The sequence below is a fragment of the Cyrtonyx montezumae genome, unplaced genomic scaffold, assembly GCF_038088225.1.
Source record: "Cyrtonyx montezumae isolate F1298 unplaced genomic scaffold, pur_monq_1.0 scaffold_2, whole genome shotgun sequence".
Lineage (NCBI taxonomy): Eukaryota > Metazoa > Chordata > Aves > Galliformes > Odontophoridae > Cyrtonyx > Cyrtonyx montezumae.
In genome coordinates, this window is record NW_027071936.1 from 55200804 (window position 1) to 55271708 (window position 70905).

Below are 70905 nucleotides of genomic sequence, written 5' to 3' on the forward strand. Positions count from 1 at the left end.
ACACCTTCAACCCCAAATATTCCTGGGACAGTACCACGACAGGTGAAGTGTTATAAAGGGCAAATTATTGCCATACATACCACTGTCAAACTACTTCAGGTTACAAATAAACATCAGAAATGCTCTGATCCCAAAAGATGGCACCTGTAATGGTTCTAGTCATTTTCCACACAAAAACACTCAGGAAAAGCAAACCAAATAAGATAATGTGAAACCTAGGATGGCTCTCTGGGATTTTCATAATCCCTTCTCTTTTCCCTCCCCTGTTAGATGTGCTGTTTTGTGCTTGAAAGCATCTGGTAAGGAGGCTGATCCACAGAGCCTCATCAGCCTATGTCCCTCCAGAGGTCAGGGACAATGGTTCAGCCCCACCTCTGGCTATGTTTGAAAGCAGAAATATCAGTATTTGGTATGATTGCCACTTGAATGATTATAATCAGGCTGACAGAGTTTCGGTTTATAGCAATAGAAACACTAAGCTTCTAGCACAGTAATTCTGTGTGTTTTACAGAGATATATCCATCCTCAATAACCTGGGTATCAAGCTACCAAATTTTAGAACAGAGTTCTGAAATTCTATAGGGCAATCCAAAACTCACAACCCATTCACACTTACTTTCAATGTCTTTGATGGAATTTCGCTCATGGAAGATAGCTCTTCTTAGAAGACTAGAAGATGACAAATCTATTCCCTGCCCTAATTCCCAAGCAGCTGAACACAAACATGTTCATGAGTCAGACTGGAATTTTCCAGCACTTTTCCAGTCCTACTCTAATCAAAGAACAGGCTGGATATCTCACTTCTTGAATTTGTAATAACCACTGTGCTAAAACAGTGTCACTAAAAGCATACTATGTGTCAAATTTGATGTGTTTTAATGATTTCTGTTCACTGGGACTCAAAAGGAAAAAGAAGAAATTTGCTGACAGTACTGTTGCAGATAGCTGGTCATATGAATTAATAGACGTTCCTTTGGATTTGTAATTTTTGGACAAAACCAACAATTGGGCTGTATTGCTAGTCATAAACCATTAGCAAGCCCAGTGAAAAAGGTGAGATCTATGGAGCTTTTCCTAGGACTGATACAGTCAGACACACTGTAGCACTACACATGCTGTTCTTTCACTCCCGAATTCCAGGCTACTCCATTTGTCATCTCCCCCTGGCCTCCAGGTGCTCTCCCTAAAATAAGACATACATGTCCACAGCTACCCCCATGCTTATGCAGTCTTGCCTTTTCTCTTTGCACTGACAAGGCACTTTTAGAGAGGGAAGAAGGGGTTAAAAGGAAACCAACATAATCTCCATATACACATTTGTAACCTTCCACAAAATAGCTGTAGAGTTTGAGTAGAATCTGCCATTTGCCTCCCTGGCAGTTCAATCCATTCATTATTCACCCATTTAATGAAAGTACTGTCACCATGCTAAGAACAAAACAGAACTCCCAACAACACTGGTTCTCTTTAAATCATATTCATAATCTTGGACAATTTTTCTCCAAATTCAGGTTTATTTTTGAACTCCAAGTTAGAAGCAGAAAACCTATTTCTTTTGATTTCATATTGTTGCCTCTAGCCGCATCTACAGAATGTTTTCTGGGTTTTGCAAAATTATTAGCATTTCATTACCTGCTTCTGCAACAGCCATGTATCTACTGTGAAAAGGTCACCCAAAAGTTAATGTACCTGATGCTTAGCCAAACTGCTCCTCTCCTGTGATACAAGAATATTCACAAACCTCTGCAAGGCTCATCTTGCAACATTTCCTGAACACGCTCCAAAAAGAGAGTGGGTAGTAAGCCTCTGAGCAAATCTGCTCTTTTCCCAGGTAATTGACTCTACTAAGCCTTCTGCAAAAACACTGATCTCCAGTTCCCAATGGTAGCGTTTCTGAAGGAAACCTACCGCAGTGTTTTGAACCAGCCACAGAAGCATTGCAACCGTGTAGCACAGTACAGAAAAATTATACTCCCCTCTTGTCTCCAGTTCTTCTAAAGAATTCCGTCTTCACTGGAAACGCCTCTTCTGGTGTGCAACATATTATTTTAATCACAGATTCATCATCTTAAGATCAGATTCACAATCCATTTGGGTAGTATGCCTAGATCTTTCTCTTCTTCAACATTTTCCAACAGTAAAAGCATTGGGTACAGAAGAATTACACAGTACTGCAGTTTAAACTGTTGAATTTCATCCCATTCCTTTTATTCTGGTCCTCATTTCCATATTATATTCTAGACTTTTCCTCTATGAATGGAGCCACCTAGCTCTGGTCAGACAGCATATTCCTCTCTGTTTCACTGGAAGTATTACTGGAGATGTGAAATAGGAAAAGCCCTGTGAATAATGTTTAATTCTCTCTCCTTATACTTCCTTTACCGGCACTGATTACTGTTGCCATGTTCTGTCTTGCAGATCCTTCAAGTATGCTCTACTCCAGAACTTTGACTTTGGTGCTGTGCTGAATGTTTGATCTTATCAAGGAAGGACATCAGAGGAGTCCAGAAAAATCTACTCCTAGTGAGCCTGTTTTATTATACCCCACTTTGCCATTCTTAGGTCTGAATATCAAATAAAAATATGTGGCCATTTATTGCACATTTAGTCAGATCTCACAATTTCCTGAAATGCCTTTGTGGAACCTGACACTGACTGTAAAACACTGCAGATAGATTTTAAATCTGATCTACTACTTAGAATAACTGCATGAATTGCTAGAAAAGAGTGGTTAGATAATTATTTTATTTTATTTTATTTTATTTTATTTTATTTTATTTTTATTTTATTTTATTTTATTAAGGGAATGCTTTTCCACCAAGGAGTACTTTTAAAAGGAAAAAAAAAAAGCACAAAGTGAAAGACAACAGCAGCTGTTTTGGGAGTTGTTCTGCTTTGTACTATAGGAAAATTGTTCCAACTAGAAAAGGGATGATTTGTCTTTTTACTCTTAAAAATGACTACAGCAATACTGTAAGTGACTACAGCATTAGATGGCTGTAGGCAAACTAGAAACAGAGCAAGATACTTGAATTTAAGGGATGTTAATTCAACTGAGTGCAAAATCTGCTAGACTCCATGGTGTCTGGATTTCATTTACTGATAACTGGAGTTGCTAGTTCAAGTGAACTGTGATTTCCACCTACATCAGGCACTCAGTTCAAAGAATGTCAAAAAGATTTGGGATGGAAAAAAGTCCCTTCTCCAAACTGCCTTACACCAAATCCTAATCTCAGCCTGTGTGGAGGCCTGCCTGGGCCTTCAGCCAGGGTCACCTTTTTCATGGTTTCCCCAATGACAGCATGAGATAGCCCACAGGACTGATGAAGGTTATTGTTGTTTGAAATACAGGGCCAGGATCCGTAGAGGTTTGACCAGGTTTGAGCCTTGAGGCATTTCATGGTCTGTTGGCAAGATCACAGCTCTCTAGGCTCTGGTGAGGGACTTATGAGATCAGGCTAGGCTACTCAGAGTCTTATCCACTTGGTTTTCAAAACCCTTCAAGGACAGAGGCTGCACAACGTCTCTGGCCCAAATTAGTATTTTAATATATCTATTGTCCAAGTGAGTGCTGCCACAGAAGAGCAGGTTTTCTAGGCCTGGGTATCACACTGTTTTAAGTCAGCAAGCATTTCTACTTAACTTGTCTCCTTAGAAGTCATCACCATGACATCCAAAGAACCTGGAACAAGCACCTAAGAAACCAGATTGGAAATTGCAAAGCAACAATTGCAAAGCCTTAAGGACAATGCAATCCCCAGTGCATCTGCAGGTGTCTAGAGTGTCCCTTGCTAACAGCACACTGCTAATGCACAGTGAACCCAGGCAATATCCCTCAGGTATTAAGCTTCCATAACACAGGTGGCACATCCTGAGCAGTACCTGTCTCTGCATCACAATAACCACAGCATCTTCACAGAGCTGCTACTGGACTTCTCTACCTGACCAAAAGTAATGTTCCATATTCTGCTCTCAAACAACAGACATAATGAATCTGTGAAGGTTCATTTCTTCTGGGGGACTGCATGCCCTTAGCATAATTGTTTAACTTAGCTGTAACTTAACTTAATTTCCTGATAATCCTCATCAAATTTCCTCAAGTTGTCAGAATACAGACTGTATTTAAACAGCAGATTCAGGGTATTAATGTTCCCACGCAAATGGTGGTTAAATAATGAAAAACTTTTTTTTTTTTCTTGCCACTGCCAACACACAAGCAAATACAAGGTATTTTAGCTTCTTTGTGTCTCACAGACTGCATGGCTGAAATCAAAATACCTTTTGGGAAAAGATTTGCCTATGTCTCTTGTGATTTCAAAGAGAAATTCAAATTTCCCACAGAGCTTAGGCACACACATCAGTATTCATTCATTTTCATATGAAACCATTCACTACTGTACATTTTTGTATGCAAAAGAGGTCTCAGAATGGGGTAGGAAAAGGGAATGTTGATACTGAGATAACCTTATGCAGAGCTGCTGTGCAAGACTGGCACTTAAACAGAAGACAACTCAAGGACTTGCTGGCCTTGGGCATGATATTGGCCAATCACTCCATCAGGAAGGGACACTGCACATTGGATTGCTTGGGCCTAAATAAGTGAGGTAAAGACTTAACAACAGGCATGCAAATAAGTTTATTTTTTCTTACTCATATAACCTGTTTAAAAGACTCATTTGAAATATTAATAAGTCACATAAAGTCTGGATGCTAGAGCACACAAGTATACGAGCTCTGAGCACTGGCATATTTAGTAATGTCTGTGGTTCACAGTAAAAAAAAACTGTAATATACATAAATCATGTGTTTTGATTTTGCGTTGTGGGAGACCTGCATGAAATTGAGAGCTGGGGTTTGGAAAGGAGCGATGTCTTGTACAGCGATAGGCTTCCAGAGCTCTGTTTTTAAAAATACTTTGATGACTAAGGAAGCACTTAAATGTTAAAAGAGATTTGGAAGGAGATCTTATCTAGCTCCCAGTCAGAATACCCGCAGCAAAGCAGGAATATCTATCGGAACAGAGTTTGTTTGCTCACAGAACTTTTCCAAAGTGCAGAAGAAAAGGAGATATTGCCACCTGCTGACAAAACGGAGAGTAGCAACACAGGCTTGGAAACTCCGTGAAAGCCTGGCTCTGTCGAAATCAACGGGAATTTTGCCATTCACTGCAGCAGAGTCTGGATCTTAATTAGCCTGGACAGTCAAACTAATTAGTGTGGAAAAAAATAGCTGACATAAAAAGCAACATATTCTGCCAGCAGGCCTCAAGTTCTGTCAGTTTCAGCTCATATTGATCAAGTGATGGGAAATGTCTGCTAAATCGGGCTCTGTAGTGTGAGGGTCTCATTTGAGGTCACAAAGCACTGCCAGGCCACAGCTGGGGGCACACAGCTCAGAGAGGCTGCAAATGCACCCAGCATGGATGTGGCTGCTGTCAAATTCAAGGCCTGAGCTACACTGCAACTATTTCCCAACAAAGCACAGAGGGTAAAAATGGAGAGAGGAGGACCCAGATCAGTTCTCAGAAGGTTGCAGTATGTTCCTCCTCGCTAGCTACCACTGGATCCACATTTCAACATGGGGGGACCTTGAAAATGCCTCTTTCACTGAAGCAGTTTCAAAACAGAGCTCTCATTTTCCTAAACATTAAAGCTCATCTCTTCTGTGTCAGTCAACAGTAAATCACATAATCACAGAATTGCAGGGGTTGGAAGGAACCTCCAAAGATAACCCAGTCCAACCCCCTGCCAATGCAGCTCCCTAGCCCAGGTTGCACAGGTAGGTGTCCAGGCGGGTTCTGAACGTTTCCAGAGAAGGAGACTCCACCACCTCTCTGTGCAGCTGTGCCACTGCTCCGTCACTGCACTGTGAAGAAGTTCCCACACACAATTGTGTGGAATTTCCTATGCTTCAGTTTGTGACTATTTCCCCTCGTCCTATCTCCACACACTGCTGAGAAGAGTCCAGCATCGTCCCTTTGCCTCCCACTCCTTAGGTATTTATAGATGTGGATCAGATCCCCTCTAAGTCTTCTTTTTCAAGGCTGAACAGACTCAGGTCTCTCAGCCCTTCCTCATAAGTGAGGCATTCCATGCCATTTATCGAGTCCTCCTCCACTGGACTCTTTCAAGGAGATATCTGCCTCTTTTTTTTTTTTTTTTTGGTAAACCAGATAAGCTTTCCAAGAAGACAACTTCCTAAACAGAGACATCAGGCAATCACTACTAGATGATCTTAATGCTCTTTCCAGCCTTAATGATTCCATGATTCCATGACTCTAACTTTTTTACAGCCCCATAAGCTCTTGAGTAGACTTATCCTGTGATTTGGCTCATACCAATGACCATCAAAATATGTGATTTCAGATAAAGTAGTGGTGCAGATGGAGAAACAAGCAAACTGAATTGGCAAGAACTCATGAAACTCCTTAGGTAAGCTTCAGTGCCAAAGCCAGTGTATCATGAAACTATGGGATCAAGTATTTGCGGCTGCTGTCTAATAGTCTGAAGCAACACTGTAAGATTTAATCTGCACTTCCTCTGGGTGTGCAGAGAAGAAGAGGCTATTAATAAAGTACTTTAGTAAAAAATGCTTTAAAGTAACACTTAAGGTAAATTGGATCATAAGGTAAATCAAGCTCATGTCACTTAAATTACAATATAAATCTCAAATCCGAAGGGAAGTGAATGAGGTATTGCAATACCAAGAGTGTCCCACTTCTTAAGCAAAACTAGGAGTACCCAAACTGTCAGAAAACAATTCATTCTCACAGAAAGAAAATGTTACTGCAATAATGCTACAAATGAAAAGAACTTATCTGTGCTCTAGGCACAAGCATATGTACTGAACCTGTAGGCTTCCCACTGACAACTTCTGTTCCTGACTTTTAAGCAAGTTATTTATTTTGGAGAAGTATGTACTAGTCATTCACTTATCTGCTCTCTTGCTTCCTCCTGTCCTCTCAGTCAGGGGACTTACTACCTGCTAAACAAGCTGTTGATGCCTGTCTCTGAGTTGCCATTTTGCTGCAAGTGGCACACAAATCCCAAATTGGCCATTATACTGTTTTTGATGAGAGCCTAAAAACTCTGCCCACTTTAGAGAATCTAGCTAAAATGTGTAAGTCACACATCACTGCACAAACAGAACACTGTCGTGTCAGTGAATTTGGGGCTGAGGGAGGTTGGATGAGCTCTGCGGATTACTGCCTGCTCCCTGTTGCAGGGAATATGGTAACACTTTCTTCAAGAACAAATTTAAGTTTTCAGGCTGCAGCCATGAATGTATTCCTTTATATAGATACAAGAAAGCTGCTTCTTCTGAAGACCAAAAAATAAGGTTAAAATACACTTAGCTATTGAGTTATACAATTATCCCTAAGGGAAAACTTCAAAACAGCCTCTTAAAGAAAACAAGCACAACAACTGTCATCCTGGAAAAAAAATACGGTGACAATTGCTACAGACCTGGAAGAGTGGAATTAAATCATCCTTGTTTGAAAAATTAAGAAATAAGACTGAAAAATATTAAACGCCAGATTTGAGCACATATGATGTCATAATAAATAGGGTTATAATAAATAGACACGTAAATGCTATCAGTAAAGACAGTAGCATATCCAAACTGTTTGAAGTTTGTTCCCTTATGTCAAAATGAAGGACCTGTTGAAAGGACAGATGAGAAAGCACAAGGAAGTAAACAATTGAAAAGTTTTAATGAGTTTTGCAGTCCTTTAAAAAACATGAAAGACCACTGGAGATTTAAAAATGAACAAAGGCAAGATAGAAAAGGAAATCAGGTGCATGCTAGAGGAGATAAGAGCAGCATGCAGCCAAATAGCTCATAAACAAAAAATTTCATTTCATTATATTTAAACCTTGAAGACAAATTTTGCTCTTTTGCACTATCACCATATGAAGCCTAAAAGTAAAATTGTGCTTTGAGACTTTAAATAGATTGTGTCTCCCTAGCAATTTTAATTAGCATGCTTCTGTTTATACAAATGTGTCCATGGGGAGCCGGTTTGAAGAATGGAAGAATAAGCTTAAACAAATATGTGGAATAATTTTAGTATCCATAATTTTTGTCTACTTGGTCTACCTATGAGAAAGAATGATACAAAAAAAAAAAAGCATAAAATTCAAAATTTAAGATTATCCAAAATCCCTAATCATTTTATGTAGTAGTTACTTACTCTTAGTTTGCTCATACACTAGTACAAATAGCCATCTCAAATAGCACGGCAGTTACACGGAGCAGTACTTCAATAAGATGTGAGAAGCATGTTCCAAGCGCAGTTAAACTAAAGTTAAAAAGAGAAAGGGGATAAAAGAGGAAGGCAGACAGGAAGGAAGCAGGGCAGGAAGGAAGCAGAGCAGGAAGGCAGGAATAAGGCAGAGAAGGAAGCTTGGGGAGAAAGAAGGAAGGAACAAAGGTTCTTAGAAATACTTGAAGACTCTCTTTCTGCTATTTTGTGGCAGGAAAAGAATTTGAGAATACCTCTGTAGAGGAAACAGCTGTGGGAGCTCACTCCCTCCCCCCATTTACTCTGTTTTAATATCAGAGGAGTAATCTATAATATACATCCCAGGAGAATCTAGAAATACTTTAACCTACCCCTGAGGTTTGGATTGCTTGTGTAATAAGTTATTTTAATCTATCCCCCAGGCAAAGTGAGAAATCTGGCATATGGCAATTCTGTCCTTTTCTCGTCTGCTATACATAAGGTAAAGTCCCACTCTGATTTACATGCTGTACTGTACCACTGCAATTAATGGATCTGCAGCAGGAAAAGTCAAAGCACAACCTAGTGCTTCGTAAGTTTTTCAGATTTCACAAAGCTTCAATATTATCAGCTTTGATAGACTTCTGAAAGATTTTGTATCTTTCTTCTCACATCCTTCTTCTCCTGAGATGTTTATAGCAGGCATCCTTATGAAGAGATTTCTATTATGTTGTAGACAGTTTTAGTTTACGGGGAGTGTGTACATCTTATTTGTGATCATCTTATCTCTTCAGAGCCTTTTCAACAAGCAGAGAAGCATGAAACCATGTCTCAAGACTATTTAGAATTTTGATGGAGACGAGCAAGAACAGAAGGATATTTTTATTAAATGATAAAATATATTTATATACATAATGTGTATACATGCATGTACAGATCTTTCCAAGTTGTGATAGTTCTTAAATAAAATTGATTTTAACAATCACTCAGTATTCAAAGCTGAAAATAGCCCAAGTTCATATCATATGCTGTGCACATCTGTTTGGAGGCAGAAGCCTTGTGGTACCAGTCCTGAGAAGTTTTATGATGTCCTTTCTTTTTACTTTAGAAAGCAAGAAAAAGGAGACAAGAGTATTCTCATCCAAGAAGGGCAATTATTCATTCTGTCTCAGCAGAGTGGGAAGCTAGTGCTTTTTTACATTAATGGACAGAAGTAGATACAGTCAAAACTCCGGAAATTTTGAAACTACTTTTTGTCATGTGAGAAAACAAACAGTCCTGGGAAACAACTTACAGAGTCAAAGAAAAAGATTTCTATCCATACTTCATCTTGTGACTGAGAAAACCATAACCATTTTGGATGATTTTCCTCAATGTTAACATCAAAGATGGAAGAAGATTGAGAGTGGATTCTTGTTCAAGAGTCCTTGTAACAGGGGAATAAGGAGAGCTAAAGCTGTGGAGGAGAGCAGGCAATTACCAGCAAATGATTTCTGTTTAAATTTTCTAAACTTTAATTGTTTTTCTAAAGCTGCCCTTCTTGCAGTTAAAATTCTAAGGTATTTTGGGTGGTGTCTGAGCAAGCAAGTACTTCTTCTCTGTGACATTACCTCTGTCACATAACACTACAGGAGAGAGGGGCACTGCCCAAAATTTTCCCAGCACCCTCCTGATAAAATCTTGAAGAATACACTTTTAAGTCAGTGTCTAATGGAGAAGGAATTAAAACTATCTTTAAGTAAAGTATACAATACAAACAGTTAAAAGATCCTACAGTAAATGACATTTCCAACTAGAAAAATAAATCAGCTGCAGTGCAACACTGCTCTGAAGAACTGCTCTTACAAAACAAGCCTATGTTTGGTGTTAACAAAGGCAGATAGGTGATGGTCAATTAACATGCAGCAACAAAGACCATGGGGTAAAATAAAACAAAAGAAGATGAGGTTAGTGCTACCTGAGGCAATTCCTGCAGAGAAGGTTGCAGATGAAGCCATCTTGCCATGTGCTTGGCAGGGGCTGTGGATAAGCCAGCTGGGTGCAGCAGCCTGAGGACAGTGGGGTGCTGTGCTTCAGCAGCCTGTCCTTCTTCTGGCCAAGCATACCTAAAACAGGAGAAAAAGGCTTTTGCAAAATTGTTCTCCTCATTTACAGCCTCAGTACCTCCTTTTTCCTAAGCACAAAAAAATGTTGTTTCAGTTTCTAAAAAGCTCACTTCTGGAGCAACACTGCACCTCTCCACTCCAAAAAGGTTTCAGTCCTCCTTAGAGCAAATGAACGCAAAAAACACCTTCAAGTGTCTTACTCATGTACATATTCACAAGATTTAACTTCAAAAAATACTCACTTCCTGCTCTATGATCAAACATGGAACACTTGAATGTTTGGAACTGGTCTTCACAATGCTGTCTGTAATCTTCCCTGAGTTTCTGTTTTCCTCCAGTTAAATGAATGGAATAGAAAACCTTGCCTTTTCCTGTGCCCCAGCACTGAGGAGAGGTGCACTAACTGGGATTGTTGTCTGCCTTCTACATCAGTTCCTATTCAGAAAGCCGCTGGTCTCTGAACACATTCAGAGCCAGTTATCTCCATATACTATATGTAGATATATCCATATATCCTAGCAGACCCAGGCTTCTCTTCATTTATTTTCTTTCTTTTTTTCCCCTGGATAACAATTCTTTGACTATTTATCTGTCCTTCTCAAGCCACTGCACCATAACTTTTGAAACTTGCCCAATTTTAATGAAATCTGGCAGAAAAGTGTCAGTCTTAAAGACATTAAATTCCTACCATCTTTATGAAAATCAATAGGTGAAGAGGAAAGATTTAGTACAGGTGCCTCCACTGAAGGAAAGGTATCAACATCAGCAACAGCAGTCACCCAGTCAGGGTGCATGCCAACACACATTCCCTTGCTCAAATTAAAAATAAGCTGTGTGATGGAGATAAAGGAGTGCTTTAGAGCAGTGAAGCTGGGAGTACAAGAAAGACAAGAGGAGGGAGCAGTTAGGACTTAATCTGATGTGAAATGAGCATTATTATTTCTGCTGTTTCGTTGAAGATATTTTTCCCCACATCCCACCTTATTCAGAATGAGTTCTGAGGGCTGCAGTTCATCTTGAAGTCTAATGCTTATGGGTCCCAGTCTGCTTTTCAAGGCCATCACAGCAGCCAGCCTGATGAACAACACTCCCCTCCCCTCTCCCTGCTCAACAGAGAGCAAGGCTAGGAACTCAGGCTAAGGTACTCAGCAGGTTCACACCCCCACTGACAAGCAGGCTGGGAATACGGATATACCACTGACCACATCCAACCCACACTGCCAACTCATAGCCAGAGCCAGCAGGACATTGTGTTCCACCAGGTCCCATTTTCTACCAGCCTCTTCTTTGCAGGCTCCCAGTAATCTCAGTTGGAGATCTCAAAGTTGCCCAGCTGTATAGTGATCCAAGTAGGTCAGCAGTGACAAAATAACTCGTCTTCTTCCCTCCATCCAGCCCCACCTCTCCTAAAAGAATGCTGTTGGAAGATGTCTCACAAGCAATTTTCTTCTGAACTTACGTCACCTCAACAGAAAAGAGCAAGCTAGAAGACCAAACTTCTGTTTTCAATTTTTTTCTTTTTTTTTTTTTAATTCTGTTTCTAAACATTTTCAATTTTCCACAGAAAATACTTTTTTGTACTAAATATGATAACTCTAATTTTCCCTTGAGGATTATGACCAAGGTTGCAAAAAGATGGCATGAGCAATTTTGAGCACCCTATTATTTAGCAGCAAAGTCCTGCTTTGATCCATCTCCCTGCTGACTTCAATGGAACTGCACTAGGTATAAATTAAAGCAGAATTCAGTCCATCAACTCTACTTTAGGCTTCATGCATCGCATTTAAGCAATGCCTCCACCTTCATTTCACCTTGCTGCAGTCAGCAAAGAATGTTGATATAAAAGGTGTTGTGCTTTTGTGTATCCACTCGCTATGCTTTCATGTTTAAGCTGTACTATTTTACCTTACCGTTAAAATTACATTTAGGCAAGAGTGAAAGAGTGTATAATCTCTTGTGCTCTCTCTGTAGAAAAAGACTCTATTAACTTTTTCTTTGTCTCCTTATACACAAATAGAAGCACGTATTTTCCAGTCAAAAACAAACAGCAAAGTAAAACATCTATTACAGGGAGCACAGTTACTCAGTCTAATGTTTTTCATGTGAATGGTGAAATAAAGCACTAATTCTTCAGCAGGCAGGAAAAAAGAGGAACAAAAAAGATATACTGAGACCATCAATCAAGTTAGCAGCAGCTAGATGTCCAGTTCCTCAGATGCCAATATCAATCCCAGCCATATTGCATCAATTAGTCGTTGATTACTTGTGAAGAAGTAAGAAAGCTTTAGTACTTGTCTCCTCATTACCATGGAAGAGTGCAACACAAAGAAACATATCTTAAGTCACCACCATGGCCATGTAGATGCACCCTCCCCTCATGGTCAGGTCACAACTCTATCTGCCATTGAAGACTTCTTTCATGTAACAGAAAAAAAATCAATTAACTGTGTGGAGAGAAGCTATTTATGGCAGTAATCTTTCTTGCTCTCACATGTCATCCACCAAACATGCTCTACTCATCTTTCTCACAAAACTTTGGGATGAAGAAATCCGTTTTTTTTTTTTGCCTTAACAGAGACATAAAATGAGAACAAATGGAAAAGGGGTTTAGCTGTACCTGAAAAATAATTTAATTTATAAGCACGATGTGCAAACTGGATGTCACATTGAAGGTCTGAAATTGAAGAAAAAAAACTAACCTTTCTGATAAAGTTACAGTCAGAAGCTTAAAGCACTTTTACATCTTAAAGCTACGAAAATGAGTTCATTTCTCTTCGCATCAAAGAAAAACTATTTGAAAATGTCGTTTGTCGAAATGTGACAGAATTTGTTTCAAAATTTATCCAGTCAACTTTAAGCCAGCAAATACAACCAAAAACTGTTAGCTACTGAACATGAAAGCCTTAGTATTATTGCAGCACACTGCAGTTTATCTATTTGACTAGCCACTTTGAGGAGCTACAATGTGTGCCCTCCCTTGAACTAAACTGTCACCGACTTCAATCACTCTGTTCAGTTTGTGCATGAGGACTAGGATCTCTTGCAGTTTCAGTTTTTTTCTCAAGGAATATTTCAGAAGTGACTAAAAAGTAAGAGAGGTTTAAGCACCAAGGTCATGTCAGGCTAGTTTAAATAAAAGCATTTCTTTCAACATTTCAGAAATTGTTGTCTAGCCAGTGTTTTCATTTCTTCCAGCACTTAGCCTGCCAAAAGCTTGCCTTTGGACAGGCAGCCACCTACTGCATCAAAATACATTTGCCCTTCCATTCAGTAATACACTTAAGCTAGCAAGCTTCATCTTTTGCATAGGCCCTGCTAGTCAGTGCCACCTGAAAAAAAATTAAATGTGCTCATGCATGCTAGAACAAATAAAAACACTAACAACACTTGTGACAAACACAGTTGTGAAGGCAGAAAGAGCATTTCAAGCACGCTTTAGTAAACAACAAAGAGTTTACAAAAGTGTTTTTAGTTATGCAGGAAGGATGACAAAATCATATCTGCCAGACGAAGAACTTCATACACCAAGACTATTGCTGCACTAGGATATCTATCTGATAACATCACAGCTAAAGATACAGCACATGTCCTGGACACGTTTTTGTCTTTCAACCTGAGCACTTCATGCTGCAGCTCAGCTGAAGCCAGATTTGCTGTACAGATGAAGCATAAAATTTCATCAATTCTGGCACCATTTTTCTGCTGTTTCAAAACAGGTTGGACTAGACAGTGATTGCTCACAGACGTGAGCAATTTTGACTTTTTGACGTAATTTTCTTGATGTAATTTTGACTTTTTGTATTAAGCTTGCTTGTATCAGCAAGCATAAGAAAATCAGACACTTTTTTACCCAGAGATAATCATGAAATATGCTGTTTATGCGTCAGGGATGCAGGTTTTTACAACAAAGCAATTCATCACCGAAGGCTCAGTGGTTTACTGTGCCACAATAACACATAAGCCACACAGTGAAAGAAAATAAGCCTCACAAAATGGAGCAACAATAACACAGATGGTGCAAAGAACAGACATTAGAAGATGAACTGAGCCATTCAGCTGGGGTGAATTTCTAGCTGGTGTTAGGCAGTTTTAGAGATTTTACTACCCAAGAATCTGCTCAGGTATTTCAGCCATTCCTGATGAAATCTGAGTTCTTCCCAGCTCACTCTTCTGTGTATCCTTATTTGTAAAAACACTACAGAGATTACAGAGGGCTTAATTCAGTTTAATTTAAATTGTTGTTTTATTAACAAAAAGCTTTTAGTTTCTCTTACAGCATCTTCCCATGGGACAGTATACAGTCAGACCCAGACAACAACAAAAAAAGCCATCTTCAGCTACCATTTAGGATTAATGTTCTGTACTGCTGGATTACTTAGCTTGGTAAATAAAATAACTAGAAAGCCTGCAACAGTGAGTAAGTTGTGTGTAACCTGGGACAGAAGGATACTCATAGCACAGAACAAGCTGTTGAATCAATCAGATGATGGACTGCTTGTTACAATAGTTTCAGACCACTGCGCATAACTGAACCCCGATAACCCTTAAATTTCTAAATCTCATTCATGGCTTCCTGTTCTCTACTGTCTTTCATGGCATATTCATTAACACAGTTTGAGACAAAGACCACAGGTATTGCAGACTGTGACATCTTGTGTGTCAGTGGTCTGCTGTTTTGTGAAGCAAATATATTGCTTGTGCTGTTAAAAGGGTGTTTTGGGTTTTTTTTTCATTTTCTGCATTATTATTTATTTTTCTTGAAAATAGAAATATATGTATGTATGTATATGAATGTAAGTCTTGCTGCCTTCTCTTAACCAAAAAAAAACTTTTATGATGTTGATAACTTACTAGCAATGTCTGGATTTTTCATCCACTATTATGGTCACACACAATTTCTAACATCAGAAAAGCATTTACAAAAATGTAGACATTTAGTCAGCGACCGAGAAAGGATGTCACAGATCCCACAGACCTCATGCTGGCACATACCAGTAGAGGCTGTCACAGTCCTGAGATCTCTAGCCTTTATGGTCAAACAGCTTTTTAATGACGACGAACATTAGTAGTTGAACAAGATCTCCACTCATCACATCACTTAGAAGGAAATACGCGGCAGCGGAAGCAGCGGACACAAGCCCCGCCCCCAACCGCCGCCGTGGCCCCGCCCCGCGCCCAAGGGAGGAAGCGCGCGGCGCTGCCCCCACCATGATGGCGGCCAGCGCAGGAAGGGGCGGGGCAAGAGGCGGGGCAAGGAGAGCACGCAGCAGCGCGGCGGCGGATGGCAGCGACGGCAGGATCCCCGCGGCCCCCGCGTTGCCCGCGGCGTCCGGGCGCGGCCCGGCCGCGGCCGGGCGCCGCGGGCAACGCGGGGGCCGCTGCCCTAACCCCTCTCCGCCCCGCTTCCCGCCGCCGCAGCCGGCTCGGGGCCTCGCAGCGGCGGGCCGCCGGCGGCCCCGCCCCCTCCGTCCCCTTAAAGGGCCCGCGGCTGCCAGTGCTCGCCTCGCGCCGATGGCGCCGCTCTCGGCTGCGGCGCTGCTTCCCTTCTGGTCGCCTCTCGCTTCCTCCCTCCGTTCCCTTTCGCTTCCGGGGTCACAGCCGCCGCGGCCGCCGCTCGGGATCCAGCCCCGTCCCGGGGCCCGGCCGGGAGAGCCGGCAGCCGCGCTCCCCGCAGGCCGCGCAGCCCCGCCGCCCCCATGGCCAGCAACCCGCAGCCCCCGCCGCCGCCGCCTCCGCCGCCGCCCCCGCAACAACAGCCGCCGCTGCCGGGGGCTGGTGCCGGCGCGGCGGAGCCGGAGCTGGTCTCCATGATCGTCAGTCACCTCAAGAGCCAGGGGCTCTTCGACCAGTTCCGCCGCGACTGCCTGGCCGACGTGGACACCAAGGTGCGGGCAGGCGGGCGGCGGTGCCCGGGAGCCTCCTGCTCCGCTCTCCGGGCCGGGTGAGGGGCGGCCGCGCGGGGCTCTCCTGGGCTGTCCCTTGGTGCGAAGCTGAGGCCGCGCTCTCTGAGGTCGGCGGCGCGAGCGCGGCTGTTGCTGCTGAGCTTTCCGTTGGTAGCGCGCGTTAAACGCTCCTCGTAGGGAGCCGGGAACGGCTGCTGCCTGCGGCGGGCCGCTGGGAGGCCTGTGGCTATTCCAACCGCCGCGGGGATGGCCGCTCGTCATCCAACTGCTCTGTCGTCTTGTGCTTTGTTTTTCTTCTCAGCCTGCCTATCAGAATTTGAGACAGCGTGTCGATAACTTCGTTTGCAACCATTTGGCCACTCATACCTGGAGCCCTCATCTCAACAAGAACCAGCTGAGAAATAACATTAGGCAGCAGGTTCTCAAGTAAGTGATACTTGTGGGGTTTCTGTTGGAATACGCTCATGCTCTTGGGTCATGGTTTTATGATTCTTGGTATCCTGTGACAGCTGACTGAGGCTGTGGGTCAGTTGCAAGCTGCCTGTTGAAAGTAAACTTCTAGAGAAAGAGTCTTACAGATAAGTTGGTTGGTTGGTTTGTTTGTTTAAGCAAAAAGTGGTATTATTCCAGTTAGCAGGTCATCATCAGCATTAGTCAGAGTTAGGCTGCAAATGTTACTTTATCTTTTTTCTAGCTGACCTAGTGATGGAAGGCTTGTTTCTGACATCCCAACTCAGGGTAACTATAACTATTTCGTAGTGAGTAATAAACCCAGTTGCTAATATCAGGGGTAATAAATTGGCCTAGGAGGAAAAGAGCTTTCGTGGAAACTGCTCTTACAGCAGTATGATGTCGTGCACTTACCTAACGCTTGATTATTCTGTTAATATTCCTTTAGTTTTATTTCTTAAAAAGTGGTCATGAAGCATTGAGAAGTTTCTTTAAGTAGTGTGAGTTTTGTTGCTGAATTGGGTCACATGAGGGATTTGTGAACAAGTGTGTTCAGTTATGTAGAGAAAACCCTAAGATAAAAAGTTTTCTATTGTCACTAATTTTGTTACTTAAGATTAAAGGTGTTCTATAAAGCTGTACAGACTCTTTGAGTTGTCACGCTGCTCAAAAGGTGAGTTAGGACAGTGATTAATTATGTAGTATTAATCTGTTTCTCATGCTATCCAAAATGTATTTGTTTTATGCCGTGGGAGTTGATAAGATCAGATTCCTTCTTAATTTTTTTTCCCAAAATATACTTTTACAGTTAGCTAATGTTTGTAGATGTAACCAGTAATGACACAGCCACAGACTGTTCTGTTGTGTCAGTTGCATACAGTTGGATTAGTTCATTTCTTAGACTAATTCTTAATTCATAAGGTGTTAGAGCTGTGGAAATAGAGACAACAGACTAAATACATACCAGAGCGATGTTCAGAAGACATTAGTGCTTCATATGAATTATTTAAGGGTGTTTATGTGATCTCTAAATGAACATAAGTCATTAACATGTTCTCCAAAAGTCACTTTCTTAAGTATAAATCTCACTTTGTTGCAGGTCCGGAATGCTGGAATCTGGAATTGACAGAATTATTTCTCAGGTTGTGGACCCAAAGATCAATCACACATTCAGACCTCAGGTGGAAAAAGCTGTCCATGAGTTTTTAGCAACACTGAATCACAAAGAGGAAGCAGGCCCCAGTACAGCTCCAAGTGAGGAGAAAACAGACACATCTGTTGCAGTGCAAGGTATTCTACCACTTCTGTTAGCAGTCTACTGTCAAAAGTCTGCTTTCCTTAAGAAAGGAGACATTGACTAGGTTTGCTGCTAGCACAGAATCATTGGTGTCCATATCTGGAAGCTGAGCTCCAGGCAGAATGCAATAATACTTGGTTCTTGTTACAGTTATGAAGTTAGAAGAAAAGAGAGGTGTCATCATGTTATCACTTTGTCACTTCTGCCTGAGCTTACAGGGGACCAATTTATTGTGGGGAGGAAAGTTTGTCTTAGGCTTTGGCCCTGTAGGTGTTGTGTGATCGGATGAAACGTAGCAATACAAAAAGAATGTTTTGATTTTTTTTTTTAATGTTTTCGTAGATCAAAAGAGGTTATCTGGAAGACATTTGTCTTAATTCTGTCACTGTGTGCTAAGGTTCTCAGGAGCTTAAGTTCTGCTGTAAATTAGCCAATCCTTAGTTTGTTTATAAACACATCACTTACTTTGTTTTTCATTTCTGTTGCCCTGTATCTGCTTCTAAACACTTCGGATGGTATTTGTCCATTCTTTCCCTTCCTAAGAGACTCCACAGCAGTTCATCTACTTGTAACCAGACCCTTTATTTAAATCCTGGCTCTTTTCCTGTGGGGCCCGCTTCCTTTAAAGTAAGTGGGTTAACAAGCCAGCTGTGCAGCTCCCAGTGCTAGTCCAGTTAACCCTTTCTCATCTGTCTTAAAGTTCAATTTAAGAGAATGGGAAAGTAATATAGTATTTTGATATCTGTATTGTTGTATAAGCAGTAAACTGAGTCCATTTCTGATATAATTTATGGAGATACTAGGGGGAGGAGATGTAGAATTTGTGCTTTTGGCAGTATTCTGTTTTGTACTTCTCCCTAGCCTAATGACGATAAAGTTGAGCATCCTTCTCATAGACAATCCTTGCTTTTTCTTGAGGATGTAACATCTTGTTCTTTTTTTTTTTAACTGAAATCACTAGATGCAAAGTTAGTCAATCCTTTTGGTTAATTTATTTGCCTTAAATAGAGTAGTAATTCTTTTTTCGTTTGACTTTCTTGATGTCACTATCATTCTGTCTAAACGGCTACTTCTTTTAAACATTACCATAATGGAAAATGATAGTTTCTATCTTAAACTATTTTCTTTCTTCCTGTTCAAGGTGTCTCTACTACAGCTCCTAGTGGCAATGTAGCTAGTGATGCAATGTCCATTTTGGAAACAATAACTTCTCTGAACCAAGAAGCAAGTGCTGCCAGGGCTTCAACAGAAAATTCAAGTTCCAAAAACAGTGACAAAGCTGCAAAAAGACTGTTATCTCAGCAGAGTGTTGATGGTATCACTGAGAGAAACACGGAAGATTTGCCTGATAAAGAGAAAGCAATTTCTGATCTTTCTGGAGAAGGAGCTGAACTGTTTGTGAAGTGTGAAGATTCAAATGAGCTTCCTTGCCAAAGTGAAGAAATAAAAAGTTCAGCAAAAGATGCCAATAGTTCATCTATTACCATTAAGGATACAAGTAAAGAAGTACTACAGGAGGGTGAAGATCAAAAGAGTAAATTAATAGATAAATGTGAAAAGAAACCAGAAGAAAGAAGAAAAGAAAAGAAAGAGAAACTGGACAAGAAGAAAAGTGATGATACTACTAAGTCAAAAGAAGAAAAACAAGTGAAAGAGTCAGAACCAGTGAAACAGTTAGTTCCAGAAAAAAATAGCAATAAGCATAAACCATCTGAAAGTACTAAAGAAGGTATGATATGAGCAGTGCTCTTTCTTAAAAATATGGATGTGTTAAAGTGGATTCAGGGGCTGAATTAGAAATGTATGTGGAAAGTATGTAATCTAAGTGGAAAGAATGTATGTAGAAATGTATCTTTTCTGCTCGTTCTGACAAACTAGCCACAGTTAGCTCGTGGCTCATCTCCTTTCAGCGAGGTACATGAATCAGGAAGCCTAGATCTTTGATTCTTCAAGTTTATGCTTCCTTGGTCGTGTGTTATTCCAGCAAGATCTCAGAGTTCCTGCTCAGCTGTTCAAGGTTTTGAAATTTTTTTTCCTTTTGCTGTTTCTTATTCTTAACGCTTTGTTTTCAGTGTTAAAATTACTTTTGTTTTTTGTTTTTTTTTTAAAAAAGCTTCTCAAATACAATTTGCTGTATTAAAACTTCTGTATTTTTCTCCTTTGCAAGAACATACATCAATAGATTCAGATATGGATGTACTCAGTGACATCACTGTCAGCTCCGTCCATACTAGTGACCTTTCTTCCTTTGAAGAGGAAAGTGAAGAAGAACCTGTGATTTCTGACAGTACTGAGGAGGGGGAGATCACATCAGATGGTAAAACAATTAGATTGTTAATTGTGGTGGTAAAATTGCAAGAAACAATATGCAACTTTTTTGTCATTTGAGTACGTTCTCTAACAAATTTGATGTTTTGCAGTTTTTTCTGTTGTACTTGTAAGATTTTAAATGTGGACTAATAGTATTTATGCGATCATGAAAGACGAATAGCAGGCGTGTTTTGAGTCTTTTTTTTGTAATAGTATTATTTGTGCTAAATGTTGTAAATCTTACTTGTACTACAGTATTTCATAGAGAATAGAACCACTTAAGTGATGGATATGAGGCTTTGCAATGAGATTTTTTTTACCTTCCTTTCTACCAGAAATACAGCATAACTGAAATCACTGAAGTGATTTGTTAGTACTGGTTGTACTTGACTCTGCTGACTTTATTTTCAAAGCTTTAGATTTGAAAATCACATTCCCAAATTCAAATTCTACCTGGCCACAGCAGAAGAAACATGAATTATCTAGCATTGACAGTTGGGAAACACTAAACCTGTTCTCTGGCTGGGTTACGTTTTGTAGTTTTCCTTGTCTTGACCAGATCACAGATTCTTAATGATTTCTGTGGATATTACTCCAAGCTTATCTTTTCTGCTCTAAAAATACTGTGTAGAAGCACTCATTTACTTGTATGTTCTCTGGTGTTTCCTGTAAACATGACAGATTGCATGCAGTGAAAACAAGCTTGAAGTATATTTCAAGGGTACAAATACTTTGTATGATATGAAGCACAAGTGCCTTTGCACCATCTCTGATAATGCTGATCAATGCTGATCAATAAAATCTGTTTCAGTTTTACTCAGATGATATTGCATTAGTGTAAACAAATGTTATGTTTATGTATTTTCAGCAAACCTGTGTAGTTTAAGTTTTTAAATGGTGTACGAATTTTTGGTGTAGGAATGAAGCTTAGTTTAATACACAGCAAAAGTAATATTCTGAATTCTTATGCAGTGCTGAAAGTGGCTAAATACTGTACGTATAAAGCAACATGATTTTGAGTACAATGATTAAGCCCTTTGTCATAATTTATTTTCCTTTTTATCATGTTAAAATCATTTTTGGCTGAACAGTGTACATACATTAGTGAATGCGTGTTTCAGGTTTTAGTCATTTAATGGTATTTTGAACTATGTTTAAAAAAAATAAGTTAAGTTTGGGGTGGCTTGTTTCTTCAAAAGTAATCTTGAAAGTGCTGCCTTAATTTATTAATCTCTCCATGCACTTAACTAACTTTTCAGATGAGGAGGAGAAAAACAATAAAAATAAGACAAAGCCTCATACTAATGAACTGAATGATGGGAAAGCCAAGCCTGTTCGTCATGCTTATGTTCATAAGCCTTTTTTGTACTCCAAGTATTTCAGTGATTCTGATGATGAACGAACTGTAGAGCAACGCCGTCAGTCCATTGTAAGTTTGAGTCTTACTGCTCACTGTCTTAAATCCTTAGACTTTCCAGCACAGAAATTTCACATCTTACTTGGCCCTGGTTGGTAACGGGGAGTTTAGTTTTGTTTCCTGTTACCTCTGTCCCTTCATCAGACTTTAACCAGTATTGCATGATTTAGAGCAATGCACTCCAGGGAAACACTTGATTGAGTACAGTTAAAAGGCTTTTGATGGAGGTTTAAAAAAATAAATAATGGCTTTGACATCTTTTCCCTGACTCTCAAATGAACGGTGTTTTGGTGTTGATACAGAGTTTATTAAGCATGTGCAAGCTTTTCACATGTGCATTCATTCTTTACATTCTATACCCTACAATTCTCTATGATTCTTGCTTGTGTCATTAAGTGTCAAGATTAGGAAGTGTGAAATTAGGAAGATGCTGCAGACACACTGAAAGAAAACCTGAACAAAACAAAAATTGTCCACAGTGGTTTTAATATATGTAATGGGAATTTATGTGGAAGAAGTAGCTTTTATCTGCCTATGGTTTGCCATCATTGTGGTTTTCTGCAGTATGGGCCAGGGCTAATTACTTCAACCTACTTCCTAATATCATTCCTTTACAAATGCATTTCTCACTGTCCCTGAAGTCAGTAGTTGTAGTATGTCTGCAGTCAGTGAGAAGAGAGGTTTAAGTATGTTTCCTCTGTAATGAAGCGTGCAAAGCAGGAACCAGCAGTTCTTCTAGAGTTTTCTGCTTTGTCTAAATGCATGTTCTAGGATTGCGTTCTTTGAACCAGCTGATGCTGGGGACTCATATAGCTGAGGTTAATATAGCTGGAAAAAAAAAAAACCAGTACTGAAGCAGTTATACCTAGCTCTCTATTTTATATCTGGGGGAAGAAAAAGGTTGTCTGCAAGGAAATGCCTATAAGCCTATGTGGTGTAGGGTTTTTTCTGCTTTTTTTCTTTTATGTAGATATTTATGTAAATTAGGTATCTTCATTGAAAAAGTCTTGGTCTCTATCTGCAGTGTTGAGCAGCAGTGAAACTCTTTGGGACTCAGCTAGTTTCACCTTACAGGAGTACTTGAGGATTCTGTTCACTTTGACGTAAAGCTTTCAAAGTACTACCAATTTTTTTTTTTTTTTGCCTCAAGCCAAAGCATTATGTTTTCTGTAGAATTTCTATATATCTGAAGAATATTCACTGACCTAATGATAAATTGTTTTTTCTTCCTTGTGTATCTCCAGGCCAAAGAAAAAGAAGAGAGACTCCTAAGAAGACGAATGAATAGAGAAAGACTTGAAGAGAAACGTAAACAGAAAACTGCAGAAAAAACTAAGTCTCTGAAAAGTGGAAGTCAAAATGCTAAAGGTGTGAATATATTAACATTAACTTTTTCTTTTTTTTTCTTTTAGTTTGTTTTGGTTTAACCCAGCAGGTGGCTAACAACCACACAGTTGCTTGTTTAACACCTCCTCTTCCCAGTAGGATGGAGGAAAGAATTGAGGGGAAAAAAAAACGTTACTCATGGGTTGAAATAAAACTATTTACTTAGAGAAAAGGCAAATAATTATGACAAGTATATGAGTGTATATATGTGTGTCTGTGTGTAAAAATATAAATATATATTACAAGCAATACACAAGGAGTTGCTCACCATCCCCCAATCAATACTCAGCTAGCCTCCAAGCAGCAGAACAGAGAGAGAGATGAACTCCCTTTAAAAACTCCTTTCTCTTGTTGTCACATTGTGTGGAATATCCCTTTGGCCAGTTTAAGTCTGCTGTCCTGATTCTGTTCTCAGCTCCCTAGGCACTTTGCTGAAAATTGACTCTGTATGACATTGCTTAACAGCAATTTGTAAACATCAGTGTGTTATCATTATTTTTCTCATAGAACCAAAACATAGCATTATACCAGACACTCTAAAGAAAACAATTACATCCCAGCTGAAATTAAGTTAAGGTCTTCTTTTAAGGGAAAGTAACACTCAGGATAAAATGATGGCATTAGGTCTGTCTTCATTTCTCTTGAAAGTCCTATGTTTTAATACCGAAGTAACAAAAAAATGAACAATTCAAATTACTAATGTAAAAATCTGTTTTCAGGTTTCCCTATATGCGTAATTATATTGCTTGAATATTTATGATTATATTTCTTGCATACTAATATACATTAGTATTCTTTGCTACACTTTAGTACTCTCCATACTGCTTTCAGTAACATTTATAGCTAAAGCAGTAACATGAAGTCATACTTAATTATTTCACCACGTGTGTATTATGTTTCAGGAAAAAGTGGCTTGAACTTGGAAGAACCATCAGCAAGAAGTCTTGAGTCAAAAGCTACTGGTACCAGCATTAAGGATGTGCTTAAAGAACAGAAATTCTTAGAAAAAAAAGTAGCCTTGAGCAGAAAAAGAAAAAGAGATTCAAGGTATTTGTGTATTCAGTCAAAAGAAGTGAAGTCTTCAAAAATTTATTTTCATAGATCAAATAGATTCTCTTCAACTTTGCAGATGGCTGTAGTTATTTAAACAATTTCTTTCTAAGATACTTGGATAACTTTGTTACTAGTAAGTATGAAATTATGGCTGCTTAATACACTGCAAGTTAGCAGCCCTTGTGTGACTTTTCATGCACAGAATAGTAATAAAAAGATACAAGAATGGACAGCTGTTAGATGTTTGTGCATCTAGTAGAAAAAAAATTGTGTTGTATTTCCATTAACTTTCCTAGTATGTATTTAATGTTTTGTATTCTGTCATGTTTGGCTTGTTTTGTGTTTCTATTTCAAATATTCCATTACTACATTTTCATTCCCTTACTACCTTGTTTCTTGACTTCATTAAGGAAGTAAGATTTAAAGGGCAAACATCAGATTGATAGTAGTGAAGGTAATTGACTGCTTGTGTATGTATATATAAAGTATAATTTGCATGTTTTTTTGGTTGGACACTCATATGTAACTATCTACATATGTGTAGTTATAGTAAATGAACCATGTTTCTGAAAGGTAAGTGTAATTTTTTCAAGTTTTCTTCCTTATTGTAAGTGGAGAGTGGGTTTTTTTTCCTTTTCTGTAATAAATAAATAAATAAATCTGTAACTATTTTACAGGGACAACTGTAGTACTAATACTGTCATACTGACATTCTCTGCTTTAAAACAGTGTGGTCCGAAGGGCATCTATGAGGTCTGTTTGGACAGATTATGTAGTCAGAAGTTTTGTAACAATGTTCTACTTCAGTATTTCAGTGTGCATTTGTCTTCAGCTTTAAGAGCAGAAAGTTTACAAAGTCATGCTAATTTTGAGTTGCTCTTTTTTCTGATTGCTTGTCTGAATACCTGTTTCAGGCATGTTGAAGATAGTTGGAAAAAGAAATATGAGCCATCTGAAGATGATTCTAAGGAAGTGCAGAAGACAAATGAGGTATGTGTCTCTTAATAAAGGTAATTAAAAAAACCAAACAAACTACTGCTATGATTTTTTAATTGTAGTAATGCTTGTTCATACATCCATACCAAACCGCATACCATTGCATCATTTATTCTTGTGAATTTTTTTTTCCTGCTTACTCTTTCAGTTGAGCTAGTGCTCTTACCCTGCAGTTTTGTTTTCTGAATTCTTGTAAATGTTAGGTTGTGTTGTTTATCTATTTGGTGCTGATTCGTTTTGTACTGGAAGGAGTTCGAGCTGTATTCTGTAAAGCATGTTGGACTTCAGAAAAAGCAAAGTCTGTCTTACATGCAAAGCATTATAAAGTTTTATCTACTTGAACTTTTCTATGGAAAGTTATAACAACGTAGTCTGACTGTTCAGAAAAGAGGAATTTTATGTTTTTAGCAGCGTTATTACGAAAAAAGTGATAGTTAAAAGTTTTAACTACAAGTCTAAAACTACCTCTTAGGAGTTTCTGTATTTTGTTTAACCATTGCATCAGAGTTTTGAAGCAACTGGTGGAATATTTGACATGATTATTCTCCATTTAAAGATCTATTTAAATTGGTTTTGGAAGGGAACGTCACTTAATACAGAAATAATATTCAAGGTCAAGCAGACTGTTAAATCCTGTTTCTTTTGGCTTTCCTACGGTTGCAATCAGTTGAAATAAAATCAATCTTTCTAATCACTTATTAATACAATAAGTGGGCATTTTGTATTGATTTTAAAGTTAATTTGCCTTCAACAATTGTCAGTCATGTAGTGAAGGAACTCTGTAACATCTGCCTATATATATTTAACTTTCTTTTGCAGACTTGTGAAAAAAATTCTTCAAAGGAATTAAAGCATAACCATGGGAAAACTGAAACATCTAAACCGCTTAGAAGACTTTCAGAATCATTACATTCAGCTGAGGAAAACAAGACTGATTCTAAAGTGGAAAAAGAACATAAAAGAAAAATCTCCACCTCTGTTCATACTGAAGGAATACAACAGGACATTGATACGAAGGATCCAAAAAGACAACTGGACAGAGCAGAAGTCAATACTGATGAACTACAGAAGCAAAAAATGATATTTAAAAATGAAAAACACCCCAAAAAAGATAGTGACACAGAAATTCAACATATGAGAAATGCTACCAGAAAAGAAGCCAAGTCTTACAGAGATAAAAATGAAAAGGAAGTAATGGCATTAGAAGATAAGCTTTCTTTAAAGCACAAATGTAAAGGAGACATTATTCATAAATCAGTTGAGGATGTTGAACTCCATTCTTCTGAGAAAAGTTTGAAAGGAGAGGATGGTGCTCAGAAACATAATCAGCAGATGAAGATTTCCTCAGATGACAAATCTGAAAGAAAGAGTAAACACCGAAGTGAACGAAAAATATCAGTAACTGGAAAAGATGGAAAAGGTATTTCTGAATCCACTTTAAAAGCTGAAGAATTACTGCGTAAGGAAAGTAAAAAAGACAGGCATCTCTCAACAGAGAAATCAAGAGCCGAATACAAGTCCAAAAGGTCTCTGAGTGATTCTAAGCCACAGAAGGATTCTATAAGTGCCTCAAAGCAACTTGCTTCTGCATCGCACAAAAGAAGTGAAAGTTACTCAGAAGAAAAACATGAAATAAAATCAACTAACTCTGACTGTAATTTGAAACAGGAAGATGGTGTTCATAAAGACAGGCGAAGATCTAAGAGCTTTGCAGAAGACAAAAATCCATTGAAGTCAAAGTCTAAGAGTCATAGTAAACAACTAAAAACATCTGAAACAGAATTACAGGAAAATTTAGCAAAACAAGAGACAAGTCAGAAACTGGATAAAGATAAGAACATGGAAGAGAATGATTCAGGGAAACAACACAATTCCAAAAACGAAGATAAAATCTCTGAAGAGAGTGGGGCTGATTTTGAGCATGAAAGTGGAATGCAGTCAACTCAGGGATCACAGAAAGACTCGAGTCACAGAGTTAAGTTACACTCTGGAGAAAGAGGATCTGTAAAAGAGAAAAGTAGAGGTGATAAAGATTTAAGTAACTCCAAGCTAGAAAGAAAGTTCTCTGTGGAAGGTCACAAAAACAGAAGCATAAAGCACAGCAACAAGGAAATAAAGAAAAAGGAAGAATGTGCCAAATTGGAGGATAAAGATATGAAAGAAATGGATGGTGGGCGTGATAAAGTAACAGGCATCACAGCGACAATGGATAAAAAACAAAGTAAAAAGGTATCCTGTGAGAACAAAAAAGGTAGCATATCAAACCACAATTTGCTTGGAGAAGAAAAGCAATCAGTTGGCATAACTGTAAGCAGCTCTCTTCCAGTCCCTCAAAAGTCAAGTATGAATAGTGATGATGTGTGTTCTGGTCATGAGGGAGAGATGATGGAACTTGATTTGGATGAAACAAAAGTACAAGAAGAATCTACAATGGAAGGAAAAAGCCTTTTAAATTCAGTCCAAGCCACAGATGCCAAATACACAGCGAAAGAAAAAATCTCTTATGCAAGTAAGGAGTTAAAACACAGCTTGGCAGATCTTGAAGCTTCTGAATCGAAGTTTCTGTCTGCGGTTGAAAAAGCTAATAAACAAGAAGATATTCTTAATAAGCAAGTTGGTGCCTTAGATGCTTTATCCAAACGAGCATCAATGGATCAAGGACCCCATAAAGAAGGAGCTTATAAAATGGGTGTTGTATCTGAAAAAAGTCATAGAATCTTACTGAATGCTCCCAGTAAAGATCAGAATTCAGAAGACAGCAGAAAACCAAAGAATTTTAAAACTGTGATAAATTCTAATTCAGATAATGTTCCTTTAGCAAATAATTCTCCCAGAGAAGATGCTGCTGATCGAAAGTCCATGGATATAGATATCTCTGATTTTACACATTCTTTGTGTAGTATGTCTAGTATGTCTAAGGTAGAATGCCGTAATTCAGATGGGACTTCTTTGTTTGAAGATGATGCAGCTTTGAAGAATGATTCAATACAGATTGTATACATGGAACAAGAAGATAGTGCAGTGTTGTGTTCTATTATGGAAGGTGCTGATGACAACATTATGACAAACAATATCAAAAAAGATGATGTGGTGCCCCATTCTGATAAGCAGGCAGTGGAAAACAGTGCAGCTGGCTTACCTAGTCAAGGTTGTGATGAACCATCAAAATTAGAAAGTACTCCAAGAAGTGAGTTGAATATAAAAAAGGAAAGCTTGATGACTGGTGTGACTGAAGACTGTGGAGAGGTACCAGCAAAAGCACTTCTAAAAAAACTGAAAAAGAAAGAAAAAGAGTGCTTGAATACAGATGATTTCACGATGGGAGAAAGAAGCACGATGATGGGTAATGTGAAATGTAATGAGACACGTGATACTTCTAATGTGATACCGTCTTCCTCTGTGTTAGCATCTAGAAGAGTTCCCAAAGAAACTGTCAAAGACTCTGTTCCAGCTACTGGACAAGAAGGGAGCAGTGGCATGGAAGATAAAAACAAACGCAGTGCTGTAGGTACCAGTGCAGGAAGCAGTAAACTTAGTTTGTTGTACAGCAGCCTACAAACAATTCCAGCTACTGTGATAGGAACTAGCACAGAAAAGGTTGAGGGGACTGTCATGGCCTCTAGTACAGGAGAAGAAGGAGCTGAAGGTACATCACATTCTGGAAAGGAAAGTGATGCTACAACCACTTGCTCAGAAGAACAAAGTGCGATGGCATTAATCTGCACGAGCATAGAAGCTGATGAAGGTTTCACAACAGGCATATGGGTAAAAAGTGGTGAGGGGAGTAGTTTGATTACAGGAACAGATACTGGTGAGTGTACAGTTACAGCAGCAGAAGAAGGTGGTGGCAGTGTCGTCACTGAAGGATTAGCAGAAAGTGAAAGCTTTCTTACAAGTACAAAAGAAGAAAATGATGACTGCACCATGGTTTATGCAGAAGAAGGTGGTAAGGATTCAGTCAATGCAAGTGGAGTAGAAAATGAAGATAGTGTGAATAGTGCTGGAGCAGAAGAAAAAGATGATGCTGTAACTAGTGCAGGGACTGAAGAGAAGCGAAAGACCTTGACTTGTGGAGGTGCAGGCAAACTAGAAAGTTCTGTGTCCTGCTTAAGTGAAGTGGAATGTGATGGTGCTGTAACTAGTGCAGGTATAGAATCAGGTGAAGGATCAACAAGTGGTGACAGTTCAAGTGAATTTAGAGGCAATCTGAGAGCTGGCCAAATTAAAGAACATGAAAGCACTGTGACTTGCACAGGTGCAGAAGAAAGAAGTCATAACTTCATTATATGTTCAGTAACTGGTACAGATGCCCAAGGAGAAGGCTCTGTAAGTGGGGCATGTATTGCAGTGGTCACAAATGACAATACCACAACTGGCACTAATGGTGATAAATGTGAAGATACTATAAATGGTGAAAGTGCAGTGACCAGTACAGGCATAACTCCAGAAGATGATGCTGAAATTTCAGTTGTCTGTACAGGACTGGAAGACAGTAATGAAGGTTTTGCAGTTTGTTTAGATACTGAAAAATTTGAAAGTGCAATGGACAGCACAGGGACAAAGGAGGAAACTAGTATCACTATAGTCAGCATTGGTCCCTGTGATGATGAAGGTTTTGTGACTAGTACAGGCTCAAAAGAAGAGGATGAAGAAGGTGAGGGAATTGTGACCAGTACTGGAAGGGGAAATGAAGAAATTGAGCATGCTTCTACTTGTACAGGAACAGAAGGTGAAAATGCACTCATTTGTATAGGTGCAGAAGAAAGCGAAAGTTCCATTATCTGCATAGTTGCTGAACAAATGGAAGCTGAGTCAGGACTGGCTGGCACAAATACAAATAAGCTTACTGTTGACAGCATGACAGATGCAGAGAAAGAAGCTAATTGTGGCACAAACTGCAAAAGTGCTAAAGGGATAGTTGAAAGCAGTGTAACCAGCGCAAGTGCTGATGATGAGGATGTGGTGGCTGCATGCATAGAAAAACATGAAGGTACCTTGATTCCCTTAGATGCTGAAGAGTGTGAAGGCCCCATGACTAGTGCTATGGCCCTGCAAGACAGGGGTCAGCCTGATACTGAAGGAGAGCGTGAGAGTGCTGTAACCTTTGGCAGCAGAGAATTTGATGGCTCTATAAGTAGTGCAATTCCAAAGGAAGATGAGAACCCTCTCATTCCAGCTGACAGAGGGGAAAAAATTAAAGGTGATATTATATCTACCAGTACAGTGGAAGGAAGTGATGCTCCCTTACATTCAGTCATAGATGCCGAGGAAGGTCCACTTACTGTTGCAAGAGCAAGTGAAAGTGGGGAAAGTTCCATGACCTCAGTTGACGCTGAAGGCACAGAGGTGCCCATGCCCAGCACAGCTACAGAATTTAAAGAGAATGTGCTTGCTTTTAGTAGTAAACAGGACAAAGATGAGTGCACCATGATTTCCACTAGTATTGTAGAAGAATTTGAGACTCCTATGTCTAGTGCCACTATAGAATACAATGGTCAGCTCCCCTCTGTGAAAGCAAAAGAAACAAATGAAAGTACTGTGGTTTCTGTAGATACAGAAATATATGACGTTCCCATGCCCAGTGCATCCAGCGCAGGAGGAGATGATGAAAGTCACCCAACTGCTAGCAATAAAGAAGAAAAAGATGAGTGTGCTATGATTTCCACAAGTGTTGTGGAAGAGCAGATAATCCTAATGTCAGGTGAAGTCACAGAGGAGACAGTTCATATATCAGAAACAGAGTCTAAAAATGAAACTGTAATGATCTCTACAAGTACAGCAGAATGTTTTGAAGCTCCTATGTCTAGTGTAGCGGTACAAGATGAAAATAAACTCACTGCTTCTGAAACAGAAGGGAGATATGAAGCTGCTGTGATCACCACAAGTATGACAGAAGAATGTGAAATAGTCCTGATCAGTGCAGAACCACAGGCTGAGGATCAACTCCTTGTAGCAGAAGAAGATGAAGAAGATATCTCTCCAAATGCATCTGAGGAATGTAAGGTTGTGGAGACCACTGCTACTGTAGATGAACAGTTTGGACTAGCTGCTTTCAATGCAGATGCAAGAAGCAAAGGTTCTGTGATTTTTGTGGGAGAATGTGGAGGTCCTGTGCTGAGGGTTGCCACCAACAGTGACGATCAGGATGCTGCTTCAAGTATAGGAGATAAAGAAGGGGCAGTGATCGCTCTGAGCACAATGGAAGAATGCGATAGTCTCTTCACCTTTACTGTCATAGAAGAAACTCAACTTGATGCTGAGAGTTCAGAAGTAAAAGACAAAAGAGAGGAAGTTTTTAATACCACTAACCAAATTGAATGCATCCTATCAACTGCAGACCCAGAAAAAAGCAGTAATTCTTTGCTTGTCATTGGTCAAGAGAACAAGACTCATGAAAGTGTTGTGAGGGAACCATCAACAGCATCTCAGATGACTGTGGACAGTGAAATCACAGAAACAGATGAAAATTCAGTCAATCTCATGAGTGTAGATGAAGCCCTTTGCGTGGAGGTTAGCACAGAGACTGCTGTGAGTGCAAGTCCTTCCTCAGAGGTAAATGAGGATGATGAGCAAGCTGAAGATGTGTTGCATGAGGACGTTGCATCAGAACTCTCCTATATCATTTCAGAAGCATCAGTAGAGAGTGAAACATTAAGGGATATAAACTGTAACTCAAATGTACTTTTAGAGAGTGACTTCTCTGAAGTAAGGACTTCATTGCCTAGGGAACGGACTCCTTCCTTAGTTTGTACAAGTGAATTAACTGTAAATAGCCACAAAGAAGAGACAATAGAAGCAGAACTGGGGGAAAAGATTGACTGTCCTGCGTTGCATGTAGAAGAGTTGTATGACAGTGATGATAAAATGAATTTGGTCAAAATAGATGATACAGGAGTTGAAGTTACTTGTCAGAAGAGTAATACATCCTTTAATTCAGGTAAGGATTTCTGTGGGGTTTTGTTCTCTCTTGATTTTATAGATGTCCTTAATAAATGCTGCTTACCATGACTAGAATTAGCAACGACTTATACTGTTCAGATATACTGTTCAGACTTCTTTGTAGTTTGAGAAATACTTGCTAATTTAATTATGAATTGATGAAAAGTAATTAAGCATGTAATTCTGTCAGTATCAGTGTGACTGAAGAAATTAGTATCTGAGGTGTGTTGAAAGAAATTAAATTTTATTAGATTGCGGAAAGGTTATTAAAATGTATCAAAATTATGAGTAATACGTTGTTTGCAAGAGGTAATTGTCATGGAGTTATAAATAGGCTTTGTTACTAATGTTCTGAAAATCAAAAATACTTTTATAGGAGGCAAGATGTATTTTATTTAGACATAAGTTCAACATTTTAAAAATTGCAACTCTGTAGTGATCTTTGGAGATCAAGAATGACCATCCTTAATCATAACTACAGATTTTGTTCTTTTTTTTTTTTTAATGATATTTAGATTCATTCTCTTTATAGAGCCATGGTATGGTTCAGGTTGGAGGGAACCTTAAAGAGCATCTAGTTTCAATGCACCCTTCTTTAAGTTAAACAAATCCAGCTCCTTCAACCTATTTTAACAGGAGTGGTGCTTTAGCCCTTTCTTCATATTCAGGGCCCTCCTCTGGACTTGCTGCAGCAACTCCACATCCTCATACTGGGAGTCTAAGGCTTGGACACAGACTGAATACTTGCACTGAATTTTCTGAATTATTTTTTCTTGTGAATATACTAATACACTTGGAATAGTCATCCTTCATGTTACTGTAGGAATTAGGCCATGATGCTAAATAAACAAGTATTTTAAGTCAGCAATAATTTTAGGTATTTATTTTAGATATAAAACTTCTGATAACATATGTCACTAAGATTATCATGTTTTATTTCCAATTCCATTGTTTCTTAGAAAATAGTAACTTCCAAGTGAGTTTGCATGGTTGCAAGTTCCTTAAAATACCACATAATGAGCATTCTGCTGTTTTCAGCCTTTCTTATCCTTCAGATTAACTGCAACACCAGGTTTAAGAAATAATAAATTCTTTAAAGATCAAGTTTCATTGCAAATTTTGGAGAAATTAAATGGTAGAAAGATCAATAGAGAAATCATGCAATCTTTGTGTACGCCAATAAAAATGGACTGATGCTGTTCAAGTGTTTGTTTTAAAAGCCTTTTCCTTCTCATGTTTGACTTTGTTTCAAAAATGCACTAAAATTTTATGGTGTGAGTTTGGGTCTAGTTTCTCAAGGGTTGGTTTTGTTCTCTAGTTGCCTTCATTTATAAAATAGGTGCCCAAAATAGCTGTGAAGTCATATGAAGTTGGTGTTTGCATATCTTGTTTTTCAGATATTTAAAGCATGTAGTTCCCATATGGAATTAAATGGGTGGGGTTTTAAGGTTTTGTGAAACAGCCATCGCCGACAGGAGGTACTGAGTCTATGGAAATTAGATAATTTCAATGGTTGTGCTTTTAGAGCTTAGGAGGTTTAGACCTAACTGTCATTTAACGCTATTTTTCTTTAACTCCTACCTATGTACTCGTTAATACAGAGGTAATTTGCTATTTGAAATTGGGTAAGAAAATATGTTGTTGGTTTTTTTTTTCAAAGGAAAAGCAAGGAAAAAGAGAAGCAAAGTGAGAAGTCATAATTAAGATGGTGAATGCTGACAGCCTATATTCACCACTCTTCTTGTATTTAAGGAAAACACATGAACGCTTGTGTTCTTGCAGATGCTGAGTTGCTTTTTCGAACTGGTTTGTTGCAGACAAACACTGCCTACAAGATGAGGTTGTCTTCACATGCTGCATTCATAAGATGATGCTAAAGGATAGCATCCTACTGTAGCATGAGCTAATTACAGCCTAATATAATGATTTTAACGTTTGTATTTTATTAGGCAATAATGGAGCTTTACCAAAGTTGGCAGAAGAACTAGAATTTGAAACCAGTTTGAGAACTGAAGAGGTATTTATGATATTTTGACTTTCTTTACAATTTCTTGTATGGTTTTATTTTCTAGGATTTTTTACTAAACCTTTTATTTCTGTTCAATAAGTACTGCATTTGTACCTCAAAACTTTTGAGTCATTTTTTCAGAATATTCAGTTATATTCTTTTAAGGTGTGTGATGTCCAACTGTTCTAAATACCATGTCATTCTGTGGTAGAACCAGTTCCCTTCCTTAGCTATGTTTACTTCCATGACAGTGATATCCAAGGTTGCTTTTCATTAGAATTAGTCATACTGTACACTTGCTTGTGATATTACTTGTAAAATAGTCATGTATGCCTTAACACTTAGGTTAGACAGTCACTAGTTTAGTGTTTTGAAGCGCTATACAAAAAAATGAATAGTGGTGCATTTTTCCCTTGATTCAGTATGGTTCAGAAACTCACAAGTACCTCTCATAGGGCCACCTTAGTCTTGCATAGGGATGCTGTCTTCAGCTCCAGGGCAGACCCAGTTGAGTTTTTTCTGTATCATGGTTTCAGTGTCTGAAATGCATTTCAGGAAAACCTGAGTCATCCTTAGTCTGGTGGGGTTTATTGATTTGAGTATCCCCTGCAATGGCTGTACTGTTTGCCAGCATAGGATGGTCCTACAGTCAGTATGATCATACTCACATGGCATTGTGTCTGAGTTTACAATGTATAGATTTCACTTAATGCTACATGGAGCTAATACTAAGGAGTGTATTTTCTATGCATTTTTAACATATAGCTCATCTGCAGCTCGAATTAAAAAGATAAGTGGAAAAGGCCCAAGTTGGCAAGGCTTCACTATACTTTGTTATGCTTTGCAGTTGTGTATTTTTCTGTGTATGGGAACATTTCTAGAGTACTTATCATGATTGGAACTCCTCTCAGCAAGAATTCGCACCTTGAATTCCTGAGATTTTTTTCTTGTGATCTGGTTGTTAAATTAATCTGTTCTTACTGTACCAGGTTTAACTCTGAAGACAAGCTCATGGTATTACGTTGTTCAACAGTACTATGACTAATCTTTGGCAGTCTATTATTAATATCTGTACTAGTATCTTAAGAATGCTTTTGAAGACTTATGCATCACAGAACAGTAGTCATCATTATGTGAGGGAGGGGAATGAAATGTATTTGTACTAGATGTCTGTCATATTTTTGTTTCCTTTCATCTTGTGTTTAGTCACCACAGCCTGAAAGTGCAAAAAGTGAAGAAGTGGATCTCCATGCTAAAGAGCTTCAGAAAGGTGAATGTTACACTGACAGTGCTTTACTCTTCATACTGCTTTGACCTTTTACTCATAAGGTGTTATTTCTAGATTTGATACGTAATTTCTCTAGGGAGATTGAAGAAAGGCTTCTGTTTCATTTTGCTTGTACCTTTGCATTTAGTCTGCAGGAATGAGGGAGATAAATAAGTCTTCTACTATGAAGTACAAAAAGAAAGGTGGAATAGTATTTAAAAAAATAAAAGTAAAAAAGTAGACTGCTGATGTTCTATTCTATTTGAAATTAATAAATATTTGAGGTAAGTACAGAAACTTGCCAAAGAGTGGCTTGCTTCTTTCTAAACTTTGAATGTCCTTGTTTTTGGTGTTGTGAGAGGCATTTTGGAGATGTGACAAAAGTGCTGTATGATCAAATCAGAATTAACAGAAAGATTTTTATTTTCATATTTAATTGTTGCTGTTATTCTGTCCTGCTGTCCAAAAGATTACAGTGTTTCTGGTCATCCACTGAAGTTAGAAGAGTACTTCTAAGTAGGTAGTCACCTAGCTAGACATCTCAGTCAACTGTAGGCTCAGTAATTCCTTTTCAGTGCATAACATTATTCTTAAATGGAGGAAGGAAAAAAAAAAGGCTCTCTTTCCCAGAAATGCATTATTTTGAAATGTGTTGCAGTTGTTTGGCTTTCCTATTAAAGCAGAAACAAACCCCTGCTTTGTTCCCATGTTGATGGATTTTGTGCTCCAGATGCTTTACAGAGATGTTTACAGCACTGCTAGAGGAGAGTTAATCTTCAGTTGGTGGAATAACAAGCAAAACTAAAATGAATTCCAGGAGGTACCAAAGATACTGGTGTATAGAGTCCAAAGAGTTGAAAGACTCATTTCCTCCTACAGAATGTTGCTGAAAGTGTAAATTGAGAGGACACACTGTAAATCTCACTTGTAAATTTTTACATGTAGGCCAAAATAACTGTTTACCAAATAGGGGACAAATTGGGTAAGGTGATATGCATGTGTTGGTGACGAGCTTTAGATTCTTTTGTATTCTTGAGGTAAATCAAATACTTAGACTAATGGTGTAGCATGTTCTTTTAGGTGATAAGAGACATGCTTTGCTCACAAGAAAGAAAATGTAAATCCTGAGAGTGGATTACAAGAATGTGGTCTTCAGGACACAAGATCCAAAACTATAACCAGTTTTCCTCTACTCTGAGATTTATTCTAAGGGTCTAAAAATTTGTGCCACTTTTATGTCATGCAGTAACACAGCAGACAATACTTACATCTTAAAACGTGCAGATTAAACTGGCTGTGATAATATTGTTCCATGTAAAATGTTTAACAAAAATCCATTTGTTATGTAAATCATCTTGGTTATGACACACACAGAAGATTAATGCTTCGTAGCTCTTCATAGATTTTTTTCTCTTCCATTGCACAATAATCTTTTATTTTACATATATATGCATATATATACACACATATATATGTGTATATATATATACATATGGCCCAACGTACGTAAAAGGAAGTTGTTTAAAAGACAAATGTGTGTCCTGTCATGAGTATGAACAGCAGACACAGTAGTTTAGTAGTCCAAGATTCCTTGGAATGTAAACAAATATTGCTGTTTGAGTGGGTAGAATCTAGCTCTTCATTTGATGCTGCTTTAAAAATTAGGAGATATTGTGTAACTCTACTGTATAGCTGTGGATAAATTGTTTCTAAAACATGAAGATTTAAGAAATGAGCTACACGTTACATAAAATTGTATATAAAAGTGTTGCCATTGTATTGTAGGTTTATGTTCTTGTTGCAACTGAAAATGAAAAATGGTTGGACTGTTTTAGCAGCTGTTTTAACTAAAAATATTAATTCAGTTGCCTATGCAAATCAGATTTAAAGGAGTTGTAAAAGCCTTCTCATAGAACAACCTTTTTGTGATTTTTTTATTTATATGAAATAGCTTTGAAAGGTGCAGTGTACTCATTAGTGTACATAATTTATAATTATTTTCCAGATTCTTATGGTATGTAAGGGAATGTCTCTGTTATTATTAGATCCAGTTAGAGTACAATAGAACCTAGCAATCCATCAGCTTCTGTGTGTACTGTATCAGTCACTGCTGCAGTTAAGCAGATGTCAGTTTTCTGCCAAGCCTAGTTTTGCGGCTTAGTTTTCAGTGTATTTTACTTTGTCATCCTACAGTGTAGCACCTAGGATTGTGATGGATGAAACTCTTGTTACTCAAATGCCTGAACTATATGTGAAATTTCAAAGTTGCAAGATATTTCAGAGGTCACAGTGTCTCAATTGTCTGTTTTAGCCTCAGTGTGATTCTCTGTTATCCTATGCTTTGGAAAGCCATTTTCTTCAGTGTTTTAAGTTTGTCAAATAATGTTAAAGAGAATATCAAAGAGCTTGAGTGAATCTTATTTCCAATAGTGAAAATAAATTGTATAGTTTCAAGTACTTTAAAACCCTTTTAAAGTAGAAAATACAATCATACTTGGCTATTGCTGAACTTTCCTGATTTTTGCTATTATATTTAATAGATTCACTGCAGAAGAACAGTGCTGTAGAAAGAGAAAACCTTCACGTAAGATTTATTCTGTTTATGCTGCTTTTTTCTTGCTTGCATTTACTTCTGTTTATATTTTCTTTATAAGAAAATACTGTTTCTTGTATAAGCAGAGCCTATTATATTGAGACTGTGCAGCAATCTGCATTGATGCCCAATTAGTATTTTGAATTTAGTAAATAAATCTTGTCTTGTTTAATAGTCTGCAAACTATTTCACGATTGTTATCTGATAGAAAAGCTTAATTGTTCTCCTTGAGAATGAAAGGTGAAAATAGGGATTATACTGGGGACTGCAGTCAGAACTAGAAAGCTGTTCCTTTGAAGCAGTCTGTTGCAATCTTACAAGAACATGGAGCCTGTAATTATAATAAGGATGATTAGGAAAGTTGCAATTACAAAGTTTTTCTTAGGAAGCAAAAACAAGATATCAAACACAGATGTCAGGTTAAAAAAAATGCACGTTTGCGATTTGTTTAACTCAAATAGTAATTTATTAATTAAATATTAGCTTTCCCAAACTATAGTGCTGGTTCATTCTCTTTTGGTTCTAGTAAGGTACTAGTTTTGATCCTGCATGTAGGAGAGTGTCATTGTTTTAAATCTGAAAATATTTTATGTAAATGGCTTGCTTTTAGAGCACGTAGTTGAATGCCTAATTAAAATTAAGCCTTTTTTCTTTAAAAAGATCAGTTTAAAAAAATCTGAAAATACAACAAGTTAGAACTTCTTTCATGATAATGGTAATGTTCTTTGAGTTCTGGAAACAAACTGCTTTTGTAATACCACTACCTTCCGTTTTAGTATGTGTTTTATTTACAAGTAGCAATAACTTTTTCCTTTCTGTGTTTATGAACTTATTAATGGAGAGTAGGGGAGCGTGAGGAGTTATATTTCTTTGTCCTTTGTTCATAGGTGGAAAACTTGGACACACAAATAACTGATGAACATCAGCCTAGAGTTATAGAATGTGAAACTTCTGGAACAATGGATAAAGAAGAATGTAAGTGATATGGAACTGCGCAAGTATGTGTAAAGCCTTGCTGCTGAAAACAAAAGTCTTGCTGTGATCAGTCTGTATGATTCTCTTCTGGAGGAAAGAGTGGAATGGGGAATTCCAAAATCCAAAGCAATTAATCTTTTTTTGGAAACAGCTCAACTTATTTGATATAACAATGTTTTAATAATATGTAGTGACAACTTCGGTAGTATGCAAAGTTTTATAGTAGCTTTTTTGATCCTAGAGGGAACAATTTATTTTTAATCTATAAAACAATCACTAATCTTGTCATGAAAGAAAAAAAAACACAGAGGAGGAATATAAAGCTGAAGAAAGTGGATCACAAGGAAACATATAGCCTGTCACTCAGCTTTGTGAGGCTGGTTTTTTCCTACTGTTAGACTGGGAAGACTGAACATCTTTGTCTAGAATCAGGCAGGAAGGAAGATACTCCATTGAATGGCCTAAACATTTAATTAATCTATTAATTTAGACATTTTGTGAACCTAATCATTGTGGGACTATGTAATAGCCGTTCAAGCTATGCTCTTAACAGCAGCAGTAACTTACTGCAAAAAACCTTACTAGAAGCTTTCCTTTTCATCATCAGAGTAAAAAAAAAATTGCATTAGGCTAACTGATAATATAATTTCTTTGGTAACATTTTCTTCCATTCCTAAGAACATTGATTTCATAGAGTGAGTGAGTGGAAGCCATGCAGTATTCATTCTAGTGTACCTCACAGCACTACCTGCTTCTGGAGCAGTTGGACTGGAGATAAGATTGGTGTTGAAATTTGACATACTTCATATCAAAAAAAAGAAAAAAATATCCATGCAAGAAAGATGGAATTATTTTATGTAATTTTTTAATATTCCTTTACCAAGAGAGGCTAGCCTAATTTTCTGTTCATAGCTTTGTAATTAAGATGTTGCTTTTGAGTAAAAAAAATCTTTTCAATAGTGTACTGGTATAAAAGCCATGTCAAAATCTGACAAATGCAGAACTGTTTGAACTGTTTGTTTTTGCAGGCAGTCAGCTGGATGCTCAGGACAAAAGGAAAGATGATGATCCAAGTCAGTGTTCCAAAACAAAGCCTCGTAATATTAAGGTATTTTCAAGAACATCTTTCTTTTTAATGTTGTGTAATTGTAATGTTAATAACACTTAAGTGTTTATTTCTACAGCATTTTATTTGGGGAGGTATATTCATTAATAACTGTTAATTACTTTTACATTGTGTTTAATAGAAAATGACAATATAATGATAGTTTTCAGGAAGTACTCAAAATGGTAGAGATCTGTTGTTCTTTGAAATGTCTGTATCTTTGAAGTGTTGGGCACCAGTTTGCACAGTAGTTAAGAGCTTGGGATCATGTGAAGTACCATGGGGCCCCAACTGTCCAGTGACTTCACCATCTTCATGGTTGTACTGATCTGAGATCTGCAAAATGGTATCAGACTCGACCTAAGTTCTGTATTTGCACTGATCCCCTTTGGGTCAGAACAGCTAATTAAGGAAAAATAATCTCCCTTTTGAAGAGTATGTGCAGAAAGTTTTGCTTTATCTCACCTACTGATTTTTGATTAAAATTCTCAGCATCAAAATTTTCAAGAGACACTATATATTATATATAATACTCACTTTGTGAATAAAATAACTGCTTTTTTTCTAAATGCAAGTAATTGACAATGATCCTTAATTTGTAGTAAGTTGCTCTTTTTTTTCAAAATAATGCAGGAAATTACTTCATGTGATACAGCAGAAGTGTCCAAAGAAGTTGATGGAACACACACACCTTCTGCAAGTGCTGTGGAAGAAAAAGGTGATAAAAACAAATGATCTCTGTAACATATTGACCTTGTGCTATTATTCTTTGAATGATTCTCAGAGCAAGGAGAAATCCAATCCCAGACAAATAATTGCATAAATTCTCTAGTTGCATTCTGTTTCTGCTACCAAATAATACATAGTTCTTAGTTTCTTTAATGGTGAGAGTAAGTGTGATGTTCCTGCTGTTGATAGCCTAACCCAGATAAGGAGTTACAGGGATATCATGCATCTGCTGCAGCATGCAGCCTGAGAAGCCAGTTGCAAGCAGACTATTGGAAGGGGTTATAACAAATTCGGGATGTGAGACAAGAACTCTGAACTCAAACTAATAAAAGGGGAGTCATTCCTAAGAAAAACAAAGATCATGACAAGTGCACCATCAAGAACAGTTACGTTTGTGTATGTAGAGAAAACAACCAGGAAAGAGTATGCGTGTTAAACTGCTGTATTTGATTTCATAATAGCACTGTGGCCATGACTTCTTTTTTAGTGTTATTATTGACTTGGATGCAATTTCAGTTCGTCTTTGTGTGAAGACAGTGAGAGCTATTAATAGTTGTGTGCTCTCTATGCTGATAAATCTGAAACTATTTTCTAGGTTCCTGTTTCGTGGGATGTGGGAGGAAATTAAATAGTAGCTTGCTGAACTTTGATTTAACTCAAATTAGAAGGCACTTCTACATCACCTAGTGTTAAGGAGGCATTCTAGCAGTCCTACATACTGTTACTGCAAGATGGATGTTTATAGGGAAGCTGAATTTGAGGCCATAAAATGATGCTTTTAGTGAAGGGGTTGTGGCGTTTACCTTTGTCTAATAAAATAGTGATGCACAGTTTCTTTTTTTTTCTGCGTGCAAAGATGAATTTACCATTGAACAGGAAATATTTGAGAAGACAAAACAGAGTCTAGAATCAAATGAAAATTCTGTAGAGGTGAGTGGTCTTTTTTGTTAACTAATTGAAATACTTTGTGTTTTGCTGACTGTGATTTAAAGTTCTGATTCAACTAGTGTAAAAATAGCTGCAGAAATTTTGGTGATTTTTTTAATTTTTTTTTAGTACTCTAAAGTGCTGAAGGCTCTTGTAATATCTGTCACAAAGCATAAACATGCACCAGAAGACATCAGTGGTTGTTACTAACATAGAAGTAACTTCCTTCCTGCATTTAATTGTGCTTACAAATTGTATATAAAATAACTGCATAGAACTGTATACAAATCATGTTTCATAGAAACTTCATAATTGACATGTGGACAGTTGGATCACTTTATCAAATCTAAGCTGGCTGTGCAAAAATATTATCATTCACAAAACTTTTATGCTCCTATTTTCTTTTCATCATATACTTGTGATGTTCCGCAATGGTTGTTGTAAAAGTATTTCTGAACATTTTTTTTATTTGAGAATAAAATTGTTTTCTGAATCCAAAAGTGGACACACTTATAAAGACTTACGTTTTGTGGTTTGTTTTTTTTTTGTTTGGTTGGTTGGTTTTTGTTTTGGAATTGGGTTGGTTTTTTTTTTGTTGTTGTTGTTTTTTTTTTTTTTGCATCTGCATTGAAAATGGAAGAAAGGCTTTTAAAATTTGAAGAATAAATTGCTGCATTTGTAGACTCCAGGCTTGAGTCACCTCTGAGGGGAGGACAGGGCACCTCTAGATTTCATTAAACACTGAGTTGAGGCACTTAACTTACCTTCATGTAAAGAGAAGAAATTATTCTCTTACTAGAGATACTCAAACCATCTTCTTTACATGTAGGTGTCCTTAATACTTCAACAACTTCCAAGTAGGAAGGTTTTTTTCTTCCTTCAAACTAAAGGTCTGATGTATGTATGTAATGAGCTTCATCAATATGTGTATTGGGATAATTAGGGTCCCCACTATTAAATAGTACTTCCTCAGCTGTTGGAAGATGTAACCTTTACTATTTAGAAAAAACTATCAGATTGGGAGTTCTCTTAAGACTGGAAAAATATGGTGGAATGGACAGAAGAAGGGAGAAGTGTTTGTTAGATGAAGTGATAGAGTTGATGGGGGTGCAAAAAGCATAGTGCCTGAGGGATAGAACTTTGTGTTATCAGGAGTTCTTGTTTCTTTTCAGCTTTGTCAGTGATTTTTTTATGAAAAGTAATGTCTGTTCTTACAAAACCTGCCTCACCTGTGTTATATTTTTAAGCAAACACTATTTCTGCTAGTATCACGTTATGCTGACAGCAGCCTTTATATTATATTGCCCAAATAATGTTAGTTGTAGTAACTGAAATACTTTACTTTTATTTTTTACAGGAAAATCAACCTGTGATAGTAAAACGGAAAAGAGGAAGGCCTCGTAAACATCCTGTTGAAGCCGTGCAGCCTGGTGGTGGTAAGTAATTCATAATACTTGTGTGGAGAAAGAATAAAAATAGTAACATACAAGTTCTGAATTCATATTTCTTCCCTCAGGTGGGGAGTCAAAAGCTGATATGAGCACTGGCAATGTAAGTGCCTTTATTTTGTTTGGGTGAATTTAAGCATGAGAACCATTTTTCTGTTCTGACAGGTAACAGTATTTCAGAAACGTTCTGTAGTAAGCTTGATATCTGAGTTCACACTAAGAATACAAAAACTATAAAATATAAATCCTGATAAAAACAGTTTACAAGCAAAATATACTATTGAGTCTGAATATGGCAAATAACAGCATCAGTCTTAGTACAGCATAGTTACACTGTCTAGCAGTATATTGCAAGCAGAAGAAAAGTCTGATCAAATGCACATCTTTTACTTTGTGCTGTGAATCATTTTGTTCTAACTATCAAGGATGATCTAATGTAGAAAAAAACATAAGGTTCTTTTCTTTACTGAGCCTGTTGTAATAACAGCTTATGTTAGCTCTTAACATCTTGTTAGAAAGAAACTTATGCTATCTGTATTACACTGTTTACAGTTAACTCAGAAGACAGAGTCACGGTGGTAGTAATTTAAGCACTCCTAAAACATCTCAGTTTTCCAAAGCTCGGATCAGCAGCATCTTGTTTTCTTAACCCATGTGAAGTGTAGTCAGTGCTGAGTAAGTGCTCTGTTGAAAGTGCTTCTGCAGTCCAGTTGGGTTACAGCACTGTGATTAAGCATGGATCGAGCAAAAAAAAAATTTCTTGTGTAGAAAAGAGGTAATGATTAAAAACAGAACAATAAAGTTGTACTGAAACTTGTATGTTCAGCCTGCTTGCCTGGTGAGGAATCAACTGGCATGGTTGTCAAAAGGCCTGGGAATTTACCTAGGCTGTAAGCAGCAGATATTCTCTTGACCCTGTTTATTCTGTCCGTGCAGTATTTCAGGCAGCTTGTTCAAGGTGCTGTCCCTTTTACGGGTCTGGTAGAGTTTTGTGTCTGAATTCCATTTTCCTAATCGGTATATTTCATTATTAAGTGAAATACAATTGTTTTGGCTTTATTTGTTTTGTTGTTCCAAATAAGAATTAAAACTAATTTAAAACCTTCTCTAGAATACATATACCTTTACGCAGTGCTGAAATTGAATTGTCTGGTTCTAGTTAACCATTTTAAAAGTTGTGTACCTGCTGGTGATGATGGGTAGTTGGACCAGTCAGTTACAGGCCAGCTTCAGGAGGAGCAGTATTTGCCTTCCATCTGAGAAAATGATTCTGCAAGGCTATAAGCTGTCTTTTGCAAGACAGTCTTCTCAGGCTGCTTAGAGAATGTGTTACTACGTCAGAGATGACATAGGCATCTTAGTGTAGTTATTCAGTGATTAAAGCAATGGGATTTTATTAGCATTCATCATAGATTATGTAGTCGTGCCTGGCTTTTTCTGTGTTCTGGATGAATACAAAACTGGTTATCACAGAATCACAGAATTGTAGGGATTGGAAGGGGCCTCTAGGGATCACCTAGTCCAACCCCCTGCCAAAGCAGCTCCCAGCCCAGGTTGCACAGGTGGGTGTCCAGGTGGGTCTGGAATGTCTCCACAGAATGAGACTCCACCAGCTCTTTGTGCGGCTGTGCCAGTGCTCCGTCACTGCACTGTGAAGAAGTTCCCACACACATCCATGCAGAACTTCTTAAGCTTCAGTCTGTGGCCATTTCCCCTCATCCTATTGCTGCACACTGCTGAGAAGTGTCCAGCATCCCTCATCCCTTTGCCTCCCACTCCTTAGGTATTTATAGATGTGGATCAGATCCCCTCTGAGTCTTCTTTTTTCAAGGCGGAACAGATCCAGGTCTCTCAGCCTTTCCTCATAAGAGAGATGCTCCAGGCCCTTTTGTGGCCTTCCACTGGACTCTTTCCAGGAGATCTGTCTTGTTAGTCCTGGGGAGCCCAGAACTGGACACAATATTCCAGGTGAGGCCTTACCAGTGCAGAGTAGAGGCAGGGCATCACTTCCCTTGATCTGCTGGCCACACTTCTTTTTTAATGCACCCCAGGATTCCATTGGTCTTGGCCACCAGGGCACACTGCTGGCTCATGACCAACCAGTCATCCACCAGAGCACCCAGGTCCCTATCCATAAAGCTCCTCTCCAGCAGGTCATCCCCAACCTGTACTGGTGCATGTGGTTATTATATTTTAATTTGTACTATAATTTGTAAATCTACGTGTGCTTACGTAAAGTGATTGCACTAAACTTTTTGTATCACTGCAAATTAAGTTTTCAGAAATGTATTTTACTGGAACTACTTTTAATTTAACATCTACTCTTGCAATGGCTTCCATTGTCAAATAGTCTTATCAGGTTACTGAAACTACTATCATTTCATTTGTGTGAGAGGTACCTAGGTGCAAACTTTCTGCCTGTTGATTAGAATGCTCTTTTTTTTTTTTGAGTTTGCAGACAAGTTTCTGTGTTTATGTAATACAAATCTGGATATTTCTGATTTGTCTTCTTTCCTTCTTGATTGTAGCTGCAATTTCCTACCTCTGCAAGTAGAGGGAAAAGTCCTCAAAGAGGTAAGTTAAGGTATGAGGGAAATTCAAGAGGGTGCTGAAGGGTATCGGATGAGTCCTTCTTAAACATAATGTTTTAGAACACATATAGCAAAGAAATCTAATAATGTTCAGTTAATTAAATTATCTGTGGATATGAATCGAAAGAGGTCAGTGGCAGCTTGAGGGGATGTTTCTTTCCCTTATCACAACTACTGTAAAATCTTTTTAAGATGATTGCTTAACTTCTATTGGAAATACTTTTATTGCTTGTAATACTTATTATAAATACTTATTATTGAAATACTTATTGCTGAAACTAAAATTATTCTTGCATTAATTGCTGCTGAAAAGTTGGTAGGGATTTTATTATTTTTATTGCTTATCACTTATAGAGAACCTGAGGCAGTAGAATATTTTCACACATTGAGAAAAGTAAATCTGTTAGGAAAGATGTGGCTTGTAGTTAAATTGCCTTCTATCACAAGATATTTTGCTACACATCTGACAAAATTCACCAGAATTTTAAATGTCTGCCTTCAGAACATAAAATAATTAATAAATCTTCTTACTGTGTTAATTAGACTTATTTTGAATAAGACACTTAATTCTTCACCAAACCATTGCACACTTCTGCTTTATTTCATTTGCTTCTATGTAAAAGCTTTCCTGTAATTTTAACAACTTAACTTCAAGGAACTTGTGTATGAGTGTTAGAATATGTCTCTCCTTTGAGATCAGTTTTTTGACACACTGGATTGATGTTCTTCTGTATTTGCTCTGTTGGTCTAAGCAGTGATTAATTAAGAGTTTTTGATCTTATTTTTAGCTTTCAGAAACAAAACTAGTCAGCAATTTTATAGCAGGAAAAAAAGTGTTTTAAAAAAATGGTGTAAAGACTTCCTGTTGTTTAGGATGCTTCTCTCCTCTGATGACTGGGGAATTTTTATCATTATGGTATTGCAGAAAATTCCATTTGACGAACTTCAAGTTTTATAAAATCATCTTTCTTACCATAGAGTTGGGGTAGAAGTGTTAACCATCTATTGCATTGTCCCAGGCTGGGACAGCATGATTTATAGAATTAGTAAATTTATTTCAGCATGCACAAACCAGTCTGTAAGTAGCAATGTATTGAAAATCCAGGCTTCTTCAACAGAGCAAGCTGACCTAATTTGCATGCCAGGTATTTGTCAGGTTCTAAATGCTCCCTCGTTGAGCTATGGCCATTTTGGTGCTTGACTGTAGATACAGTTAAGCCTTAGGACAGGTTGCCCAGAGAAGCCTTATTTCTGGTTTTAGAGGCTTTCAGAATTGCATTGGACAGGATTTTAAGCAGTAAGATCACGTTTTGAGTTTAGCTGTGCATTGACCAAACTGGTCTAGATGATCCTCCCAAGATTCCTTCCAAGGTAAATTCTTCTTGATTCTGCTATTGGTTGACAGTAAATAAAACGGATATGTACCTTTTGCTTTTCTATTTAAAAAAGGGGAAAAAAAAGTTTAAAAAGGTATGTGCAGCAAAGCAATAAATCTAGCATCAGGCATATAAAAGCTTCACTGCTTTAAAAAAACCATTGTTGTCAGTCTGTATATAACAAAATGCAGCAAGGCCAAATTGTAGTTTAGGAACTATAAATGTTTTCTGACATTCTGTAGTGTTAACTTTGCATAAACAGGGATTGAAAGAATTCCTTTTAAATCTGATTAGTAAAAGATTTGAAGTTTGGGATTCAGTTTTCTTCTTTCTTTTCTAGGTACAGACGTATCTAATAAGAAAGAAACAGCAAATGTAAGTGCAGGCAACTTAATTTGTAAGTCTGTATGCAGTATGTAATGAAAAATGTCTGTTTTCTATTAAAACTGTTCTTGCCTTGTTTGCTTCCATTTTATTTCTTCAGGAAGATGAAACTGGGAAAGCAGAGATGACTGTGCGTAAAAGGGGAAGAAAACCCCGGCGTTCTCTGGCTCAATCAGAGGAAACTGGTAAAAAGAAGAAACTGTGCTATTCCTAACACAATGAAAAGATATTACTGTGCCTTTCTGTATACTGATAGCAAGAAGATAAGCTCGATTCAATTTTTCCTTTCTTGAGGAAAAATCATTGAGTTACAGCTAGTGTAAATATTATGTAAATATGTGTAAATTGCTGTAATCTCATGTCAAAATTGCTACATCCCAGATGCTTCCATAAAGCCTCATGAATTTTCTATGAATTCTGGCTATGAGCTGCATAAGTAAACTGTTGCAAATGTGTTAACCAGATTAAGTCAAACAAGTGTGAATTAAAAACATTGGAAGCATAAAGGAAATGGAAAATTACTTGCTTAAAATGGGATTTGTGAATAGAATACCTTTTCTAAACTAAGTGTCCATATCCTTTTGGAGGGCTTTTGGAAAATTATAGCACATGTGTAAAATTTTACATGGACAGAAATGCTGGAGCCAGAAAGAAAACGACGGAAATTAACACCTTCTGAAGAGGAGATAAGAGAGCAGGAGGAAGGTGAGGAAGACGATGTTGAGGAAGATGATGAGTCCATAGCTAGACCAGCCACAAGACTAGAGGCTCAAAGGTAACTGTAGAGGCACTGATATTTTTTGTGATGTTACTGTCAGTTGTGGATTCGGGTTTTCTTTGCAGTTTGCTTTGATTGAAACTTCCCATATAATGTTGGATCTAATTCTAGTGTCAGAAGCTTTTTTTTTTTTTCTTTCAATACTGAAGAATGGAAAGTCTTGTTGGAACTGGAGTTTTAGTCTTTGTGGAGATAGCTGTGGCTCTAATCGTGAATAACAAGGCAGAAGAGGCAATGTTTTGCCTTGATTCAACATTTCTAGGAGATGAAGAACTGTTAGGGTAACAACAGACAGGCTTGAAATGTCAGAAGGTTAGAACTGGTCCTGTTGGCAATCTTGCATCTTGGTCATGTCTCAGAAAGTAGGTTTGAGCATACTTAACTAACAGGTTAAAAGGGACTTGACTGCAATTCACCATTTGGCATTTGGAGTTGGAACAAGGCAAAAACATAATTTTCAATGTCAATTTATTTTTCCAAATATTAGCCCAGCTAAATAGATGAGAATGCAGTACTGTAGGATTTCATTCATACATTAGTGAACTGTGGGCTCTAGAACAACAACAACAAAAATCTTACTGCAGAAGATGAGTGTGAAACTTGCTTCCAGGAAGCCATTCTTTATTTGTAGCTTGCCTGCAAAAAGGCATGCTAAGGAAGTGCAGCAGAGTTCACTCCCTTGGAAATTTACCACTTTGTGAACAGTTCTGTTGTGGTAAGTGAACATCCTTTTGTCTTTTAACTTTAAAATTCTAGTAAAAGGTAAGACATTTGTGTTTTCATTCCTATTGGTCATGGAAACATCTACTTTGTATTTACAGATTTTCTTGTGTATCTTGCTTCTCAGATATCCAGTGCTGATTTTTTGGGTGTGAAAAAATAAAGCATCTCTCTCTTAAAGTGCCACAGATATTCTGCATTTTATAAGTAACATTTGGGAATAGTTTAATGGAAGGAGCTGCCTCTTTGTTTTCACCTTTACTTAGGTCAGAAAACCTGATAATCCAGCAGTCTGGCTTGTGAACTATGAAGCTGATTGCTAGAAATCACTTTTTCATATTTTTGAACTGATGAATACTGAAGCCATGGGTGTGAGTTCTTTATACTGGAGAACCAAATTTTTCCACAACTTGTTCTCCTTTCCTCTTCTGTAATGTTTTGGCTTTGTTTTGTTTTTTAAACATGGGCATTTACGTAGCAGAATTTGAACTAGGATTTTGTTGTTGCTTAATGTTACGTATTGTCAGTAAAGGAGCCTGTTGTGACTTGTGTTTGCTATGGAGGTACACAGCTCTGCCTGTCATTTTGTCTTAAAGCGTGCAAATTTCCACCATTTCTTCTGGCAGCTTTGATTTATATGTTATAAATAGTGTTCAGTCTTAGTTTTCTGCCCCTGGAATGCTAAAAGAAAGTGACTTGGAAAAGTATTTTGTTATATACACATTCATCATTCTTTTTTATTACAGAATGCAATCCAGCAAGCCAACCACTCGTGCAACTTCTAAAGGCAGCAGTCCGAGTTCTGTTTCTCCCAGAAAACAGCAGAAACTATCTGCAAAAAAGAGATCTCCAAGTGACACAAAAATTAACAAATCTCCTCCATCAACACAGTAAGTATGAAAGTTAAAGCCACTTTTATTATTTGTTTTGGAAGCACACATATTTATATGTAAAATACTAGTTCAAAATCTGAACATCAATCTTGCTTTGTTCTGTTCTTTTGTATTATATAAAAGCTTTCAAAGGATTTTCTCCTGTTTACGTTTTTTCTTCCTTTCTTTAACATTTGCAACTGTGTGTATGTCCTTGGGAAGTTCTCAGTTTCTTTCCTGAAAGTGCTGTTAAGCAGTATTTTAACTGAAGCTGTGGTTCTTTCCTGAAAGAAGTGGGTGGAAGAGCATCTGTAGTTCAGGTTAAAGCAACATAGTATGTCCTGATTCTAATGCTTGAAGATATTTCTAAGATCAGCTGATAAGAAAGGAGAAACTTCTGGATCCTTCCATCAATGTACTTCCCTTTTCCTCCTTCTTTGGTACATTTATTAATTTTTAAAGGTGAGATCACTGTGTAAAATCCCAGGGGATCAACAAATCTAATGCTCAGTTGCTATTTGTCATGTAGTTTATAGTAAAACAGACTATACATCAAATACATTGTGTTTCGTAGTGGAGACAACAGCAATGTTTTCAAACTGAATGTTGGGAACAGTGGCAGATGTGCATCATGCATTGATCAGCTGCCACAGTTCACCTGATGTTAATTATTTAGTATGGCTATAAATGGGCAGAGTTTAAGCTGTGCACCTGAAAGAGTGGGCTTATATGTAGGTGCTTAATTGGAGGAGAGCACACAATGTCTGCCCTTTATTCCCTCTTGTGTATGCAAGTCTTAAGCTGCTATAACTTTTTTTTTGTCTTTGGGGGTGGGGGCAGCAGATAGAATAGAGAAAACAATGCTGTTCTGATCCACAAGTCATTCCAGAAAAAGAGGAAGGAGGAGTGCTCTAGCCCTGTATTCTACATTTGGAACAGTCTCCAACATGCAGAACTAGTATGCAATGCCTCACTAAGACGTGATGGGAGTGTGCATGGTCTCCCTAGGGTCTGTGCAGCTCTATGAAGATTTAACAGTAAGCTTTTGAATAACACATCCTTGTAGTCCATCGGAGATGAGCGCTTAAGTCCATCATCTAAACAGGATTGTGCCTGACAACCCTTCTTGTTTTCCAGCTGCTACCATTGTTAAAATAATTAATAACTGCAAAGTGGTTTTTTTGTTGTTGTTGTTTTGTTTTTTTAGACAAAAGGTGCAGTCTGCCAAGCGTAAAAGAGAAAGCAGCCCAACAGCAGTACGGAGAAAAGGCCAGCAAAAAACAGAAGAGGCACCAGTAAAGAAAGCAAAGCGATAATCTCTACCAGCTGGTACTGTTTGTGGAGGAGTCAAAAGGAGGAAAAAAATACCTGTGCTTCTATTTTTTTTTAAAGCAAAGGGATTTGCACGTGCTTGTTTCAGAGCTCTAAGTTAATTGATGCAGTACTTTTAAGTTACATTTTAAAACAGCTTTATAAACTATTGTTTATACAGAATATTATGTACATTTATTTCAGATGAAAAAATAAGTATTTTATTTGTATCTGAATGAAAAACAAAGCAGTTATATATTTTATCACTGACTTGGAAAGTTGGGGATACCCAATGTGACGTGCTAATGCAGATGCTTCCAACTCCTGAGACACCCCTGGCCTACTAATACACTTTGTACATAAACTTGTAAAAATAGGTTGTATTTTACTCTGTGTATGAATCTAATCAACAACGGACATCTTATTTATTATATGGAAATCATTGGTCTGTAAACTTCAGTATATACCTTAGGTTTTTTTAATTATATATTTTACATTCTATGCAGGCATCGAGAGGAAACTTCACTCCCCCAGAGCTGTCTTAAATCTGAAGTTCTCTAAAATACACTCAGACAGTTGATAAGGCATTTTTCTCGCATGCATCGCAGTAGGTTAGCGTAGTGAAAGCAACTTGGCTCCTTTCTCTTCACACTTGTGACAAAGTATAAAATTGGAAGTATGACCTTAATAGATTATATTTTTCATTTGTGGTTTTGCTGCCAACCTCGAGAAGTAAACAACATTACTTTGGGTTTATTTGCAGTCAGCCAACTCTGCCCTGAAATGGACCGACTTTATTTTGCAACTAAACACCTGTTCTTTCAGTATTTGTCTTTTTCAACAGAGGGACCCACTGACATGAAACGTCACTTCTAACTATAGAGCTTCAGCATTTTATGTTACATTTTATACACAGGTATTAAAAATTGAACCTGGTATTATTGCCAGAATCTTTTTTTAATGTATATTAACTCTGGTAAGAGCAAATGTTCAAGTGAGGTTGTATATAAAGTTCAACTTTTCTTATGATCAAATGTGTCTCTTGTAATGATGTGATGAGTTGCCAAACAATCTGAGATTATTTTAAGTGTTTTGTTCATATTCTGGTTTATAATTACAAAGAGTTCTGGGGGGTTGGAATTCTTTTTTTGGTTTTTTTTTCCCTCTTTTTTGTGGGATGGTTTGGGGTTTTTTTGTTTGTTTTTGTTTGAACTTGTTGTAAGGCAGATGTTTCCATCTGATATTCTGCTTGGTTTCTTACTGAGACTTTTATATAAAATTATAAAATGTTTGCCAAAAATCTGAGTTGCCATATTTTATTACCCTTTAGCCATATTGCTGTGAAACTTGTTCTTACAGATATTCTTGGTTGGAGCCATCTCTGTAACCGATGCTGATCCTGATTGGTGTCTTTAATTACTCTGCAGATGTTTATATGTCAGCAGGTCTGTTAACAGGAGGGAAGGGACCTAACAGTCTACTGAGCAGAGGGTGCTATGGGACAGATGCAAGCAGAATTACAAGCTCAGCTTTTTGTGGCTTTTGTCTCTTCTGTCCTCCCCTACTGCTATTTGGAGTCCTCTACATCTCTTCCAGTCTCCTTACACCTGAATTCAGTCGTGGGATTGCTCAGGCAGTTCCTAACAACCTGCCCACTGCACTGTGTGTTACCAACATTTCTACTTCTCTCTTTCTGCTGGTAATGCTTCTGCTGCCACAGTGTGGACCGTGTGTGCTTTTTCACAAGCTGATCTTTTCTCATGGCTTTTGGTGGCGGGTGGTTAAGCTCCTACTTTTCAGAATCTCCTGACTGTCTTCTGCCTCACGAGCAGAGAAACACAACTTTGAAGATTAGTAACAGCCTTTTGGAGCTAACCTAGGAGGTCTTTCACTGCCTTTCCCCTCACTAGTGGACAATATTTAGGTAATTCTTCTTGCCTGTGGAATCTTTGTTCATTCACTAAATTATTTCATAGTCTGAGGGCATTAAAGGAGTTCTGTCTCTGAGAGAGCTGCTTTTACGTAATCTCACGTAGGGGAAAAAATGCCAATTCCAGCTGATATTTTTTTGACTTGAGTAAGCTTCACTTGCTGTGTGATGAATAGTACAGGGATAGCAGCTGCTGCTTCCTTCTCAGCACAGTAGACATTTCTGCCAGATTACGTTGCTGCAACTCTGTGTTTGTTGGTTTTCTTTGCAGTTAACCACTGCAGTTGTAGTAGGAATCCGGTGGATTTAAGCATAACTTGGAGATGAGATGTAATGCATAGGTTCCATGCCTTCAGCACGCTGTTATCAAGCACTAGGGAAGCAGGAGGAGAGTGGTCAGTTTGCATTTGGGCACAGCAGAAGGCACATCTGTGTGGTTCAGAAGTTGGGCTTGTAGTCTGACTTGAGCCTTGATGGATGTATAAAAGCAACTTTTGCAGCACAGAAGGTTTGGGTAGGAAAAACACTCAAATCACTGTCAAATCACAGGGGGCCCAATGGAGGAGATATTTTCTTTTGTTGTTGCATCCTTGGGCACGGAGAAGGTAATATCCATCGTACTGAAGAGCTGAGCTACATTTGGGAAGGAGCGTGGCTAAGGTGTTAGTTGTTAATATGATTTTTCAACTGTGGAAGGTGCTGAGTGGAAAGCAGAGATGGCAAATACATTCCTACCCCATGTAACTTCAGGGTTTGGAGGGAGGGGGAGGAACTGCTTTGTGCTGTGAGGTATCAGTGTCCCTAAAGCACTTGCCAGTATTGCTCTAACCTCCTTTGCCTACTTCAGTGTGAGAACATAGCTGCCCTGCAGCCCCAGTAAATTTCTACAGTGCTTGGCTTCTTTTAATGTTACAGTGCCTTTTTTAATTCCAGTTCATTCTTGTGGAACTGTTTCATTACATACTGTAGCACTGAATGAACCAGAGACATCCTGGTGGAAGGTGGAGTTCAGCCCCCTGCTGAGTTTTACAGAAGGAGAACTGGGGTCCTGCTCACCAGCTCTCAGCTGTGTGTTAGCCAGAGGACTTGGCAAGCTGTCAGGATCTCTTCGTATTTTCTGGCATGTTATACTTAAAAGTGCTTTGCTGTCTTCAGCCGAAAACTCTATGGGTTTACCCACTATATAGGTTTTAAATCACCTAAGTGGATTGAGGGGGGATTGTTTTTTTGACTAACTAAAGGATCATCAGTGAAAGCTCATTTGCAGTTGTCACTTTTTGATGAGGTCTGGCAAGCTTGTAGCTCTTGCAGCTGATGAAATTTCCATCCAGAGCCTGATCCAAAGTCAGTAGGTGCACTCGGCTGCTGGGGCAAGGCTTTTGCTGATGCTGGCAGCTCTATGAATGCCTTGGTTTTCTATTCCAGCAGCGTCTCTAATAGCACATCTCCTTCTTAGGTGTTTTTTAAAGCTGTGACACAGATCCCAAGTACACACGTCCACTGTTTCTTGTCTATGTTCACTTGATGCGAGTCCAGTGCAGGCTTGAGTGACAGTATTAAAAATAGTCAAATCCTGATCCCTGTATCAAATTCTGTAATGGGAAAAGAATTTTCTACCCCGGATTTCTGCCACTCCTTGCTTTTGGAAGAGGTGGTGGGACCTCTGTGGTTCGGTCACTGCCCCGAATCTGGGATGTGCTGAGCGACTTCTCTATTTCCTTCCAAAGCAGCGTTTGATTTCCTTGGAGCTGTCCCTGTTTATATTGTAAAGAGTAAATTTAGCTGGTCGATTTTAGCTCTCTTCCCATTAAAGCCATTCCATGTGAAATGCTTTTAGTTCTAAGGTGTAAAGTAGACATTCTAATGAAGTAAGCTGACTTGCACGTTCCACAGTATGCTTACTCCAAGCCTTTGGTCTTGGAGATTCTTGATATTGCTGCCACGATTATCAATATTAGTACTCAGCCGTTTCTTACACCAGTTCAGAAGGCTCTTATCTTTGTGAGTTCACCAGCCCTGCAGCCGTTTCACTTTGCCTGTAGCTGCACTTTGGAGGAAGCTGTCCATGTCAGCCTTCTGCAGGTTTTGGCAGCCCCTGCTGTGCTTGCTTCTTCCAATAGCCTCCTTGTCCCGGCTGTGGATGTCACGCTCCATTACTTCCATCAGCTTCTCAAAAATTCTGGGCCTGCCCCAAGCAGGCTGGTTTTTTTCTACTAAAGCATGAAAGTTTAAACACCAAGGAAATTCAGTCTGCATTCTAGTCTTTATTTCTAGTTTCTACTGTCCCACCATATTTCTTCTAAAGGCTCTTTCTGACTTAAACCTCTTCTTCAAATCTCAGCTCTTTAGCTCTCACTGGCTTTGTAGGAAAAAGAAAAAGAAAAAAAAGCCTTGAGGAGTGAAGCATAATAAAAGTAAACATATTTGAGGGAGTTACTAGATAACTTTATTTGAAGCCAGGAACAAAACACTTGCCAAATAACTTGGGAAGAAAAATGTGGTTTGAAATGGCCACGATATAGAGGGGCAGGAGTGGGTTTTTGGAATGGAGTGTGCAACTAATTAGCCTAGGGTGTGACTAAATGGTGAGCATACACTGCAAGGCACCTTTCACCTTCTCTCCTCTTGTGGCCTGGAGTGCTGGACCGTGCACTCACAGCCTGCTTGGTAGGGAAGCCTGAAATGTTTTAATGTCAGGTCACCACAGCAGCTGTTGACAAGGCTGTGTCACATGGCCTAGATGTGGAAATCGGCCTTCTATTGTAGCACAGGTTGGGATACACTCTGATTGGTCTTCCAAGGTGCACAGCTGTTTGTCAGATTATTATAGGTTCAGAGAATCACAGAGCATCTTAGGTTGGAGGAGACCTTAAAGATCTCCTGGTTCTAACTCCTGCCACGGGCTGATGGTACCTGCCAGCTCAGGCTGCCCAGGGCCCATCCAACCTGGCATTGACCATCTCCAGGGATGGGGCATCCACAGCTTCTCTGTGCTGCCTTCTCTGTGCTGTTCCTAAAACCAGTGTAGAAGTTAGGGTTGTGCTTGAGACTGAAATCAGATCTAGTGTCCAAACATCTGAATTTAAACCAAATGGCTCCCTGAGTAAGGAATGCAGCAAAGCATCACAGCTTTCTGTGTTAGGAAGCACAGGTGCTTCAGGTGCAGTCTCTGGGATTAGCTCCTCAGGGGCAGGCATGTGGTGCTGGGAGAAAATCACAGAATCACTAAGGTTGAAAGTGATCACTAAGATTCTGAAGTCCAAACATCAACCTGTTATCGCCGTACCACTAAACCATGTCCCTTAGTGCCACATCTCCACATTTCTTGAACACCTCCAGGGCAGGGGGCTCTGTCAGCTCCCAGGACGGCCTGTGCCATGGTACTCTGCAGCTCCTTAGGATTTTTCACCACGGGTGCGCCTCTGTTGGTTTTTCTTCCACAGATGCAAAGTAGGAAAGCTTCTTCTGTGCTGCGGACAGAGTGAGTTATTAAGAACAGATTGATAGACAGAGATATTCCTTCCTGACTAATTTTATTATGGCATGTCATACACAATGCCACAATTTCTATCCATTAACATTTCTTAAGATGACTGTAAGGAGTGTGTGACAAGGAATACAGGAGAAACGTGCTCAGTGATCCTTGATATCCCAGCACCATTTCCAGTATATGAACTTAAAGATGTTAAAATCAAATAGTCATTCCTGCTTCGGTGCCCAAAACAAGCAGAGATTCTGCTTTCTGTATAAACAAGGGCTGAGGACTGTGCAGTAGTACACTGCTTACTTAACTTTATTCAGCCTAACTCTATTCAGGCTAAGTAAACAGGCAATATGAACTGCTTTACCACAACAATAATAATAATAAGCTGATGGGAAAGCGTCTTTCAACTAATCTTGAACTCAGATGGCCACTTGGCCCTTACCTCAGTCTTCCTGCAGGGGCTATTCCCCATCCCCTTCTCCTCAGTTGGGGTTGATGAGACTCTCAACATTCCTTCTCATCGGCAGCTCTCCGTTTTCAGAAGTCTTCACGCACCGCCAGGTGGCGGCGGCCGCGCTGCACGAGCGGCTGTTTCCAGTTGGTAGTACAAGAAGGAATGGCCTCAGGTTGCATCAGGGGCGGTTCGGGATGCATTTTAGGAACGATTCCTTCTCAGGAGGAGTGGTGATGCACAGGCACACGCTGCCCGGGGGGGTGGGGGAGTCACTGTCCCTGGAGGCGTTCAGGAGATGTGTAGATGTGGCACTGTGGGACGTGGTCAGTGGGCATGGTGGGGGGTGAACTCGCACTCAGGTGAAACAGTGCGGGGATTTCTGAGAGCAGAAAGAGAATAGGGCAAGGATGGGCTGCAGACATCTCTCACTGACACATTTAGAGCGTCTGTTCCCAGGATGAGCACAGACACTACGTGCAATGGCAGTATTTGTATTGTCACGGGGCAAGCCAAGAGATTCTATGGTTTAATGCAAAAGCTGCGTTTGAAAGAAATGTGCAGTCCCTGTGCATACAGCAGCACTGCCAGTGGAAACAGCGTGCACAGCTGAGCGGTCGTTAATGGGACTGCGTGACCCGGGCACTGCCTCCATGCATCCGTAGGTTCTATTGGGCAAAAAGGATGTGAAATGAGGGAACCCCCGATCTTAAGTTCCAGAGGTTTTGAGTGACTGGCTTTCTGTAAAAATGTATGTTTGAGCCCCAAACGCTCTTAAATATGAATGTCAATGAGTGATGTAGAACAAAGAGAGGGAGAAATGAATATGAAATGAGTGCTGACATCCCAAGCTGGAAGGGACCCCCAAGGATCATTGAGTCCCAACCTCAGCTCCACAAAGCACACCCACAAATTGGCTGTCTGTAAAGATATGACTCTTAGACAAAGGTCTGTAATCACCATATAAATGTGAGCAGCTCTGTGCCCCGGGAGGCAAAGGGTTTGCTTGGTGTAGGTAAGGACCAGAAGCAACAAAGTACTTTTAAATGCCACCCCAATTGATTTAACCACTGAGCTATTACAAATTCTGTGTACAGTGAGCTCTTCTGTGAAGAGAGAGAAAGAGAGAGAGAGGGGAGGGGAAGGGAGGGAAAGGAAAGGAAAGGAAAGGAAAGGAAAGGAAAGGAAAGGAAAGGAAAGGAAAGGAAAGGAAAGGAAAGGAAAGGAAAGGAAAGGAAAGGAAAGGAAAGGAAAGGAAAGGAAAGGAAAGGAAAGGAAAGGAAAGGAAAGGAAAGGAAAGGAAAGGAAAGGAGGAAAGGAAAGGGAGAGAGGGAGAGAGAGGAAGAAGGGGAGAAGGAGAGGGAAAGAAGGAAAAGGGAGGAAGGGAGGAAAAAGAAAGAGAAAGAAAGAGAGAAAGAAAAAGAAAGAAAGAGAGAACGAAAAAGAGAAAGAGAGAAAAGGAGAAAGGGAGAAAGAAGGAAAGAAGGAAAGAAAGGAAGAAAGGGAGAAAAAAGAAAAAGGAGGGGAAAGGGGAGAAAAGGAGAAAAAACAAAAAGAAGTAGGAAGGATAATTATTTCGTTGGAGATTGGTAGAGGAGACCTGAGACCTTGTACCTGACAATACCAAAAGTACTTTAGGAGCCTGAAGCCTTAAAATGTACCAGCTGCTACCACCCAGCAAATACATTTCGTGTAATGCAACGACCATTCGGTGCAGTGCTCTAACAGATAGCATGCACAGATTCGGAATGAATGGACGGAGCAGGGCTGGTTTTTGTGACACACGTGTGGCTTCGGCGCCTCGTTCAATCCGTTTCCGCTTCCATTCTTCTATCTGTGACCGCAAATCGATCCCGCTCCTAAAAACGTCTGGAAACAGATGCGAAGCCGAATGCAGGAGCTACACACCGCGATATTTATTGCACAGAGAAACTCAAAAGCTTCAGTTACTGGCTGCGAGACGCACCTGGACGTTTGGATGCGCTGCTTTGCAAATCAACTGAATCCTGCCCGGGCTGCGTTTCTGTCCTGCAGGGAAACAAATACGTCGGAAGATGACAGCGTATAGCGGTGTAACAGTGGGAAACCCGACATAAAACAGCGACGGAGCAGAGGAGCAGCGGGGTCTCGCAGGGAGGGCTCGGGGGGGGGGGGGGGACGGAGCAGCGAGAGGGGCCGTGAATCGCATCACGAGCAACGCCACGGCCGCCGCACACGGCCGGCAGCGCTCTGAGGGCTCTGCGCTTCGGTTGTAAACGTCCATAGGAATGTCGGTGCTCGGGGCTCCCAGCCCCAGGGACACGGCTTTTCCCCATATAAGGACTGTGAGCGGAGAAGGGCACCGCCGCCCGCTGTTAAAGCCCTCCGAGCTCATTTGCTGAGGGATTTGTCAAGCCGGTGCGACGGAAATTCCCGCTGCTTGCACGACACCTGCACGCTCCCCACGTTGGATAATTCGGTTCAAATCCAAAAAAAAAAAAAAAAAATCGTGATTATTTTTTGCCGTCGGAGGGATACGGAGCCCACGAGCACCGCCCGCAGCGCGGAGTGGACAGTGACCCCCACGGGGCCGTCACACCTCCGTGCGGCCACGATACGTCGCCTCGGAAATGGATGGGCGTCATTTAGGAAACAAAGCCGAAAGCAGACGAGACGAGATTTTCCCGCAGGAGAGCTGCGCGGGGCACGCTGGCATTCGTTTGTGGCAATGGGCAGCAGCTCCCACCGCCCCTGCAGCCGCTCCGCGGGGGGAGCTCCGTTTGTGCCGTTGCCATCTCCCATAGGAGCCCCGGGCAGAGCCGGCGGGGGCTGCGGGGTTTGTGTCTCCATGTATGGCGGGAGGCGAAACGGGGACACTGTAACGTGATGCTCTCCCCGAATACGACTCTGCTACTACAGGGGAGACTGAAGACTGAGTATAAGGAAGGAGGTTTTCTAATGACAAGGGTGGTGAGGCACTGGCACAGGTTGTCCAGAAAGGCGGTGGCTGCTCCATCCCTGGAAGCACTCAAGGTCAGGACGGACGGGGCTCTGAGCACCTGATCCAGCTGTACGTGTCCCTATTTGATGCCGGGGAGTTGAACTAGCCGGCCTTTAAAGGCCCCTTCCAACTCAAACGATTCCATAATACTGTGGCACATCCTTCTCCGTTCTGGTGTTTCAGTGCACGAGTTGCTGGTCACCTGAGAAATGTTCGAGCTGATTGAAAAGAAGAAGTATAAGTGAAATGAAATGAAATGAAATGAAATGAAATGAAAATATATTTTTAAAGAGAGGGGAAAGATAAAAAAAAGGAGGGGGGCGGGAAGCAAACGAGCGAAGCCCCCGCTCCCCTGCCGTCCTGCAGCGGACAGTGCGGCCGGACCACCTCTAGGGGGGGCAGCCGCCCGCCGGCAGCCCCGGGCCGGCCCCAGCCCCGGCAGTACGGGAGCGGCACGGCGGGGCCGCCCGCGGAGGGTCTGCGCGGAGAAACCGACGCGGGAGCCACCGCACAGCGGTCGGGGCGGTGGGTTCGGCCCCGTTCCCCCCTCCCGCCTCCAATCCCGGCGCTTACCTTCGAAGCTGCCGACGTCGGACCGACGGCGAAGAGTTCGCCGCGGGTGGGAGAGTAAAGATCGAAAAGAAGGCGGCAATAAAGAAATAAATACATAAAAAGGAAAAGAAAGGAGTGCGGCTCCTCGGCCTCTCGCTCCCGGGGGCAGCAACCGGTAGGCGCGGTGCCGCCCGGCCCCGGAGCCCCGCGTCCCTCCGACGGCTCCGCACGGCGCTCCTCCGCCTCGCGCTTCCCCGCGGCTCTCACCACGAGCTCCGTCGGGGCGGCAGGGCCGGGGACGCGGAGGGAGCTCCGTCAGTACGGCCAACAACTCCTCCGCGTCACACGGACGGATTCCGCTCTCCGCGTCGGTTTCCGAAGCGCCCCCGGTGCGGGGCCGCCGCGGTCCCGGGAGGGCTCCGCCGCCCCGCCCCGCCGGGCCGCAAGGGGTTAATGCGCGGCGCGCCCCGCCGCGCGCCCCGCGGATGGGAGCCAATCGCAGCGCGCCCCGCGCTCCCGCCGCCCAATGGGGAGGCGCGGGGCCGGCGCTGTCACGCGGCCGTGAGGGATGACAGCGCCGCCGGGAGAAAAAGCGGAGGGCGGGCGCGGGGCGGGACAGAGCGGGGCGGAGGCAGCGCCCGCGCCGCCAGGGACCCGCGGCGGCGCCCGGTGGAGCGCGGCCCGGCCCCGGCCCTATGGGCGGGCGGGCCGGCGGCGCACACAGCCTGCCCCCGCTGGCGCCCGCCCTCCCGGCGGCACACAAGGGCCCGGCAGCGGCGGCGGCGCGGCCGCGGCCGGAGGCGGCGATGCGGGCGCCCAGCTGAAGTCGCGGCGCGGTCGCTGCTCTCCGCCCGGGGCCGCCGGGCCATGGCTGTCCGCGGCGGCGGCACCGCCCTGACGCCTTTCTCCATCCAGGCCATCCTCAATAAGAAGGAGGAGCGCGCCCGCGGCTGGCGGCTGTGCGCTGCCCGCGCCGAAGCCCCGCCGCCGCCCGCCTGGGACTCGGACTCGGCGCTGAGCGAGGAGCCCGAGGGCGAACGGCGCTCCGAGGAGGACAGCGCCGGGGGCAGCGCCCGCCCCCCCGAGGCGGCGGGTGGGGGACGGCCGGCGGCGGAGGCGCGGCCATCGGAGGCGGCGGAGCGGGAGCGGGACGGAGCCCGCAGCGACAGCGAAGCGTCGGCCGCCGCTTCAGGTATAGCGGCGGGAGGGGTGGGGGGGCGGCGGGCGGCGAGCGGGGAGGGATGGACGGACGGACGCGGGGGTCCCGGCATCCGCGGGCCGTGACGCCGCGCTCTGCCCTGCCCCGCAGGTCGCGGCCCGGCCGAGGAGGAGGAGGCGGCGGGCGGGAGGCTGCTGGCGGCCGAGGAGGAGGCGGCCGCGCCGAAGCCGCGCAAGAAGCGCTCCCGCGCCGCCTTCTCCCACGCGCAGGTGTTCGAGCTGGAGCGCCGTTTCAACCACCAGCGCTACCTGTCGGGGCCCGAGCGCGCCGACCTGGCCGCCTCCCTCAAGCTGACCGAGACGCAGGTGAAGATCTGGTTCCAGAACCGCCGCTACAAAACCAAGCGGCGGCAGATGGCCGCCGACCTGCTGGCCGCCGCCCCCGCCGCCAAGAAGGTGGCCGTCAAGGTGCTGGTGCGCGACGACCAGAGACAGTACCAGCCCGGCGAGGTGCTGCGGCCGCCCTCGCTGCTCGCCCTGCAGCCCTCCTACTACTACCCCTACTACTGCCTGCCCGGCTGGGCCCTGTCCTGCGCCGCGGCCGCCGGCACGCAGTGAGCGCCCCGACGGCACCGCCCCGACGGCAGCATCGCGGCGCCCCGGACAGTATTTATTGCTATTTTATTGTTATTTTTATTATTAATATTATTCGGACGGTCGCTCAGCCTCTCCCCACCCACCCCGGCGGCCGAGGACTCGCGGCTAGGCGCTGCCGCTCCATGGGATCCGTGCTGCGGTGCGGCAGCTGCGGACTAATTTGTTGGTTTGTTTGCTCCGTTCCACGTCGGATTGTGGCAGAGACTCGCGTGGGAGAGACAAAGAGGGGGAGGGGGGGTGGAAATAATAACCCAAAGCACCGCGGAACTGAGCGCAGCTCTGAGGAGATGAGAACGGATCCCCGGGGGCTCTGAAAGTGCCATGCGTGGGGCTGAATGTACGGAGCTTGTCCCAGTCCGCCCGTGTCAGTCCACTGCGAAGGATAACCGTGTCCCGGAGGGTGAGACCGCCCCAACGCTCCAGGCTTCTTCATGTTTTTCTGGGGGCTTTTTTTTTTTTTTTTTTTTCCTGAGATCTTTCCGTGTTCGGGGAGGGAGGATTCTGGATTTTTCGCACTTTCCAGTTGTATTAAAGTTGTTGTTGTTATTATTTTTTATATTCAATGTGAATATTTCTAGGCAGGCTTTAAAAAAAAAAAGAGAAAAAGAAAAATCGATGTAATGGGAAATGTTAATGCCATCAGTGCCTTTCGTGCAGTCGTTCTGCAGCCCTCCTCAGAAGTGTAATTATGGTCTCTTTCCCCCGAGGTAACTCATCGCGTTGTTTCTTTCTTTCTTTCTCTCCCTTTCGTGGCACTGTGCACTCAACGACCATTATTGACTCCAAATGAATTGTGAATGTGTGTAAGCAGCCCGCTGTACTTTTTTTTTTTTTTTTAATTTATAAACTGTACGTTACCACCTCGCTGTGCCGCGTCTGTCGTTCCTCGGCCGCTCGCGGGGGGGGATGCGGAGCTCCGGGGGCCGCTCCCGGGGAACACCGCTTCGGTGCCGCGGGCACGGGGAGGATGCGGCGGGGGGAGCACAGAACCCGTCGTCCTGGCGGAGCGGGGACAGGATGAGCGATTACAACTCCGACAGTGCGGAGCCCGGCCCCGAACGCCCGCCGGGGCCCCGCAGCCGCTTGGGGCAGCCTCGGCCCCCACCCGCGGCCATCCCGGGCCGGGAGCTCGGTGCCGGCGATCCGTCACTCCGGGTCCCGCCGTGGTTTCGCTGTCCCCGGGCTCCGTGAGGCAGCGCTGCGGGTGGGACCCAGCGGGGAGCCCTGACAGTGACGGAGCCTCATCCTGCAACCATTTTCCTTTTTTTCTTTCTTCCTTTTCTTTTAAAACCGTTCCCTCCCGCCTCTCTCTCTCTCTTCTTTCCCTCCCGGGAAAACGGACGCTCCCCACAGGGAGCAGAGCCCTACGTGCCCTGCTCCGCATCCCCATCCACGCCCCGTTCCCTCCCGCACCCCCTCCGTTGTTTCCCTTCGAGGGATCGCCCGACTTGGCACAACACGCGGGGGCAGCGGCACGGCCCCGAGCCCGTATCGCTGAGATGCGCTTCGTGAGAGACGGAAATCGTTAATATAGAGGAGTCGAGTGCGGTTATTTGGGATCTGGAGGAGGGGGGGGGGAGGAAGATGGGGGGGAAAGTTCAACACCGAATATCTGAGTTCCCCCGGCGCCGTCGGTTGGAGTTGGCAACGTTGGAGAAACGCCGATATTTGAATCGGAGAAATCGAATCGATCGTTTGACGGAATTTCGGGGCAGTTCGGGGACGTTCCTGTCCCCGTAAGCGTGCGATGTGAAGCACAAAGCAGCGCTCTGAGCCTTTCTGTCTCTCCTCCGATGATGACAAACCACAGCGCACCGCTCGGAGCGGCGTCGGGGCCGAGGGGATCCGCCCGGCTTTGGGACACCGCGCTCAGCCCCGGATGCGTTCGGCCTCGTAGCGCGGAAATCCCCTTCCCGGCACAGTATCCCGATCCCGGGTTTTGCCCCAAAAGCGCGGATCGGCTCCGAGGCCGTGGGAACGGTTTACACCCGGCCAAGGGCAGGCTGCGGAGCTACCGAAGGGAAAAGCAGAGAGAGAGGGAAAGAAAGGGAACCACCGCAGCTCTGAGCAATCCGGTTGTTGCCATGGCGCGTAGATGGTGTACGTCTCTGCGTGTGTCTCCCCACGCGCCTGTACCGGGGTTGGAGCACTCGCACGGGCGCACGGAGCCGACCCCGCGACCCGAGGCAGCCTGCATCCAGGTGCCCCCAACCCCCCACCACCCCGCCGGGCCATAAACCAGGCAACCGTGGGCATTTCCCTGCACACACACCCTGCTCGGGTAGAACTCAGCCTCGCATCTCCAGGAGAGAGAGGGTGCTGGAAAGGCTCGGGCGCTATTGGGATGCCCTCAGCCCGCACGCTCCCTGGCCCTACGGGCACCATAGCCCGAGAGTACCCCGGTGCTTTGCGGGGATCCCGGCGGCTGTGTGAGGGGGCTCTGCCCGATCCCCCTCGGCCCCGCGTCCCGAGGGCCGCAGGAGGAGTGCTCTGTGCCTCTGGTTCTGGGAGCAGCGGCCGTGCCCTGCAGCAGCGGGGCGTCCACCGCGGGGCCGGCCCCGGTGCCGCTGTCGAGGGGTTTCTTAGAAACGGGGCTGAAGGGCTTTCAGGTACTTTTAGCCCCAAATCTGGCTCAGTAGCAAAGAAATCGAAAGGATAGAAGGCGCCCTGCGGCGGGAACGGCCTCTCCTGTCTGAGACAGGGAGCGGGGGTGTCCCGCAGGGACGAGCTATGCCACCAACGAGCGATGTCCTTCATGATGGGATTCAGCGGGGGAAAGTGAAGAGCTGTATGCTGGGGCTCGGCGGGACCTCAATCTATTATTCTAATAATTATTACCGTTATTACTATTATTTCCCTTCCTATATTTCTATTTCTGTTTTATTTCCATTTCAGCGATTTCTCTCATCTCTGTTTTTTCAAAAGCAAACCCAATGACGGGAACCCAAAAAGGCTCTACAAGCTTCTTACACGCCCTGCTGCAGCCGCGGGCGGTGTCCCGGCACGGATCGGCCCCGCAGCTCTCGGGCTGCCGGCGTTCTGCCCGCAGCTCTGCGCTGATCCGCGCCGCACACGGCCGGGGAAAGAAAGCCTTGGTGTCGCAAAGGACCCGAGTGATAATTGGGGATGAAATGCGCGTGGAGAGCACTAATATTATTTTTGGCTTGCGCGGGAATAATACAGATTGGAGAATTACAGAGGACGGACGGAGAGGAGGGAGAGCCGGCTCGGGGCTCGGGCAGCAGCGGGATGGGGGAGCGGCTCGGGCCGTGGGGGTGCGGGAGGAGCCCGGGGCCGCTCCCGGGAGGTGGCACCGCTGCACCGAGGGGACAACGTTGTGCCGCCGTTGAGCCGCGGTTGTGTCGCGCGGTGCTTCAAGGGAGCAAAGCAAACAGCTGGTTTTCGCTAATTAAAAGAAATAAACTATTATTCCTTTTAAAAAAAAAGACGATTCGCAGCTCCATTCATCCGATTAGGAATAAACAGTCGTCGCGAACGGGAGATTTCTGCTGCTTTTTCCCAGCGAGAGCAGCAAGAGAAAGATCCATGAGGTCGTTCGGTGGTTGTGAGCGCTGCCCTGCGGGGTGCGGGCTGTCACTCTGTCAGGTGTCTCCTAGGCTGCCTTAATTTGTTTCCATTTTGACCAATTTATCGGATTACAAAATAATAATGGTGCCTGGGAGAGATGGGCGCTTTGCTCGCTCTCAGCGGAACCCTTTAAACGGTGCTCTGCAATCCGCAGCCACGGCCCCGCGGCCCCGGCAGAATGGCAGAGTTGGACCGAAAATACCCCCGGAGATGCTCAGATATCCGCTTCAATGTTCATGTCTTTTTTTTTTTTTTTTCTTTCTTTCTTTCTTTTCTTCTTTTTCTATTTTTAGAAAGATAGATTATTTATTTATTTATTTGAATTCCGAACAAACGACTTCGCAGAAGGAGAATAAGAAGAGAAGGGAGAGGGCGCGAGAAAAAAGGTATACACTCTCAGTAAAGGGGGAAATTGAAAAGAAAAATACACGACGTTTTATCTTACGAAAAAAATATACGGAAGTGGAAATTGCTTGGGAATTGCTCGCGCCTCAAGAAGAATCTCGTTCCCAAAGCCCTTTAACCAGGGGCCCCGGAAGCGGCTCGGTCCCTTAGCAGAGGGCCGGGTCAGGCGGACTCGTCCCTCGCGGTGCCACCGCGCAATGCCGCGCATCGCAGCTCCGCTGCTGCCCGCGGACGGTGCCCGCACCGCCATCGGCTCCGGCCCCCCCGTCCCTCGATGGCCGCTGTGAAGGAGCGGGGAGGGTCCCTCCGTGCCAGCCGTGTGTATCTGTAGTTTGATTTCGCACGTCAAGGGTAATTTCTTCATACGACTTAATGGACGTGGCTTGACATCCATAATGATCGCTAATCATTCAAATTATTTTTGCTAGCGCCCAGACATGTTCCAGTTGTTGTGATAGATCGCGTTTCACCCATAATGACGGTCAATTACCATTTCTAATTCGCCGACTTTTGACACCTAAATCCACGCACCATATGTGTCTCTGCGGCCGCCGGTCCCGACGGCGTTCGCCCCTCTCCGCCGGGGATGCCCAGCACCTGAGATGCCTCCCCCACCCTCCCCACCCCACCTTGGGCCCCAGCCCTCCCCCAGGAGCCGGCCCCGGCCACTGCGAGCCCCCGACAGCACCGCCGTGCCGCGGGTGAAGCTCCGAAAGCCGAAGGCGGCCCTGCGGACGATGCCCACGTGTTTGTGCCCGCACAAGGATAGGAACCCCGGCTTTCCTCAGAGTGAGGCCGTACAGTCCTATAGCGGGAGGAAGGAAAAGGGTGGTGGGGAGGATCAGCGATAAAACGAACGGGAGCGGAGCTGTTTTCCATTGACAGCTTTACCTCGTTGCCCCTGTGCGGGGTATTTTTCCCGTCCCTGCGGGAGTCGGGACTACCCTGGCGCATCTACCACTCCCCCCCCCCCCCCCCCCCCCTCCCCGCCCCTCCACTCCGGACACGCACTCGGAGTACCATCTCTCCTCATTTTTAATGTGATTTAATTTAATTTTGAACGAATCCCAACGAAAGGTGGGATGGAGCGGCCGAGGTCGGCTCCCGCACGGAGCGGTTCGTTGTCGCCGTTCAGGAAAGCAGCGTCACCCCGCAGTGACCGCAGCGGAGCGGCACCTGCCGTCCGGGCACTGCGGCTCTTTCTTCATTTCAACGAAGAAAGCGGTCTATTTTCTCAATTTCTCTGCGCTTTCAAATAAGAGCTCGGCGGGGGTTGCCTGGCTGAGGGTTCCCGGAGATGTTTTTTGAGGAGGAGCATCGTTTCGGCGTGGCCGAAGCAGCTTACATCCCGGGTGCTTGCCCCGACGGCCGCTTCTGCAGGGCCCGGTGCCGTTCTGCTCCCTCTGCTCCTCCAGCATTTTCCCACCCCCGCTCCTGCTTCCGGCGGATCTGCCCAGGTTTGGGTCAATGGGAGACGTGCATAAGATGCTCTTATACTTTGATTCTAATTACCTCCATAACGACAAAACTGTTCGTTACTTGATATATTTTGCAAGTTCGTGTTGGCTATTTCTTGTCAGAGGTCTTCCTTACTCTCTTTCTTCCTTTTTTTTTTTTTTTCTTGTAAGAACAGGCTTTGCGCCATTCAATTAGCATAAAGAAAACCAGAACAATTCTGAAGTGCCCCTTGTTCGAGCAGTGAAACTCAGTGAAAATTTTGTTTGGCTGGAAGAGAGAGGCTGAGGGTCCAGAACTGTACCAAGCAAAGTAACAGTCCCATGGCCCTCAGTGGGAGCAGGAGTGGGGCAGCTTTGGGAAGTGATACCCGAGTAGGAATCCCCCGAACTCAGCAGCACCGTTGTTAGTTGCCATCGTGGGGTTGATCGGTCCCCACCGAGACCTTGGCAGGTGTCTGGGTTCCAGGTGGGTCAATCTCTGCCAAGTTTGATTCGGAGCTTCGGCTATAGGTTTTAGACCGTGCTCACTCTTTCTCGCCTTCACCTACTCACCCATGTTAATTGCAGGGAGCTTCCAAAGCCAAGCGATGAGACAAAAACAAAGCACTTAAGAACTAATCAATACATTTTCCTGTATGCCTTCGACAAAGACTGGACACTTACTACATGCGTGCCTAGCTACAGAGGGAGCTGATAATATCTGGGGGAAAAAGTATCCATCTCTTTAACAACCTACAACTCTGTACTCTGCTAAGAGAAACCTAGGCAAAAGAAAAAAGGTAAGCACATTTCTGTCGACAGAAGGTCGGCTTTCTTTGTTAACTTCGGAATGATATATGTATTTTAAGTTTCGTCCATCTCAAACCCGGAGACTTCAGAGATCTGCAAGGTAGCAAGATTTGTTCTGAGACAAATAGAGCTTCTTTATTCCTTCCGTGGCGTGTTTTCTGGGTATTCCGCGAACACAATGGTCCCTTCACTCCACTTCTGCCCCCGTCAAGGGGACCCAGCCGTACGTCCGCAGTCCCCTTGGCACACAGCGTGTGACGCTGCCACCTCGTGTTCCGGGGTACAAACCATTTGCTACGAAACCAGTCACAGTCATCAAGTTTCAACGAAAAGGTGTGCTTGCAAATAAAAGTGGCAGCAGATTCTTCAGACGGTTTAACACGCTCTCTCAGAGGGAAGAGTCAAGCACCTTTTTCCTCTAAGACCCTACACTGCCGCATAAGCCTCCACCTAAAGAGGAAATATAAGCAGACTTGAAAGCCGTTGGACCTCCTCAAAGGAGAAGCAGGCTCTCCTGTGTGTATCACGGTTCACTTCAGGCTTTGCTGATCCCCCAGATCTTTCGAGTGTCCTGCTGTATGTGTGAGAAGGGGTATTCGCTATGTTTTGGGAGAGACATCTGGACAGAAGAAGTGAACTGAGGGTAATATACTCCTTTACACTCACTAGCAAACACTGAAACATTTGGGGAGCTGGGAAGGGCAGGGTGAAATTAGGACAACAGAGGTATATCTGGAAATGCAAAAAGTCTTTCAAATTGCTACTTTACTTTTAAATTCTCATTTTTTCATTACAGAGAAGGCCTCGTGACGTGTTAACAGGAATGACTCAACATTTGTTTAATTTTTTTCCTTTCCCATTTCCTCTTTTTCCTATCCTTTCTCCTTTCCTCTTTTTCCTTTCTTCTTTTTCCTTTCTCCTTTTTCCTTTTCCCCTTTTCCTTTTCCCTTTCTCATTTTTCCTTTTTCCTTTTCTTTCTTTTTCCTTTTTTCCTTTTTTGTTTCCCCTTTTTTTCCTCATTCCTCTCTCCTCTCCTCTCCTCTCCTCTCCTCTCCTCTCCTCTCCTCTCCTCTCCTCTCCTCTCCTCTCCTCTCCTCTCCTCTCCTCTCCTCTCCTCTCCTCTCCTCTCCTCTCCTCTCCTCTCCTCTCCTCTCCTCTCCTCTCCTCTCCTCTCCTCTCCTCTCCTCTCCTCTCCTCTCCTCTCCTCTCCTCTCCTCTCCTCTCCTCTCCTCTCCTCTCCTCTCCTCTCCTCTCCTCTCCTCTCCTCTTTCACTATTTTTTTTTGGTATTATATGACCTAGATTACTTAAACATAGTTTTCTTTTTAAGTTAAAGTAAGTGTAAATTGCAAATCACTGTATCCTTTTGAAAGTATTAAAGTCACATAAGAATGGTGTAATTAGAGTAAGTGATGAAAACTTTCTGGTAAGAACTTCAAAACAAATCAAATTAATAACGAACAACTCGAGGAAGGTGTTGCAAATAATGTTAATTAAAAATGTCCATGTGCACTCCCTTTGAGGAAATATGCATAAATATCTAACAGTTTCTATCAGGGTCTCAGTTTATACTAAAAACGAGGAAGTCCTTATAATTCATAACTATTAGGAGGCTTTATGAATGGTCTTTCTCATATTTCCCACTGGAAACTATTAGATAATCTGTTTTTATTGTACAGAGCCAAACATTTGGCTTAATATTTTTGTTTTAGAACAGACCACAGAATCATGGGGATATTAGCCATCTCATAATTTTTAGGGGTGCCTAAAACCGTGTACATTTATTTTCGTCTTGAGAGTTTCTTAAAGTTATGATCTTTGATCCTTGTTCTCCTAAAAATGTTACCCAAGATACATATAAAACAGGAATTAAAGGAGTTTCCTACCCTATGTTTCTTCATTAGCCATCTACCTTACCACCCACCAACGTTCTGGATTTAAGAGTCTACATAATTGAGTCTGTAAATTAATAAAAGCTCCAGACAGCTGCAGAAACCAAGCAGTAGATGGTACATTGGCCTTAATGTTCTCATATTAGCACATTAAACAAGAAGAAAGGGAGCTTTTAATCGTGCCTTTTTCTTTTTAATGACAAGACATATTTCTTCATGGAAGGTTAGTAAATTTGGGGTGAGGGTGGGGGAGAATGGACAACAATGAAATGGCACAAATCTGAATTAACAAAAGGACATCTCCTGGACTGAAAGACTATTTTCTGAGTACCTGAGAAAAATTTTATATAGGAAGCAATGTACCTCAGGCTCAACCTGAACTGGAGCTCAGCATTCAAA

At 41.8% G+C, this 70905-nt stretch overlaps 2 protein-coding genes across 4 annotated transcripts; both read left to right on the forward strand.

The window, feature by feature from the left end:
- The first annotated feature begins 15806 nt into the window (after positions 1-15806).
- BOD1L1 (biorientation of chromosomes in cell division 1 like 1) lies at positions 15807-51209 on the forward strand. 3 transcript variants are annotated; one of them, XM_065735769.1, is made up of 25 exons: positions 15807-16214; positions 16534-16658; positions 17782-17972; positions 19121-19708; positions 20147-20296; positions 21549-21718; positions 22951-23074; positions 23995-24139; positions 25060-25135; positions 25961-32078; positions 34030-34097; positions 35295-35358; positions 37896-37939; positions 38836-38923; positions 39952-40031; positions 40662-40746; positions 41614-41687; positions 43042-43120; positions 43201-43235; positions 45661-45706; positions 47440-47474; positions 47584-47668; positions 48117-48258; positions 49728-49871; positions 51061-51209. In XM_065735769.1, the coding sequence occupies exons 1-25, from the start codon at positions 16026-16028 to the stop codon at positions 51167-51169; spliced, it is 9054 nt and encodes a 3017-aa protein (XP_065591841.1). In that variant the 5' UTR covers positions 15807-16025; the 3' UTR covers positions 51170-51209. The 3 variants fall into 3 exon arrangements, 2 of the variants coding, with proteins under 2 accessions (XP_065591841.1, XP_065591843.1); XM_065735771.1 differs by lacking the exons at positions 49728-49871; positions 51061-51209 and having other exon boundaries at positions 48071-48252; XR_010622162.1 differs by lacking the exons at positions 43201-43235; positions 48117-48258; positions 49728-49871; positions 51061-51209 and having other exon boundaries at positions 47584-47603.
- A 9986-nt stretch (positions 51210-61195) lies between these two features.
- Positions 61196-62575, forward strand: NKX3-2 (NK3 homeobox 2). Its single transcript, XM_065736139.1, has 2 exons — positions 61196-61753; positions 61871-62575. Exons 1-2 carry the CDS (start codon positions 61429-61431, stop codon positions 62335-62337), a joined length of 792 nt encoding a protein of 263 aa, XP_065592211.1. The 5' UTR covers positions 61196-61428; the 3' UTR covers positions 62338-62575.
- The last annotated feature ends 8330 nt before the right edge of the window (positions 62576-70905 follow it).

Excerpts from the sequence above, each read along its gene's own strand:
- BOD1L1 (XM_065735769.1), top strand. The coding sequence starts at position 16,026 with ATGGCCAGCAACCCGCAGCCCCCGCCGCCGCCGCCTCCGCCGCCGCCC. Across the intron at positions 25,136-25,960 it reads AAGTGCAGAAGACAAATGAG|ACTTGTGAAAAAAATTCTTC; the intron begins GTATGTGTCTCT and ends TTTCTTTTGCAG. Across the intron at positions 43,236-45,660 it reads CTGATATGAGCACTGGCAAT|CTGCAATTTCCTACCTCTGC; the intron begins GTAAGTGCCTTT and ends TCTTGATTGTAG.
- NKX3-2 (XM_065736139.1), top strand. The coding sequence starts at position 61,429 with ATGGCTGTCCGCGGCGGCGGCACCGCCCTGACGCCTTTCTCCATCCAG. Across the intron at positions 61,754-61,870 it reads AGCGTCGGCCGCCGCTTCAG|GTCGCGGCCCGGCCGAGGAG; the intron begins GTATAGCGGCGG and ends CCTGCCCCGCAG.